Source organism: Perognathus longimembris, chromosome 28 (genome assembly GCF_023159225.1).
Source record: "Perognathus longimembris pacificus isolate PPM17 chromosome 28, ASM2315922v1, whole genome shotgun sequence".
Taxonomy (NCBI): Eukaryota; Metazoa; Chordata; class Mammalia; order Rodentia; family Heteromyidae; genus Perognathus; species Perognathus longimembris.
In genome coordinates, this window is record NC_063188.1 from 15,572,623 (window position 1) to 15,644,711 (window position 72,089).

A 72,089-nucleotide genomic window follows, 5' to 3' on the forward strand; every position below is an offset into this window, starting at 1 on the left:
ATTTCAGAAGTGATTGGTTATGGCCTATTACTAGGGAACGGGACATTTAGAGGACAAGGAAAAGTAGAGAGAGACAAGTGAACATAGTAAAGGGTGCGGAAGTGGAACTGAGGAATAGCTGAAAAGAAAATGATAGAACTGACAGCAGGCTTTATTAATGATCCAAAATACTGTGCTCAAGCCATTCAGAAGTCATAGAGCTCATTTCACTCTTTTCTTCTCCTGGACACATAACTCACAAGTCTGTAGTTACTTAATACTAAGAAGATAGTCAATCCAGGTCACCTCTGTATTAATTCTAGAGAACCTGTCTCTAGGAAAAACTCAAATTCTCTTGTGCTGTTTCTCTTTTCTTCCTTGTCTCAGTTTCTGAAAAATCTTAGCTAAATGTAGTTTCTTATATGAACTATAGGGTTCAAATCTATATGCAGTTTTTTAAATAACATGGTAATGTGAGAGACTATATAATGCTTGTGCATATTTTTGAAAGGAAGGCACATTCATGATTTTGTCAAGATAGAAGGCAGGCCAGGGCTGGGGATATGGCCTAGTGGCAAGAGTGCTTTCCTCGCATACATGAAGCCCTGGGTTCAATTCCCCAGCACCACAGAAAACGGCCAGAGGTGGCGCTGTGGCTCAAGTGGCAGAGTGCTAGCCTTGAGCAAAAAGAAGCCAGGGCCAGTGCTCAGGCCCTGAGTTCAAGCACCAGGACTGGCAAATAAATAAATAAATGGATGAATAAATAAATAAAAGAAGGCAGGCCATATATTCATCATAGGTAAATATCAGTGTGTGTGTTATCTACCAGTTTACAACAGAAAGTTTGGTTATAGTGTTCTAATAGTAAAAGGCAAAGGGGGAAATATTTTGAAACAATTAAAATAATACCCCATAGTAACCCCCACCCCGACCCCCACTCTATATCACCCCCACCCCCACGCCATACCACTCCCCACCCCATGTCACCCCCATCCCCACCCCCCACCCCATGTCATCCCCCATCCCCACCCCATGTCACCCCCACCCCATACCACCCACCACCCCCACCCCATACCACACCCACCCCATGTCACCCCCACCCCATACCACCCCCCACCCCATGTCACTCCCACCCCCACTCCATACCACCCCCCAGCTCAAGAAAACAAACACTGAGGATCACAAAATTTAAATATTTATTCTTAAAACCCCCCAAACAGTAGAATATGCTTCACCTAAAAACAGTTTACAGGATTAATATCTATAATGAATAAGCATTACTATTTGTATTTGTGATGCAGTTATGTTGTAAGGTTTCATGTAATCAATTTATAAATTTGTTGCTCTCACTTCTACAAAAATAGCGTATAATCCATGATGAGTTGCAAAATTATTTCCAGAGCTCTACAGATAACCGCTACTGAGATTCAACTACCTAGAAGGTGAAAACTTTGAAATGAACCATTAATTCAAAATAGAACGCATTACAAGTAATTGTTACAGTATAGGCACCAATGAAAAGAATCTTAGCATATGGCACTACAACTTTCTCGAGTGTTTGTATTTGAAATAAAAAGATGCAATGGCCACTTTGACTAAAAATTATATGCTTGTAGAACATCTTCTAATATTGGCAACTACTCAGATCTCTTAAAAAATAGCTTGTGCAAAAACAAAATGCGCAGATCCAAATGATAAAACATCGACTATCAAAACTAATTAACATCAATAATTCTACATCTACTAAAATATAACCCCAGCTGAGCACTTAGGCAGGCATAATATATATACTACACTTAGAGAAAACTGTATTACCCACTTAACAGTACCATAAATAGAACTGAAAATTAACTGTACAGTCTAACTTACTTATGTGTGGACAGAAATCCTCCTGTACTATGGTTATTCTCATATGTACTGGACAATGTTCATTTAAATACCCTTTCAAAGGTTAAAAACAATGCTTATGTGCTGATAATTATGAAGAACAAAAAAGTATAAATAGCTCATAGGATAATTAACTGCCATGTTCAACAGATGCTGGCGAGCCAGGCGCTGGTGGCTCCCTCCTGTAATCCTTGCTACTCAGAAGGCTGAGAGCTGAGAATTGTGGTTCAAAGCCAGGAAAGGCTGTGAGACTCTCATCTCCAATAAACTACTCACAAAAGGCCAGAAGTGGCTCTGTAGCTCAAGTGGTAGAGTGATAACCTTGAACAGCTGAAGCTCAGGGACAGCATCCAGGCCCTGAGGTCAAGCCTCAAGACCAGGGAAAAAAAGATGCTGGTGTTAAAATTGTATTCATACTCGTTGATTAGGTATTTAATTACACGACGATCTAAAGTTCTGAGAATCCCAGAATATAATAAATGTTATGGTTTCTTCAAGAACTATGGGGCTCCAATCTGATGAGTTGAAGATTTAAAGAAATGAAGCCAAACTCCTCTAGTATTACTGAAAATCCATCCCTGGCTAAAAGATATTGCTTTAAGTGTCTCACAGCATATTAAATAATAGTTGCCTCTTCCATCTGAAACAGAAGATAAACACTGTGCACAAAGAACTACTTCTTTTGATGTGATACTCACTGAGGTGGTCTGCCTGGGTTTCAAAATAACTTGGTAGAAGTCAACACTTTTCTAGATTTCATGTCTATGAGTTTAGTAAAAGCCTCTGTTTTTTAGGAGGTATGACTTACTTCTACCTCCCTACAAATAGTCACTTTAAGAACATGCTTGTGTAAAAAAAAAAAACGCTGTTTGAAGTTTTATAAAAGATGACCATTAATGATGACTTTGAAAGACCTGTATGAACCATGAGTGTACAGTTAACTGAAGTTTAAAGCACAAAAGGTATTCATCCTAGTAACTGAAGAAATGATACCTAAAAGCCAAACTGTACCCTGAAATTTACTACAATACAGGTGAAACTATAGTATTAAAAGGTATTCCTTACAAAATAATCTCTTTAAAATATAAAATGATAAACACCATCACAAAATAGTTGAATAACTTCTTCTAAATCTTGCATGTTGCAAAGATCCAAAAGGCACATGGAACGCATCAGTTAAGCATTGTTAAGCTTGAAGTAACTTTGGTGGGATTCTCTGATTTCATATGAAACAGAAGCCAAGCAACAAGAAATTTCTTAGGAGGACTCTTCTGCAGAACACCTATGAAATTAGATACTTCAATTGGTTATGCATGTTCATATTCATCACTTAAAAGAAGTCTGCAATGAAGGAACAGACTCAGCAAAGGAAGTGCTTTTGCTGAAGTCCTTTCAGTATCTGATTTCACATCTTCCAACTGATTGGTTTGCTAACTGGAATAACAGATGGTACTTTCCCATTCAAACACAGGGATTTTCAGAGGGTGTTAGCTTATGAATGTAAGAGGCTTTATTGGAATGAAAGTTTTGTTTTGTCTAGTGTTTGATTTTACATGCCATGTAGTTCATCTTCATTCTAGTTGGCATCATGAATACAATGAAATCTAAAGGTATAATAAGATGATCACTTCATAACTATTAAGGTAAAGGTTGAATATGTTCATTTAAATACAAATTGTGCTTAGAAAAATAATCTTAAAATTAAATGTAAGAATGATTTTTCTTTTCTTTTTTTTTTTTTGGTGCCAGTACTGGGACTTGAACTCAGGACCTTGTAGTCTCACTTGACTTTTTTGAGCCAGAGCTCCATTTCTGGGTTTTGTTGGTTAATTGCAGGTAAATATCTCATGGACTTTGCTGCTCTGGATGGCTTCAAACTGTTATCCTAAGATCTCAGCCTCCTGAGTAGCTACAAGTACAGGTATGAACCACCAATGACCAGCAAATGTAAGAACTTTTTACAATAAAACCAAACGAAATAGTTCAAGAAACAGCATAGAAATTGAAGTCATATATAAGTACTAATTATTGTCTGGACTGGGATCCTTGACCTAAAATTTGTTCTTCAGGCCTTTATTTTAAAAAATTGAGATAATGTCAGTTATGTAGCCTAGGGTAGCCTAGAACTCAAATCCTCCTCCTTCCATCTCTTGAGTGTTAGGATTATAAGCATGCACTAACATATCTGATTCTTAAATTTTTATATGCATTCAAACATAGGAACTTGAGTTCTTATACTATACAAATAGTGGTATTTCTCTACTTGTGGAGACACTAGCAAGAATGTAAGTATTCCTAAATCAAGTTTACAAGAGCCCGAGTAAGGCTCAAAGACCATTACCCCATGCCCCTGCGAGCAGAGAAAGAGAAAAGCCAGGCCATCCCAGTTAATGCAAACCTACCTGTTATGTAGGAAAATTAGAATTCCAAAAATTATTGATTAAGGTGGACATAAAGCCATTTTCAAGCATACTGCTCTTAGAAAGGGTGTTTGTACGAATAACTGAAATGATCGCATTAAATTACAAAGTACTATACATTCACAGCCGACAGAATAGCAATATTTTTCTTCCAAAAAATGACACTTCAAACTTACTTTTGAAATTTTTCGATTAATTTCTTCACCATTTTATCTGTGATGCCTGGACAGGTGGCCTCAGCCACTGCAATGCTTTTCTCCAGTTCTTCAATTGCCTGATTCCTGCTTGCATTGTTCTCATCTTGCTGTTTAAGCTAAGAAAGATTGATGGCATAACATTGAATATATTATAGGACTTAAAATTGATAGCCAACGTTAAAGAACCCACACTTACTTCAGCAAACGCAGGTGTGATGATCATGGACAAACAGCTCAGAGTTTGCACAAAATCTTGCTCCTTTAAATAAATAATACAGATGACATCCATGAAATTAAAATAATCATTCAAGTTTTTCTTAGTTACTCTGTAACAAATGGGAGGTAATTTGAATTTCCCTCTCCAAAGACCTAAGATAAGGCAAGTTCCCATTCTTCCTGTCACTAACTCCCATCCATCAACCAGCAGGGCCTCTAACTTCATGAATAGATTATCTATGATTACTTGGGCTTATTTATCTCTGTATGAAATGCACATTGACAATACCAATGGCCATTCAAATGACTTCTATTATGTTTTCTTAATTAGTTCAAAACTAATGATAAATGAAGCATGCTATCTACATAGTAAGACAGGTAGGTAGGGGTATTAAATTCTAACCATTTTGCATATCACAACCCCAATACAGTCAGGCAGCACCTGTATTCTTAACTACTCAGGAGGCTGCGATCTGAGCAACCCAGTCTGAAGGCAGCTTGGGCAGACACATCCAAAAGAAAAAGCAGAAACTGGAGGTATGGCTCAAGTGGTTGAACACCAGCCTTGAACGCAAAAGCTAAGCAAGAGAGTGAGGGCCTGAGTGCAAGCCCTAGTACTGGAACAAAACAACCATCACTACCACTAGATACTCCCACTACACTGTTTGCAAGCATCTATCAAGAGGAAGTGATCAGGTCCATACCGCCCCATTCTGCAGTTTCTTTGGATCGGGCTTCTTTCGCACAGTGGTGAAACTCCATTCAGGATGAACATTACTTTCCTTGCTGGTGGATTCCCTAAAGAGATTGCCAATGATATCTTTATAGATTCCTAAATAATTCAGCAAGCTAAAAACACCAAATCAATGCAGGCAGTATCTGAAGAGATGATTACTTCAATGTTTAAAATCTCATGGTCTAATTTTAGAAAGCATTTGATCTCACTTTCTGGGGGAAATTACATTTTTCCAAAGAGTAGCAATATTGCTCAATTCTAATCCTATATAGAGACCCCCTACATACAGAGATGCCAGACCCCTACCAGTTCCCAGGCTGAATCAGGTTTTATTGGATCATGGGCAGCTATAGCCAACTATGAGTAGAACATGTCTAAACGACCTAAAAATATTTTAACCGGAGAAATTTTGGGCATTTTTAATATATGCAGGAATCTGAGAATATTAGCTAAACAAATTTGTTATTTATTGCCTTTGTTCCTGTTCATCTACTAGAAGAATAAATTCTGGCATAGCCTACAAACTCTTCTGGCCAAAATTAAGATAGGGACTGAGATGTTGAATTATTACTATAAATGTGGACATTAAACAACATCAACTTTTTTCAGGTGATAAATACATATAAATGAATATTTTTAGTGTACCAATCTATTCACAGTTTGATACACAGCCAAGAGGTAGGAAATGCCGGTAGGTCTGTTCTCCAGAGGGATTATGCAGTTGCCACGAAAGTATATGAAAATATAGCTCCTCATTACTCATTGCAAACTAATATAGCACCTTTAATCAAATCTTATTCCAAAATTTTGTAATATACTCAAGTATCCACTAGGGGTTAGACCAAGACCATTTAAAAGTGAAACTATTCTGTTTTCAAATTTATTGTATTCCACCAACAGTGACTGAAAAGGACTTTTCCAGATTCTGAAACAGTGTGCTCTGCATTTTATGCTAGAGTAAGCATGCTGGATCATTGTTTTAAAATGTGGAACATTAAAATGGGCTACCTATGTTAAAAAGAAAGAAAGAAAGAAAGAAGAATTTATACATACGAATCAGAGCCCTCCGAATCAGATTCTTCATCACTGTGTCCTTCTGCCTTCCATCTCTTAAATCGATCAATCAGCTCGGTCAGATAAGAAGTCTTCTTGGAATTTTTGACAATGAATTTGTGTTTCAAAAGTTCTTTAGCTGTAGGACGCTAAAGCAAAAAAATGAAATAAAGGTTATATGACTATTTCAAGGCTCTTTATGATTGCAAAGGATGGTTTAAAAGGGCATTTGAATTTTATTAAGCTGCAATATAAGAACCGATACATATATATGAAAATAATTAAGATGCTATAAGAAAATAGTTACTTCTATTTTCAAAGTGGCTCAAGGCAATCACATTTACATTCACTGCTTTGGTACCCCACGTTGTTAAAGTCCAGTGGGTAGCAGAAAGCCTACCTGCCAGCAAACCAGCCAGACCACGGCTTTCTCAATAGCAGAGCAATATGTGCTAAGGATTAAGCATTTAAAAGTATCTCAAAATAATGCTTTAAAACTTTTAGTGCATTTCATGTAAATTGAAAAACAGGACAAAAACTAGTAAGACTGTAGTTATTATCTGCACTCATTTTATGACCCCCTGCTTTTATTATTATTTTCCTCTATCTTACAATGCCAACTCTATCAAGCATCTACGTATGAACAGCAAATGTGAGGTGATAACGTTTCCTCCAATATTTGTTTAATATCAGAGTGTTTATTTTCAACTTAAAAATATTTATATTAAATTTAAACAATTTGCAAACATTTGTAGTCTCTACAAGTCATAATGCACCATCATTTCAACAATAGTAAAATAAGGAGGAAACTTGCCAAGTAAAGGAGAAGCTTACTAAAATATCTGAGGGGTAAAAACTTCATGTTGGAATTTCTAAGCATTAAACAAATTAGTTAAATATACACGTAGCTTGCGTGAAAAATGAAAAGGGATTTGAAAAAAGTCATTGTGACTATTTATACAAGTACTTTAATTGAACAATATAAAATAAATGTTCTCGGGGCTGGGAATATGGCTTAGCAGTAGAGGACTTGCCTAGCATGCATGAAGCCCTGGGTTCAATTCCTCAGCATCACATATATAGAAAAAGCCAGAAGTGGTGCTGGGGCTCAAGTGATAGAATGCTAGCCTTGAGCAAAAAGAAGCCAGAGGCAGTGCTCAGGACCTGGACTAGCAAAAAAAATGTTCTCAAACTTTTCTCCTTGAAAGAAAAAGGGAATGATTAATAGAACAAATAGGAAGCTTGGGACCCAGAAAAAGACTTAAAAGAACTTTCTCCTGAGAGGAAGGAGAAAAGCAACTAAGGAGTTGGTTAAGAAGTTAATAGGAATACAGAAGGGAAGAGCAGTTTGTATATGGTTCTCGGCTGTAAGAAATGCTTCCTTTCTTATAAGCAGATCTAATAATAGCAGAGATAGTGATAGCAATATATACTCACAAATGATGGATCTTTATTCAGGCAAGCATCAATGAACTCCTTAAAGGACTTACTAAAGTCTCCAATAAGAGTTGGAGGATTGTTTTTGGGAATAAGAAACAGAACTCTCATTGGATGCATATCGGAGTTTGGTGGCTCTCCTTTGGCGAGCTCAATAGCAGTAATTCCCAAGGACCAAATGTCAGCCTAAAGTAAAAAATGAAAAGTACGTTACCTTGAAACTCTATTCCAGCATACTGGCAAAAGAAAACCTGTAAAAATGTGGTGTTAATAAGTTTTAACACAATTTACGTTTTAAAAATGGTTGAGCCAGGCAGGTGCTGGTGGGGTGCACCTGTAATCATCGCTATTTAGGATGCTAAAATCTGAGGATTGTGGGGCTGGGGAGATAGCCTAGTGGCAAAAGTGCCTGCCTCGGATACACGAGGCCCTAGGTTCGATTCCCCAGCACCACATATACAGAAAAACGGCCAGAAGCGGCGCTGTGGCTCAAGTGGCGGAGTGCTAGCCTTGAGCGGGAAGAAGCCAGGGACAGTGCTCAGGCCCTGAGTCCAAGGCCCAGGACTGGCCAAAAAAAAAAAAAAAAAAAAAAAATCTGAGGATTGTGGTTCACAACCAGTCTGGGCAGAAAACTCCAAAAGACTTATCTCCAAGTGACCAGCTTGAAGTAGAGTTCTGGCTCAAGTGATAGAGTGGTAGCCTTGAGCTAAAAAGTCAAGCAATATTACAAGGCCCTAAGTTTGAATCTCATGATTGGCATACACAAAAAAATAGACTTTTATATTTTGTTTTGGGCACCATTCTAGACATGGAAGATTCAAGTAGTAAGTAAGGCAGACAGATTAATAAATATTAGAATGGCCAATGGTACTAGATTCTATGAAGGAAACCATAAAGTACAGCAAGGGAAGAATGGAGGATAGGATTAAGAGAGCTATACATTTACATAGGATGGCTGGGAACAACATCTGTGTAGACAATATACAAGCAGAGACTTAATTGGGTGGAAGGGTATTTCAGGCAAAGAAAGATAAGAACAAAGGTCCTGAGGCCAGACTGTACTGCTGTGTTTGGGGACCAACAAAGCCATTATGGCTGAAGCAGAAAAGTCCAGAAGAGGTTGCTAAGAGATAAGATTGGAGAAAGAGACTATGGTCACACCCTGTAGATCTTTGTACATCCCCAAAAGGACTTTGGATATTATCCAAGTAGGATTGAAAGCCACTGAAATGAATAGGGTTCAAATATTACCAACATGAAGGGAATTTATGCTGACTCAGAAAATATGACATAATTCTTCCTTAAAGACACACTCAGAAAGTAAGGAAAAACAGAGCAGGTCATTAACTCAGATAGTATGTGATATAAAATGAATTAATAAAAATAAAACCATTTCTCCAAGTGATACATTACTTTTGAGTCATACGCTGACTGTTGGATAACTTCAGGAGCCATCCAAAATGGAGTTCCCACAAAGGTGTTTCTTTTAATTTGTGTATCAGTCAGCTGGCCAGCAACTCCAAAGTCAGCAAGTTTAACGTCTCCTTGTTCTGAGAGCAAGACATTGGCAGCTAGAGAGCAAAGCAAAAACAGAAAAAAAAGGAGCCCTCAGTTTCCTCAGAATGCATCTATTTTTCTCACGTCCGTATTCGACTGCTGTGTACCTTTTATGTCACGATGAATTTTCTTTTCAGAATGCAGATAGTCCAGACCCTTCAAAATCTCTTTTAGCATGGTCGCAATCTGGAACTCATCAAATGGACCAGCTCGTAGCTTAAAGAGGAAAAACAGACTTATATTCAGATACATTGAAAAACTTGGAGAAATGAAACAGAAAATCGATAGCTATAAAAGTAGGGCATCGCTTAGATAAATAAAATTGCTGTTTATTAAGCTAACATTTGAACAAATGAGGATATTTGTTTAAAATAGAAAAGAAAACGAAACAGTTTTTATCAATGGGCTAAATGAATGAAAGTCTCAGGGATTAAATGTAAAAGTTAATCTTCAAAGATCACACAAACTGGCTGGGAATGTGGCCTAGTGGTAGAGTGCTTGCCTTGCATGCATGAAGCCCTGAGTTCCATTCCTCAGCACCACATAAAGAGAAAAAGCCAGAAGTGGCACTCTGGCTCAAGAGGTAGAGTGCTAGCCTTGAGCAAAAAGAAGCCAGGGACAGTGTTCAGGCCCTGAGTTCAAGTCCCAGGACTGGCAAAAAAAAAACCCACAAAAAAACTCCAAAAAACCAAGAGCACACAAACACTTTACATAGATACTGACTCCAAATTCCGTTTTTTGTTTTTTGGTTTTTTTTTTTTTTTTTTTTTTTTTTTGGCTAGTCCTGGGGCTTGGACTCAGGGCCTGAGCACTGTCCCTGGCTTCTTTTTGCTCAAGGCTAGCACTCTGCCACTTGAGCCACAGTGCCCCTTCTAGCCATTTTCTATATATGTGGTGCTGGGGAATCGAACCCAGGGCTTCATGTATACAAGGCAAGCACTCTTGCCACTAGGCCATATTCCCAGCCCCTGACTCCAAATTCTGAAGTTCTTGAAATTTTCAACAAAGATTGAAGAAATATGTGTAAATGATGACTGATCTATGTATCTTTTTTTCAGATGGAAAAAAATAGAGCAGCTACTTAAATTGCGTCATTTGGTATTGAAAGTCACTAGCTATCAGTCCGGTGTTACAGGCTCATGCCTATAACTCTAGTTACTCAGAAAGCTGAGATCTGAGAATCACAGTTTACATAAAGCCAGCCACGACAAAAAAAAAAAAGTCCGTGAGAATTTTATCTCCAATTAATCACCAAAAAGCCAGAAATGGAGCTGTGATTCAAGTTGTAGAGCACCAGCCCTGAGTGAACAAGCTAACAGCATTCAGACCCAGAGTTCAATCCCCAATACTAGCTACTGGCTCTGACTTGATTTTTAAATCAAAAACAACTTGATCATTCAGGCCAACGAAACACCGTTCTTGCTATTTTGTATGTATTAATAATATTGTGAGGAGTAGAGCCTTTTAAAGAAGTACATTTTAAGTTAGCCAGAGTGCAATAATTAAATGATTCAGACTTTTATTGTAAAAAAAAAATTCAAATCATGGAGAAATGATTATTTTTCAAATAAATGTAACACATTTCCCTTCTCTTCCCTAACCCTGCCTGTGCGAAAGCCAGCAGTTCTAAGTGGAATACAAGGAAAGCAATGATTAGGTTTCAGAAGAACTTGTAATGGAATATCTGAAAATCTCTCTTTAAAATACATGGTTATTTTCAAATTCTGGTACCTCATAAAGCATACACAGTGGACTGTACAGTATTATTACAGGAAAGGGTGGGAAGGGAAAGTGAGAGGTAGAGTTCTGTTTGCTGGAAGGAGGGACAAGGTGCTGAAAAATCAAACACTGTCCACTCTACCTCACACTGGGAGGGATTCGCAGCTCTTTGCCACCTTGTGTATTTCATCTTTCATGAATGCCATATTTATACAGAATAAAGGGCACTTTCATGTTGAAATTTCACAGCTTAAAATAGAACCTATATTTTAGTCTCACTATTTCATATGAACTGTGGTCTGGTTATGCAGAATACTCCAGGGATGTCTGTAATTCAATCATCCCTTTCCTAGGTAATGTTATCTATTTACTTGCAAATCTATCAACTTCCACCCTAAACGTTTCTATTTAAACAGTAGTGATTAAAAATCATTCAAAGGTGAAAATGAGACATGTTAGTGATGGCTGGTAATGAAATTCTGAGGAAGTACCAAATAACTGATGCACAAACATCATATTACTTAATATTGGGATTTCATATCACCTGGTGATTAAATGGTAGCAGGGATCAAGAAGGTATATCCTTGGTTACTTAAAAAAATGGACAAGATTCATACAAGAAGCTTTTTGTTCTCTGAAGTTTGTAAATGTGGCCTGGAGAAGTCAGTGTATATACTACCTAATACAGAAAAAAATTAATTATTTAAGTTAAAACAAACAAAAAGGGCCAGGCATGGGTGGCTCGTACCTGCAATCCCAGCACAAAAGCTTAAACAGTGCCCGGACCCCAAGTTCAAGCTCCAGAACAGGCGCGCACACAGACACAGACACAGACACACACACACACACACACACCCCAGAAAACACACACACACACACACACACACACACACACACACACACACAGAAAACCCAAATAACAAAATGATCCTAAAGATTCTTTTTCATTGTTGTTGTTGTTCTGTATTGCTTGCCAGTCCTGGGCTTGAACTCAGGGCCTGAACACTGTCCCTGAGCTTTTTTTGTTGAAGACTAGCAGTTTACCACTTGAGCCACAGTGCCAGTTCTGGCTTTTTCTATTTATGTGGTACTAAGGAATCATGCATGCTAGGCAAGCATTCTAGCACTAAGCCACATTCCCAGCCCTCCTAAAGATTCTGGAACTTGTTATATTTTCAGTTCAAAATTTCAAATAAAATTTCCCTTAAGTGCTGAAAGACGATGGGAGTGAAGACTACATGACAGGGCAGGGAAAGTGGTACAGTAAGGTTTTCTGAGTCCATATCACACAGAAAATTGCCTCAAACCTGGTAGGTAAAATATTTCTTTCAGCCTGCTGATAGTGATGAGAAAAAAACAGCAAAGGTTTTCATTCTTTGAATTGATCCAATTGTCTTTTGTTTTTCCATAGATGTGGCAGTGTTCTCATAAAACTATTTATAAAAATAAGTCAAGGTCTGCTTAGTTTGTAAATCCCTATTTATCATTTGTGTGCTCAATTAATTTGCTCAACTCTATAAGTTGCCTTTTCATCTTATTTTTTTTCCTTGAATTTTCTTCTTCTTCTTTTGTTGGCAGTATTAGGGTTTGAACTCAGGGTTTCAGGCTCCTTAGAAACTTGTTAGATCACTTGGTAAGGACACTGGTGTCATTTCTGAGGGCTCTGTCATTATGATAGAATTCTTTTCCAAAGGCCTTACCTTTGAATACCACCATATCAGGGATTAAGATTTGCACAGTGAATTTGGGTGGAACACTTCAGTTCATAATCATCTTTGGTGACAATTACCCCAATTATGTGGAGGGGGAGGCAGGGTGCCACTCTTGGGGCTTGAACTCAGGGCCTGAGTGCTATACCTGAGTTTCTTTCCTCAAAGCTAGCAATCTACCACTTGAGCCACCATTTCACTTCCAGGGTTTTTGGTAGTTAAATGGAGATCAGGAATCTCATGGACTTTCTTGCCTGGGCTGACTTCAAACCGTGATCCTCAGATCTCAGCCTCCTGAGTAGCTAGGATTACAAGCATGAGCCACCACTGCCCAGCACCAATGATAGATTTTTTAATTCAAAGAACACTCACCAATGTCAAATTCAAAACTGACAGACGCTGGCCCACAGCACTCCTAATTGAGAAACTTAATTTTATTAAGCTCTTTATGTTTCTTATACATTCTTAGACTGTCAGCAATGTATGTATGGTATAGCTGATGCACATAAAGAGTCATGGTCCTGACAAAAGCTTGATTTGAATATATGAACTAAAGTGACTACGTACTTGGCTCCAAAGAAAAAAGTTAAATTTTGTGTGTTGAGGGGATGGGTGTGTGTTTAAAAACATTATTTAAAAATACAAGGCAGCCGCGGGTGGCTCATGCCTGTAATCCTATCTACTCAGGAGGCTCTGTGGATCAGGGATCAAAGCCAGCCCCAGCAGGAAAGTCTACGAGACCCTTATCTCCCATTAACCACCAGAAAATAGAAAGTGAGGCTGAGGCTCAAGTGGTAGAGTGCTAACCTTGAGCTGAAGAACTCAGGGACAGTGCCCAGGCCCAGAGTTCAAGCCCTACAACCAACCAAAACTAAAAAATAAACATAAAAATAAAAATACTCACAAGATCCAGTGCTGAGCCTCCACCCAGGTATTCCATTATTATCCATAATTTGGAACCCTGTAAAGCCATGAAGCAATTTAATAATTACAAACTTGATCCAAAATAACATATAAAAACATGTGAATAACATAGCAAAAAACATGTCAAATCTATAATGATGATCACACAATATAGATTTAAATGTTGCTACAAGTACTTAACTTAGAATCTACCATACATATTTTCCATAGAACTTTCCAAACTGGAAAGCAAAGTGCTGAGTCTACACTTCCAGCAAATCAACTTAGCCTTTGCTATAGCTAAAATATACAAATACTGTTTGTTAGTATTAAACTCTTAGTATATATTTTTAAAAAACCAAGAGCATAATTTTAAATTATTATCTTGGAAGGAAATGTTGAAAAGAAAAAGATAGTTACATTGGAGAATAAGGAGGTAAGTGGACATATGTGGAAAAATTTTATTGCTTTCCAAACATTTTTAGAGGAAGACAATAGAGATTTAGCCTTATTTCAATTTGCAACTTTCTGAGTTTTTTCTGTTATTATTGTTGCTCTTGGGGTGGTTTTTTTTGTGGGGGCGAGGGAGAGCAATCCTGGGATTTGAACTCAGGGCTTCACACATGTAGACAATCACATGAGCTCTTCTTCTAGCTCAATTGGTTTTAATGCGTTTTGCAACTTCTATCAAGCCATAATCAACAGCAACATTAGTGCATACATACAATCCAGACAAAAAAAGATTTGTTCTTCCCCTCTAATGTAAATGGATAAGTAAAAGGGACTGGGTAGTTTAAAAACCATATAGCCATTCCAAGTAAATGAACTTCATTATAAGCTGAACAAGAGGCAATAAAACTCATAGGGGGTAATGCATGCATACAGGTTGTAAAACAAGTATGGTCACACACAGATGTACAAGATAAATATTGGAGGGCTACAATGTAGCTCAGTAGTAGGGTAACATACACGAGGTCCTGGGTTTGATCCTCAAAACTGGCCATAAAATAAACTAACACACACAAAAACATACACAAAACAAGCAAACAAACAACCACAAAAATCCCCTTTGGAACAAACCACTAACCTCTTTTTCCCAGCCATAGATAGCTGAAATATCAGAGACATCTCTCCCTCTCTCCATACCATTTCATGAATGGCATTCTCTGAAATTTTATGAGACCACAGAGCTGACTGAAAGTGGTAAAGGTGGGTTTTACTATACTGGCAAAAGTGAAGTTGTGAAGGAATTGTGTTCCAAAGGTCCATTTGTAAATGAAGCTATTTGGAATGTGTAAAGCAAGTATTTTCTTATAAAAGAATGACTAGGTTCCTGATATATCCCAGGAAAATGTTAACATACAATATCCATTATATAGCAAGAAGATTCTCAGAGAATATCACTATAATAGAAAATCACTGTAACAATTTTTCTAGGGGAAAAATATATTCACTGTTGTGTTTCAACTTGTGATGCCAGGAATACATTTCTCCTATCTCCAACTCCAGGTGTGGAATGAAGAGCTCAAACGACTGCTTGAGCCATCAAACTCAAAACTCCCTGGGGAAGTACTCAGGAGTTCAATTAAAAATTCCTAAGCATCTCATGGGGCTAGGAGTTTATCAAGGCAGTGAATGGTCTCTAGTGACATAATGATGAAGTACTCAGGCATGGTAGAATGTTGAAGACACAGAGCTGAGTTGACATTGTGGGGGGCTGGGATATCACCTAGAGTTGGAGGATGGGAAAGGGGAGCTCAGTGAAACGACAATACAATTCTCCTTTCAAGATGCTGATACAGTATAGGGTACAGAGTAAGAATAGAGGAACCGTATTCCCCCACTCTGTTCACTCTAGTAATCTTTCTTGTTTTGAGTGAGGGGCTTTATGTGTGGCCCTTGTTGACTTCAAACTTGTACACTACTAAGTTTCTTTCTAAATCATAATCCTGCCTCAGTCTTCTGAATGCTATGATTACAGGCATGTGACATCCATTTGTCCTACACTAGCAGACCAGCTTGAACAGAGGAACCAAGAGCTTAGAGTCACATGTCTAGAGTAGGAATGAAGAAGTATTCCCATAATAGTGGGGAAGGAAGAATTCTAGGAGCAGATCGTGTGTGTAACTTGTGTTACAAGTCTACATAAATGAAACCATTTGTTTTCCAACTTACAAAAGACAATGTGTGCCTTTCTGTGTGTACCTATTCAAAATACATACTTACCAACTCTCCCAACTGTCACCAAAAAGTTATAGAAAAAGCTTGAAATGTAACCCATCAAAGCAGTACATATTGCTGAGTTCCAAGTAAGCAATTTCTGGATCTGAAAATAAGTTTCCCTACAAGTAAACAAGCTAGTCAGCATAACTAGGACTCGTCGGAGATAAGACAGGCCTGATGGCTTCTGGAGACAAGTAGCCAGGAGAATGGGACAGGCATAAGCCTAAAGCAATGCCTAGGCGCGGGGGGGGGGGGGGGGGGGGGGGGGGGGGAGGGGGGCCGCGGGAGACATGATAAGAGTATAAGAGTAGCAAGCCCAAGCAAGCTTAACCAAGTCTCATTGGTTTTGGGTCCTGACCATGATTCAAAGGCTCAAAGAAAACACCCATTACAAACAAAAGAAATTCAAAGAAATAAGATGCTATAATCCTGGGGTAAGAGTTTCTAACTTGGATTTCTGCTTAAAGACTTGGGCATAGTAGAAGGTATTTAAGTATGGTTTGTTTTTTAAATAATTTTAAATCCTAAGATGGCCTTCTGTATATTGGCTTACAATTCCAAAAGAGCCAAGGGAATAGAAGCTATAGCCTTAAAGTTAGCACAGTAAGCACAGGAGCTCCCTGAAGCAAAAACTCCACTTCTCAACTAAGTTAGAGAATCTACACACGTGAACAATGGTTATAAGGAGTGAATTCAAAGTACTGTGTTTCATGGGTGCCCAGGCAGGGAATGAGAAATTATTTCCAAATTCAAAACACCTAAATATTACCTGCTCCAGTGTTGAACTATTTACTGGGAATACATTTGTGTTACCAAATTACTGGTTTTTGAAGTATCAACTCTGTTGAAGCCTTGGAACCCAAGTAATTTTTTTCCCTAAAGCAGGCCTTTGGACAAAGCGAGAGAGAAATACTAATGTGAAGTTAGGATTTATATGTTCATAGAAAAACAACACTTAAAATACTTTCTCTACCTGTTTGAGAGAAGATTATATTATATTCATGTTGAATTAAGTAGGCAGTCTATTAATCCAAGTCAATAATGCTTTATGACTCTACTTATATAAGCTACCTAGAATGATTAAAGTCAGACATGATAATTGCAAAGAAGATAGTTATTGTTTGATGGAACAGTTTTAGCTGGTAAAAATGCTCTAGAAATGGTTAGTAGTGGTGGTCACAATAATGTGAATGTATTTAATGCCAAGAACTATACAATTAAGAATGGCTAACATAATAAATTGTTATGATATATCTGTCTTATACACACTGAAAGCATAGCATATAAGATTTCTAGAGAGAAGGACACAGGAGGATTCCACTATTGACGTTATCTTTAAAATTCTAGGTGAAATTCCTGTGGTGTACCCTACGTGGTTACTGTATATGATTTTGGCACACTGGATATTGTATATATGCCTACCTGATCTAGGGAAGGGAAAGAAAAATGAGGGTGTAAGATATCACAAGCAATGTATTCACTGCCTTATTATGTAACTGTATCCCCTTTGCACGACACCTTGTCAATAAAATTTAATTAAAGAAAGATTTCTAGAACCTAAAAGGGCACAAATAGTTCACACCTGTAATCCTTGCTACTAGAAGGCTGAGATCTGATCTGTGATTTTAGTGTTCATGCACTTGGAGTACTGCACCCAAAGATAAGTGAAGCAAATTAGAAAAACATCGTTGAGACTGAAGGGAGAGGCTGGAACTAGAGATGACAATTTAGAAGTTGTCAGAATAGGGGCTGGGGATATGGCCTAGTGGCAAGAGCGCTTGCCTCGTATACTTGAAGCCCTGGCTGGGTTCGATTCCCCAGCACCACATATATAGAAAACGGCCAGAAGGGGCGCTGTGACTCAAGTGGCAGAGTGCTAGCCTTGAGCAAAAGGAAGCCAGGGACAGTGCTCAGGCCCTGAGTCCAAGGCCCAGGACTGGCCAAAAAAAAAGAAGTTGTCAGAATAAAGTACATGGAACTAGCCAGGGCAAATATGCAGAATGCAAGGAACATACTTAAAAATACTAGTGTGCTAAAATATGAGGCTTTGTAAGGGATGTATTGTATTAAGTTTAAAGCTGTTCTTTGGGAAAAGAACATTTCAGCAAGGCACAATATTTCATCTTCAATTTCCTTCAGGTTTTATAAGAAAACACTAAACAAATATTTGAAAGACTATGCCAGGATACTGAATATATACTGGATGTAAGCACACATAAAATTTCAATGAAAACCAATGAGAGAGCCACAAAATGTACAGGCTGTATTCTGAAATGTTTTATTTCATTCATTCAATTTTTAAAAAATAAATATTGGTAGTGGTGGTGATGAGGGGTTGTGGAGGGGCAGTGTTATTTCTTCATAAACAGACTACTAAAGGCAGTTTCAACAGCAAATAAAGGCATGATTCAAATTCTACTCGATGCCTGAGTGAACTTCATTTTAAGATTTACATTGAACTAGCAAAATATTTAAAGATTATAAAAGATTCTTCCAATATTATGAGATCAGAAAGGAAGGCTTTGCTTATTTTAGCCCTCTTCATAAAGACTAACTTTGTCTGTCAAGAAAATCTGCAGTGAACTAAAATGAAAGGAAAACACTGTGGTCACACTGATGTGTTTGTCTGGTTTTTAACTCTTGTTTTTAAAAATGAAGTTATACAGTGGGCTCAGTCAAAATGAATACCTTGTACATGTTTGCATGTCTCAAGAAAATCACTACATCTGCATACAGCTTTAGAGAACATATAATTTTCTCTCAAATGCAGTAACCTTTTCTTCCCCCTGACAGTGAGGTCTTCATTATGTAAGATGTCCCATGTAAGGACAACCTGAGAAAAATCCATGTCCTACATTAGTCAATGAATATGACTCTGTCATCGAAAAGAGCCACATAATCTATGTTAAGCCACTTGACAAAGCCAGACCCAAGTTATACTAACAGGGCATGGCCTAATATTACACTGACTTCATTAAACAAAATCCTATTATATCTGATATGGATTTTTATGCTTAGAAAAATAAAGAAATGGTAGCCCACACAGATGATGGCTTAATATAAGTGGAAAATAAAAGAGTTGTTCACTTAAGAAAACAATTTAAATAAGTAATATGAAAAGGTTACCAAAATTGCAGATTTCTCTTTTTTCTATGAATAAACATTTATCAGCGTATACATTAGTGTGTACATACATGTTACTGAGTTTAAATAGTATCAACCAACTGCACAATCTTATAATTTTATCATGAATCATGTTTTTCAAAGTGATGTTTTACTCAGACTTCAATTAATGAAAGATAAAAGAGTTAAAATGTATCTTCTTAGGAATGGTGATTGAAAAATTTTCAGTTTCTTTCAGGAAACACCTTGGGAGCCTGGTGTCAGTAGCTCAACCTTTAATCCTAGCTACTCAGGAGGCTGAGATCTGAGGACTGCAGTTCAAAGCTAGCCTGGGCAAGAAGGTCTGTGAGACTCTTTTCTCCAATGAACAACCAGAAAACCAAAAGTGGTGCTGTGGCTCAAAGTGGTAGAGCACTAGCCTTAAGTAAAAGAGCTCAAGAACAGTGCTTAGGCCCATAGTTCAATCCCCACGACTGACAAAAGCAATTTCCTGAGATTTCCTATTACCAAACCTGCTGGGAGAATGAGGAGGGTGCTGTACAAATACTGAGATTGAGACATCATGTATATTCTAAAATGCATCTAATAATATACATAGGAATACAAACTTCCTGTACAACTAACATAAGCTAATTTTGAAAAATAAAACCTAGCCAGGCATGAACGGCTCATGCTTGTAAGCCTAGCTTCTCAGGAGGCTGAGATCTGAGGATTGGGGTTTAAAACCAGCCTGGAACAGGAAAGTCCAGGAGACTTTACCTCCAAAGAACCATCAAAAAGCCAGAAACGAGCAGTGGCTCAGGTGGTAGAGTACTAGGGTTGAGCAAAAAAGCTCAGAAACAGCACTCAGGCCTGGAGTTCAAGTTCCAGGTCAGGCACAAAAACTAAACAACAACAACAAACTCTGCTAAATTATACTTTGGGGAATATGAAAGAAAAAACATGCTACAAAGCACTAAAAATTAGTAAAATATAGTAATGTAGTATAGAGTAATATAATAATATATACTAACATAGTATGTTACTATAGTATACAACATATAGTATATGGTAGTATGGTAATAGGAAACATCTAGGAAAAATGGTGAAACTAAATAGAAATTATCAGCATTATCACCTCCACTTAGAGACCTTTCTTTCATATTACTCTTGCAAAAAATTACAAAACAAAAAACAACCAACCAGGAAAACAAATGACTACATGCTTACTCACTCTTTTTTTTGTCGGTCACAGGGCTTGAACTCAGGGCCTGGATCTGTCCCTGAGCTCTTTCGCTCAAAGCTAGCACTCTATCACTTTGAGCCACAGGGCCACTTCCCATTTTCTGGTAGTTCAATGGAGGTAAGAGTCTCTCGGACTTTTCTGCCTCCGCTGGCTTGGAATTGTGATCCTCAAATCTCAGCCTCCTGAGTAGCTTCAGCTTTCTGAGTAGCTAGGATTACAGGCACAGCTACACATGCTTGGCTAGGTTCTATTTTTTAAAATAAAAAATATAGTTGCTATACACTTGTTTCTGCTATAGACTTCAATCAAGTTGTGTGCAATAATGGACTCTGAGCTCCTGATTTGATACTTCTTGGGTTGTTGGTTGTTATTGTTTTTATTGCCAAGCCTCAGCTTGATCTCAGGGCCTGGGCACTGTCCCTGGCTTCTTCCCGCTCAAGGCTAGCACTCTGCCACTTGAGCCACAGCGCCGCTTCTGGCCGTTTTCCGTATATGTGGTGCTGGGGAATCGAACCTAGGGCCTCGGGTATCCGAGGCAGGCACTCTTGCCACTAGGCTATATCCCCAGCCCCCTGGCTTCTTTTTTTTTTTGCTCAAGGCTAGCACTCTGCCTCTGGAGCCACAGCGCCACTTCTGGCCTTTGCTGTTTATGTGGTGCTGAGGAATCAAATCCAGGGCTTTATGCATGCTAGGCAAGCACTCTACCGGTGGGCCACATTCCCAGCCCCATGGTTCATTTTTATATCTTCAGTATCAAGCACATTGCATGACACACTGTGGCTGTCTGACTATTTAAATACAACCTTCTGCTGTGTATTCATTTATGACGGTATTAAGTATTATAAATATGTACATATGAAGAAAACAATGATAGCCAAGCATAGTAGTGCCTGTTATGATCGTAGCACTCAGGAGGCTGAGCTAGGAAAATTGTGAATTTTAGGGTAGCCTGGGCCATAGAAAAAGTTCATTTCTGGAAAGGAAAAAAAAGCAAAGCAGAGTAAACTCAGCAAGAAGCAAGATGGAGGTGTGGGAGATAGTAGCTTCCACAATTATTACAATAAAAACACTCATACACAAACCAAAATAACTCAGGGAGGGATACAGGGCTCATTTCATGGGAAATGGACTCTAGAATGAATATGAAATAGCACAGTGGAGCCAGAGAGTGCAGAATATCCCTACAGAAGGCACACCCGTGAGATCATCAAACTTGAGATGCCATGAGACCTTAGAGGAGAAAAGAGAAAAGGTGGCATCTGTAATCACCATCAGGGAGCAGTGGGTTTTGCAACATCAGGCAGAAATATTTATCATCTGTTGCTGCTCAAAATCAACAGCTTCCCTCTAGAATCCTAGGTTGCTGAAGGCATGGAAATACACCTCCAATGCTCCCCAAAGCAGGTGAGTTTCTGAGCGCTGCTGCAGGAATGCCGCACTCTGAGCATCCAACTCAGACTCTGGCTCTACAGCTATTCAGTGTCCATCCATATGTCACAGGGCGTGCACCCAGGCCAAGCAACGTCTGTACACCAACTCTGTGGCCAATAAAGACCAGCTTGAACTCCAGACTCTGGGAAAGTTCTGTGGCCACACAGTAATCACCATACCTCAGCCATCTGCTATACCACTTTAGTAAACCTCAGCTCTCCTGCTGGCACAGGAAGCACCAAAATGTCACTGGGCATGCGCAGACGTGTTCTGCAATTCAGGATGGTGTATGATGGATCTGTCTGTGTTGGCTGCTACTTCTACCACACCTCACACACCTACTGGAGTTTCTGCCATCGTCATCTGCCTCACAGTGGGCCACAACCAAGGCTTCGAGTTGTTCATTCTATATACTTCAAGAGGTACAAGTTCCAACTTTGAACCCTGAAAGCCAAAAAGCTCTTGGCATTTTCTCTCCAAAGAGTCTTCTATTACACAGTATTAATAATTAGTAATAATCAGTTTCAATTTGAGATGCTATGATTCTGGAACCAGTACAAGTCCTAGTACTTGGGAGGCAGAGTTAGGATGATCACAAATTCAAGGTTAGCTTGCTCTACACGGGAAGTTCAAGGTGAATGTATGAGATACAACGGGATTCTGTCTCAAAACACAAAGAGCTGGGGATGTAGCTTAGCGACAGAGTGCTTGCCTAGCACATGCAAGGCCCTGTTTCCAATCCCAGCATCACAAAACTACAAATATAGGCAAACAAGCTCACTTAATTCCATTTTAACAAACAGTAAGTTCACTATAGCCATGGTTCCACATCCACAGACTCAATGATAGATAAAAAAATACTTCACAAAAATTCCATCTGTGTTAACCTGTACAGACATTTTTTTTGCCATTATTCCCTAACTGACACAGTATAACCAGTATACCATAGCATTTCTATTTTATTACTTACTGTAAGTAATCTAAAGACGAAAATAACATACATTTTATATAAAACACTTGTTCAGTGATTTTGGAGATTTGAAGGAGGGGGCCTGGAACTATTCTCTTAAGGAATATGCAGATCAGTTGTACTTATAATGTGCAAAACATGTGCCATACTCTATGCAAAATAATATAAATAATAAGACTGGTTAAGTCACCTGCCATGAAGGACTTCACACCCACCCTGACAGAGAGAGAAATGTGTAAATAATCACCATCATTTTATGGAATAAGTTAGATCCTTATATATGCCATCAATTTTAAGATTGAGACAGACTGAACTGGTGAGAATAGTCTGGAAATCCAGAGGGATATATTTCTGTGATGGAGGGTATGTCTTAACATCAGCTGCATTTCTAGTCTTCTATCAACTAAAAAGTTTAGATGTTGAAAACAGTGAATCTGAGCATTGAGATAGACTCAGGATCAAGGGGTTCAAATGATAAATGGTTTACTTGGTACTATAAATGCCGTGAGATTCTGCCAAGAGGTCAAGGACTGCCAAATCCTAATATTAGATATCACCTCTCAAAAAGCTAAAGAGAAAAACACAATGAAAATGTCTTATGATTTAGATAATACAGCACATAGATTACCTTTAAATATGATCCGTAGTATTTGGTTACATAGGAGCTGTCACACTGACTCAGAACAGTAATTTCTTGCTGAATGTCTTCTATTTCATCCTCGGCTTCCTCAAGGTCTATGATTTTAATGGCAACCACTTGCTGAGTACGGTTATCAATGCCTTTGAAAACCTCTCCAAATGAGCCTTTCCCAATGCGTTCTAATTTTGTGAACAGTTCTTCTGGATCAGCTATATTATTCTAAGGGAAGAAGGAAGAGAGGAAGAACATGGTTTGAATAAAAAAAAAACTTAAAGAAATCACTGAGGACAACATTTTCCATAGATTTTCAGTTCATTATTGTTTTTAATTGTATATACTTATGAGTAAACATGTGATCATTTGATTTATGTATATACAGTGTACCATGATCAAATTAATTAACATTCCCATCTGCTTAAACATGTATTCTTTGTTTCTTTTAAAGCATACAAATTCCTTTGACTCTCCACATTTGCTTTGTGAGAACAATTATGATCCTGAAAAGCCAGCTAGTCTGTATTCTATCGGACCACCCACATGAAGGAGGCTTAGCTGTTCTTGCTGCCCAAACAATCCCATGGAGCAAATGTTGTCAGAGGGGCCTGCCAAAGGATTGGGCACTTCTTTAAAAATAAAACAGCTGATTATACACCGTGTATACATTAATGCAAATGTGGCATTAATGAAAGAGCGCATTACTTAGGCTAAGTTGAACTATTGAAAAATTCAAATACAATTCCAATATCACCTTTAAACTCTTCTTTTCTGTCTCTAAGACATGTCAAATACCTCACTTATGCTTCTAAATCACCATTCTAACAGACTAGAACAAAAAATACTCAAATATTTAGAACTTTTCTTTCTAAATTGGGATCTTTTCTTTGGGTAAGGGAGGTCAGTTGTAGGGCTTAAACTCTGGGCCTGGTCACTGTCCCTGACCTCTTCAGCTCAAGGCTAGTGTGCTACCACTTGAGCCACAGTGCCATCTCTGGTTTTCTGATGGTAAACTGGAGAAAAGAGTCTCATGGACTTTCCTGCCCAGGCTAGCTTTGAACCGTGATCCTCAGATCTCAGCCTTCTGAGTAGCTAGGATTCCAGGTGTCAGCCACCTGCACCTGGCTCTAAATTGGGATCTTTTCTGTGTTCAATGTTCTCATCAATAGCTGAAATAAGATCATATGCCTTTAGTAAGAACTTTCACCTGCCTAGACATGGGGCCACATACATGTACTTCCAGCATTAAAGAGGCTGAGGCAGGAGTATTACAAATTCAAGGACTACATAGTGAGACTGTGGGACCAGGAGAGAGAGCTAGAGGGAAGGGGGAGGGAGAGGGAGAGGGATAAGGAGGGAGTAAATTTTAAATAAAAGCAGAGGAAACAAAAGCAAAACGAGACAAATAAAAAATGTTTGTGGGCTGGGAATATGGCCTAGTGGTAAAGTGCTTGCCTCACATACATGAAGCCCTGGGTTCGGTTCCTCAGCACCACATATTTTTTTTAAAGCCACAAGTGGCACTGTGGCTCAAGTGGCAGAGTGCTAGCCTTGAGCAAAAAGAAGCCAGGGACAGTGCTCAGGCCCTGAGTTCAAGCCTCAGACTGCAAAAAGAAAAAATGTTTGCAATCATTCAGCAGACCAAAGAATTAATATCCAGTATACATAAGGAGATTTAAAACTCAATAACATACATCAAATAATACAATTAGAAATAAGCAGTGGATATGAATATAGATGCTTCTAAAAAGAAGAAATCCAAATGGCTGGCAAGTTTATGAAAAAAAAAATGTTAGTATCATTAGCCTTTAGGAAAACACAAGTCACAATCCATAATCAGATATTCTTAGGGAAGAAACACAAAGGTGCAATGCCTATGTTACTCTAATCATATAAAATAATACTTATCAAAACAAACTCCAGGAAATGGGAAAAAACACAATCAGGTATTATCTTACCCCAGTTAAATAATGGCTATTACCATTTTTTAATGTTTCCTAGGTGTAGAGAAAAGGGAATTCTCCTACCCTGTTAGTGGGAATGTAAATTAGTTCAGCCACTATGGAAATCAGCATGGAAGTGTCTCAAGGAACTAAAAGTAGAACTACTTTATTGTCTAGGTAACCCACTCCTGTTTATATACCTGAAGAAAATGAGGTCAGCATATAAAAGAGACATCTGCCCACCCATGTAGGTTGCTAGTCATAGTAGCAAGATGTTGAATCAGCCCAGGTGCCCATCAAAAATGTGACATACCCTAACTAATCAGGAGACTGGGATCAAGGATGGACAAGTGCATATACATATAAGCAAAAGATAGAAATATACTATAGCTGGGTGCCAGTGGCTCACACTTGTAGTCCTAGCTACTCAGAAGGCTGGAATCTGAGGATTGTGGTTTGAAGCCAGTCCGGGCAGATAACAAGGACTCTTATCTTCAATTAACCACTGAAAAAAAGCCAAAAGTGAGGTGTGGCTTATGTGGGAAAGTGCTAGCCTTGAGCAGAAAAGCCCAGGGACAGCACCCAGGCCCTGAGTTCAAGCCCCTAGACAAGCACCAAAAAAAAAAAAAAAAAAGAATATTTGAGATGAACAGGAACTTAACAAACATCCTATTCAAATTCAATTTTCTCTAGGAGAGAAGACTATAGCACAGAAACGGAGGACATACAGCTCAGTGGCAAAGTTCTTGTCTAGAATGCATAAGACCTTGAGTTTGATCCACAGCACCACAAATAAGTAAATACATACAACAAATTGTTCAAATATATAAGATAGTTAACTAGTGGCAAAGCTCCAACTTGATTCATCTTGTCTAATATTCCTTTAGTATAGCTTAGATCTACGAGTTATTTAAGCACCTCTCTCTTTTGCTTTAAAACCAAAGTTATTTCCACTATGAGTAAATAACATTGCACATAGTCATCAAGTTTATCAATGTTTTAAAGTATACATGCTTTTTATGGAACATCATCTCATTATTGTGGCAAAATATTTAACATTCATTCATCTTTTTTTTTGGATTGGTCATGGGGCTTGAACTCTGGGCCTGGGTACTGTTTCTGAGCTCTTCAGCTCAAGGCTAGTGAGCTACCACTTTGAGCCACAGTGCCACTTCCAGTTTTCTGGATAAGAATCTCATGGACTTTCCTGTGCAGGCTGGCTTTGAACCGCAATCCTCAGATCTCAGTCTCCTGAGTAGCTAGGGTTACAGCTGTGAGCCACCAGCACCTGACCCCATCATTTTTATTACAATATATTGTTATTAACTATAGTCACAATGTGGTAAAACATATCCTTTGAACCTCTTCCTCTTATGCAACTGAAATTTGGTATCCCTTAACCAATCATTTCTTTCAACACAGGGAAACTGGTAGGAAGTGAAATTAAGAGACAGAACAATACATACTGCATGATCTCATTCATATGTGGAATTTTGTAAAGTTCATCTCATAGAAAGAGGGAGTAGTGGTTGTCAGAGCCTGTGGGAAATTGGATGTCAGAGAAACGTTGGTTCAAATAACATTAGCATCATTTTTGAACCATTATGCAATTGACCAATACCTGTACATATGCACAATAACCACACATTTCATATTAGAATCTTAAATAAAAGTGATTTGTAAATAATCTTGACTTTCTGTCAAGCTTGCTATACTTGACCCATTTTTTTCCATGCCAGTAATAAGGCTGGACTAGGCCAGCCCCCTAGAGTGTGGGAGGCCGAGTAGCAATGGTATTCCATATCATGATTCCCATAGGATCCAATGTCAGCATGCCAGCAGCTCCAATTCCAGCTACATCAGTGATTTATTGTAGACTTCAGTAACCCTTTAATAGTATGGTTTCCACTTCCATTCATAAAATAGTCAGAATCAATGAATGTGCCCGAAAATAAAAAATAATATTTACGGTCAATTGTTAAGTTTGTGCTATGTTTTATATAGGTCTGGAATTGTTCAAATGACCATGTAAATGTTCAGATTACTATAATTAATGAAGAAGATAAAACAAATGCCCCCTAAATGCTTCTAAATTCTTGAAGAATGTGCTGTTAGTAGAGTATTTCTCTACTTAGCACAACCTCAGGCTCATATTACAAGTATCTGATAAGATTTTATAGAATTCTTAAGAGACCTCTGCAATTTATAGTTCGAAAGGAAAATACTTAGTTTTGCTATATTTCATGTATGACAGAATAAGAACGAAGATAAAAATTAAGTATGCCTGTATATGTTTCAAATTAAACAAAGAATTTTGGCTTGAGGTCAGATTCCTTTAGGTGGTCAGTCACTTAAATTTGTAGTTCCACGTTTATGAGAACTCACTATATTAAACTAAGTGTATCAAGAAAAGGTTTTTGTTTATTTTTATAATATGATTGTATTTTTATGTGTCTTTCAGAGGTAATTATAACTTGCCTTTGGGACATAAAATAGCAGTCAAATGGTGAGATCTCATGTGTGTATATGTCATGAGATAAATGAAATGTAGTTCAAAATGCCATTACAACAAATCTGTCTTCCTTATGGTCCTCAGAAAGCATTTTATCAGCTCACAGTTGAGTCCCTTTCATTACCTCCGCACTTAAAAGGCAGTTTTGAGATGGATGAGGTCAGCACTACAACTCTATTTCTGTGGCAAAGCAAAAGCTCGAAGATCCCACACAATACTGTTCAGCGCTCTTAAGGCAACCATTTAAACTTCAAGTCAGATTGGACATAGCAACAAGAAAAATGTGTTCATAAGGCAGAAATAAAATTAAACTTCTAAGTGCTTTTTCATCTCCCTTTTATTATTTCTATTTTTAAGTGCATCTCATTAGCACAAATACTTAGAATGCAAATATTTTGGAAAAGGATAACTTCATTAAAATCATTACAAAAGGTTTTGACATAGCTGCATGAATAACAAGCACGGTGAGGAGTGTCTTCTGATGAGCAATTTTGACTGTACTTTATCTTTAAGAACAAAAGAATAATTGATAATATTCCTTCATCTTAATTCCTCCTACTCAAGAGCAGATAGGAGAAGAGCTTCCTAACTTGCAGTTTTTCTCTTTCCCTGGGCTCTGCAGAACACATTCTGGGTGGTGAGGAATGAAGTTCTCTACATATGTTTGTAAGACAGCAATTTACAATGGGTAACAAGGAATGAGTCATTCTTTTGATTCTATTGTCACTTTACCACATACCACTTTTTTTCTAAAATAAGATAAAATACAAAAGGAATGAGAACAACATTTAATCATACCTAGCCTTAAGCAAAAACCAAAGTCATAAGAGGCAGCACTTCTGTTAGCTAATCCCCAATATGGAGGTCCTTTGCTTCTGTTACTTTAATTGAGAATAGAAATTTCAGATTATTTTGTTTGGCCAGGTAAATCATCCTGGGACCTAAGATATCTTAAATGAAAGGAAATAACAAATTTTATCTTTTTTGCTTAATTCTAGGATCTAAAGTTCCCTTAAGCCTTTAATTATATCCATGAGTAAGGGGAAGAAAACATCCTGCAAACAATCACGTTCTTCTCGCAATAAACCAAAAGTCAAGGCTATCATCACAATAAATGCTGGATGTAAATTCCATTCCATCATTTAGCTTATTTTTCTCTGACCTTCTAGCCATTCCCAAGGAAAAAAGATGTCTGGTTTCTCATAAGTACTATAGAGGTAAAGAGAGCAGAGAGGTCAGGCAAAATTGGCTTAATTTTGCTTAGCCTGGAAATTACAAGAAATCCACGATTAAATGTCAGCTTCACCATCTGTCTCATTAGGGAGGGTGGTGGCCTCAATGAGCTTTAAATTCCTTACTGCCTTGCTGTGTGATTCTGCGAAGTATTAGAAGCCAAGTGTCTATGGTCTCCTTTCTTGGCCCTTAGTTATCAACCTTGGTTTTGAAATAAGCTAATACATTAATTAGCTTGGATAACCGAGTCAATTGTACAACAGTACACAGTGGCTGAAATGAAAAGTAAAGAATAACCCATTGTGGCAGGGAGAAAATCAGAATCACTAGTTGACCACATGCAAGTCCCAGCTCTGATAAAGTAATGAAGCCGAGGGAAAAGCCTACAGGATGAGTCATTGTCCACGTGGGTCTCATTGTGACTACGTCCTATAACAAGAGTGGTGATGACTCCCCAAGAAAGTCAAACAATGGCCAGGAGATCAACAGATACACTATCTAATGGTCTATTTATTCTTCCTCTGCTTTGTAAAGTAAATGCATTCAGAAAGCAAAGTATTCTTGAGGTAATAAGTTATATTTAATACATAAATAGAACTCAAATACCCAACAAAGCAGAATGTCCAAAGAGACATCTAACGTCCAGTGCTTTAGTAGGTAGTATCTTGGAAACACAAACATAAATGTAATTCTTTATTAGGGAACGACTCCACTTCCTTATTTCTGAGCCTTTGGCCCATGCAACTTTCTCAATGGATAATTTCCTACCTCTCTTCCATCTCTGGACATCCCAGTATCTTTAATAAAACAATACAACAAAACCTTCCTAATCCACTGGAGAAATACATTGCTTCTTTCTCTGCTCTCTCATACACTGTTCTTCATGCCTCCATTATAGCATACCTTTGGTTAAACGTGCAATAGCCTTCATTGCTATGACCTTTCTATTTTCAACACTAAATTCATTAGACAAGACTCTGTGTTACTCAGCACTAGGTACCTTCACAGTACTCAGGACAGTATTTTATCCATTGTGGACCTTGTATATTCATAGGGTATTTACCTGAGGAACCACCTAGGATGAAGTCTTTGGCCTGAACTTATCTTCCATTTGCCATTTTTTTTGACTTTTGGTGCTAGAGAGATTATAGTCCATAAACGGAAAGATGTTAAACTAGAGAAAACATTTTAAAGTCAATCCTTATTCTCCTTGCAATTAACATAATGAAAGCTTCCCAAACTGATATATTTTTTTCTTTCAACTAAGGGATCCATTAGGTTTTGAAACAGCAGATTTTGAGATAATATAAAGATATGCCCGAAGTAGCCACGTACACAAGGACAACCATCAGTGGGGTATGCAAATGTGACTGGATGTGCATCTGCAGGCATAATCAATTAGAGCATATAACTATTGCATGTCCTGAGGCAGTCTTAAATTTCATATTCCAATGTTGAGATTAGAAGCCTCCAAGAGCTAAATTTGCATTATCACTCGTGGGTCCATCTCTTTTAATTTAGTTGGACCAAACACCATATAGAAACCTACAATTCAAAAAGAGGTCAGGTTTATCCATGAGCATTAATGTTAAAATTAGAGGGATTATTACTGACTAGACAGGATGTTACATAAATATGTCCTGGGACTGAGAATAAGCCCTCACTATAAAATATTCATTCAGAAAGGAGAAAAAAAGGCCATACGATGAAAGGAAGACAAAGACTCTATTAATATATAAATGGTGAAACAGGTACCCTAATTTATTCAGGCTATTATTTAATCAAACCCACACAGAGCACTTTAAAGTGATAGACAGTGAGAGCCCCATTTATGCTATCCATATTAGAGGTAAGATAAAAGGATGCCATTCTAGTACTTTTAGAAATAAGCACCTTTGGTGAGAATCTAAGGCAGCAGCCCATTACAGCAAATATCGAACTAAAATGGATAATGTCATGGTGAATCTTTAGCACACTTATTAAAATGCATTGGATTAAAACAAAATTGATCTGCTCACTGCCTATCTTCCTTTTAGATGCAGAAGTCCAATTAAAATCAATAGGTTTGAAGCTGGTAAGCACAGCACTAAATTATTAACACCATGAGTTCTTTTAGAAAATTAACAGATTGAAAAAGTGGAATGTTACACAGACTTACCTTTTTATTCTTCATGAGAAAATGGCTGCAGAATAATTTCCCTCCAACATTTTCCTCCTTAATCAAATCTAGATTCTGAATGAATTTAATCAAAGAGTATTTTTGAGGAGTTAGCCAATGGAATTTTAGGACTAAGGAAACAATCTCTTGGGCCCCGCTGGCTTTAGCATCCTGTGATAACATGAAAGTGATACTTGATGGCATGTTGGCATCAATAGCAAATTATTTTAATCCTGGCAGGCACTAAGAATGGAGCAGAGAAGAGATTATAAAAGAATGGTCCCTGATGTAACAAACTCCTTTCATTTCCCCATCATGAGGAATGTCATCAGCATGTGTGTTTATGTGTGCACATATGTGTGTGTAGAGCTAAAAGATTGTGTATTGTTATTTCTGAAAATCTGAAGAACCACTATAAATGAGCATAAAAAGTAGCTCTGCAATGGATATCCTCAACGTATATGAGGAACTATATAACAAAAGAGGGCTGGTTGTATTTTTTGACCCTCAGTGATGATATTTATTAGTATTTCCTTTGTTTTGAATGGACATACCATTCTTTTCTCCTCTATCAGTTGTGAGGCTTGAACTCAGGGCCTGGATGCTGTCCCTGAGCCTTTGTGCTCAGGGCTAGTGCTCTATCACTTTGAGCCACAGCTCCACTTCCGGTTTTCTGGTGGTAAGAGTCTTATGGGCTTCCCTGCCTGTGCTGGCTTTGAACTGTGATCCTCAGATCTCAGGTTCTTGAGTAACTAGGATTAAAGGCAAGAGCCACCAGCACCTGGATCCATTCTTTTTTAAGCCCTAAGTATTGTTAGATTTAAAATTTGTCATAGTATTGCAATTTAGAAAACTCCTCTTTTTTTGTTGTGAATTAATCTTCTCTGGAAGCTTCATATTTCCTGAATGTTTTCATACCTATCTCTATGCTTCCCCATGCCCCCTTGCCATGATTACCAATAGCATTCTGAATGTCCTAATTTTGTCCCTATAGGTACATAGGTTCTACTTTTTACACTCATTGCTTTTGCTGCCATTGCTGCCAACTGTGCATATTTCCAAAGCACAATTGCAACATTCAACAAATTAAATGTGATGTAGAGCACTTCTTCATGTGTCTCTTAGCCATTCTCATTTCTGCTTCAGAGAAGTCTCTTTTTAGATCTTTAACCCATTTGTTGAGGGGGCTGTTGGTTCTATGAGGATTTGTTTCAGAGGAATTTAATTTTTTGAGTTCTATGTATATTTTAGATACAAGGCCTTTGTCCGTTTTATGGCCGGTAAAGATCTCCCAATCTGTGGGCTTTCTGTTTATATTTCAAGCTCTGTCCTTTGCCGTGCAGAAGCTCTGCAGTTTGATGTAGTCCCATTTACCCAACCTTTCTTTGATTTGTTGCATTTCTGGGCCTTTATTAAGGAATTTTCATCCTGTGCCAAGGAGCCCACGTGTTTCTCCTATTCCTTCTTGTAGGTTTTGGGGGTATCTGATTTTACTTCGAGGTCTTTGTTCCATTTGGAATTGATTTTGGTGCAGGGTGATATATAAGGATCACATCACTGGCCATAAAAGAAATGCAAATCGAAAGAACACTGAGATTCCACCTCACTCCAGTAAGAATGTCCATTATCAGAAAAACTAATAACAAATCCTGGAGAGGATGTGGCCAAAAGGGAACCTTACTACATTGTTGGTGGGAATGTAAACTTCTTCAACCACTCTGGAAAGTGGTATGGAGGTTCCTCAGAAGGCTAAACATAGAGCTCCCTTATGACCCAGCAGCCCCACTTTTGGGCATCTACCCAAAAGATTTCAAGCAAGATCACACTAAAGCCACCAGTACAACTATGTTCATTGCAGCCCAGTTTGTCATTGCTAAAATATGGAACCAACCCAGATGCCCCTCAGTAGAGGAGTGGATCAGGAAAATGTGGTACCTATACACAATGGAATTCTATGCCTCTATCAGAAAGAATGACACTGCCCCATTCGTAAGGAAATGGAAGGACATGGAAAAAAATCATACTAGATGAAGTGAGCCAGACCCAAAGAAACATGGATACTATAGTTTCCCTCAGAGGGAATAATTAGTACATCTCTAGGATAGACATAGCAGAAGATCACAATAGCTCAATAGCTATGCCCTTATGAACACATAAGATGATGCTAAGCGAAATGATCTCCATGTTATGGAAATAAGTGGTATATCATTGTTGTAGTTAATTTCAACATTCCATGTGAAACCGTGTCATTTTTTTCTTTTGTATTCCCTTCCTGCGGTTTTACTCCTGCTATTATTATAACTGATTTTAGTACCCTGGATACTGTATATATGTGTATGAGAACTAGGGAAGGGAAAGGGAATGCCAGAATCAAGAGACAAAGGATAAAAAGACAAACCATTCCAAAAGCAATACTTACAAAACCATTTGGTGAAACCAACTGTACAACTCATGATGGGGAGAGGGAAAGGAGGAGGGGGGAAGAGGGAGAAAAATGAGGGAGGAGGTACCAAGTTGGATAAGAAATGTACTCACTGCCTTACATATGAAACTGTAATCCCTCTGTATTTCAGTTTGACAATAAAGAAAAAATTAAAAAAAATTAAATCCAAAGAAGGGGAAATGCTTCTTAATTATTAGTTATGTACTTATGAGTTGAATCATTTCATTTTTAACAAATAATTATAAACATGAAGCTGAGTCTATGTTTTCTAGTCACATCTGACCAATATATACCAATGGTAAGACAAACAATTTTATTGATCAATATTTATAGCCCTGGTCTGTATAGCCATCAATTCAGTAGAACTAGAATTCCCCCATTAGGATAATCAAGATCAAGTATTAAATTTGCATATATATAAGATCGAATCTTTTTCATTTAAAAAAATGCTATATACCCTGACACTAGTGGCTCACACCTGTAATCCTAGCTACTCGGGAGGCTGAGATTGGAGGACTGCCGTTCAAAGCCAGCCTAGGCAGGAAAACCTGTGATACTTTGATCTCCAATAAACTACCAAGAAGCTGGGAGTGGAGCTAAAGCTCCAGTGGTAGAGCCCTAGCCTTAATAGCAATAATTTTTAAAAACGCTCAAGGGCAGCATCCAGGCCCTGAGTTCAAGCCACAGGAGAGGCACAGGCATGCAGACACATACAGACACACACACACACACACACACACACACACACACACACACACACACAAATGCTATCGAGGAACTTTAAAAACTGATAAGGATTTAGAGCTAGACATGTCCCTTGTAAAACGTTTGGCTTTTATGATTTTACAGTGAGTGATTTCTAGCTGAGGTTAAGCAGGGGAGGACAATGACAAACAAGCAATCTTAGGAGAGACACAAATCACAATGTTTCTTAATTAGTTCTTGAACTGCCATCTCCAAAATAAGCTTGATGACTGATTCAACAAATTAAAATGCTTTAAGCATTGTCTACTCAAAAAGGTCTGTGATCTACAGCTTGAGTTGACTTGTACCCTATCATTTTACAGCCCTAACTAGAGAGAAAGGGCTATTCACCAAGGAACTCCTCACTGCCCACTCCAAAATGACTAAAAATAACATTGTGAAAAATACACCCTTGGAACTCTCTTTGTCCTTTCTGGCCAAGGCTAATTTCTTTCCCTTCCCTTCTTGCCATTTTTCACACCTAGTCTTTAAGTTAGCTCAGCTACCCAGTGAGTCCATTACTAATCATCTCCCTGCAGCCTCGCTTGGTTCATCTTTTCTCAGAATTTCTGCTCAGGCTAGGATGGAGCCACTGACAGCTTTCAGCAGATGACTGAAAGAATAAATGCTATGTTTCAGGGAATTCCATCATGTCTGCACACAGCCTTGAGTGTACTTAGTGACAAAGGCCAGAATGACATGATAAAAGAAGGGTTGAGGCCTGACACTTACTGAGAAAAATTGCTGATAGAACTTCATGATTAAACGTGGAGAGAAAGGAAATCCGCAGCAAGTTACAAATAATGCCTGCTAGCCTTGATAATTTTGTGATTTACCAATACATGCTTTATGGCTGACAGTACCTTCCTCATTAAATCAAGGGGTTAAGTGGCATTTGATAAAGCCTGATTATTTCCTACGCTATGATCTAACAATTGTAATGCATTCTTTGATTATTATTCTCCTTACTCGTGACAAGGTACCTGAGATGCTAATTGTAGGGTGAAGACACTTATACAGTGCAAGGATGAAACAAGTGTGATTGTATCTGACACTTAACACTGGTCATTCATTTCCTTCTCTAGTAGATATGGCAATTTAGTATGAAATAATGATAAAAGCAATTAATGCTCACTCCTGCTCGCCCTTATTCCTTTATGTAATTCACCCATTTTTCTGTAGAAAATAAGAAAAACATTTAAATGTATCTAATACATAAATCTATACAATTTGCTATCTACTATCATTACCAATACAACTATCTACACAACTTAATCATTAAAATTTATTTTTCAAAAGTGTAGCCATGGTACTCAGCCATGGTACTCAGTAGACATTAAGTGGAAAATGGACTATATATACAACTGTGGGCAGGGACACAAGAGGGAAACCGGCAGACAGCAAAGGAAGAGGTGACATTGCCCTAAAAGAAATGTATTGATTACCTGACTTGTAAAATGGTAATCCCCCTGTACATTTCCTTAATAATAACATAATTTTAAACATTTATTTTTAAAAAGCAAACAAAATGCCTGTGTATTTACCATCACGTGAAAGTATTCCTTGAAATCAGGGTTACAATAATGCTACTAATACATAGTACATAATGCAGTTGTCTTAGTAAAGAGAAAAACTTTTCTGATAAATCCCTAACCTCAGTGTCACACTATATCCCTAATTTCAGTAACGCCAGGTGTCGGTGGCTCACACCTGTAATCCTAGCTACTCAGGAGGCCAAGATCTGAGGATTGTAGTTCAAAGCCAGCCTAGGCAGAAAAGTCTGTGAGACTCATCTCCAATGAACCACCAGAAAACCAGAAGTGGTGCTGTGGCTCAAGTGGTAAAGTGCTAGCTTTGAGCTGAAGAGGTTAGAGACAGTGCCCAGAGTTCAAGTCCTACAACCGACCAAAAATGATACTATAAGTCTCTTTGTGTGTGTGTGTGTGTGTGTGTGTGTGTGTGTGTGTGTGTGTGTGTGTATGTGTGTGTGTGTTTGGTCCTATGGCTTAAACTCAGGGCCTGGGCACAGTCCTTTAGCTTTCTTCAGTCAAGGCTATGCACTCTACCACTTGAGCCACAACTTCACTTCTGTTTTGTTTTGTTTTGTGTGTGTGGTTAATTGTAATAAGAGTCTCATGGACTTTCTTTCCCTGGGCAAGCTTTGAACCGCTATCCTCAGCTCACAGCCTCCTGAGTCTCTAGGATTGTAGACATGAGCTTCCAGCTTCCAGCTAATCCTTTTTTTTTTTTGGCCAGTCCTGGGCCTTGGACTCAGGGCCTGAGCACTGTCCCTGGCTTCTTCCCGCTCAAGGCTAGCACTCTGCCACTTGAGCCACAGCGCCGCTTCTGGCCGTTTTCTGTATATGTGGTGCTGGGGAATCGAACCTAGGGCCTCGTGTATCCGAGGCAGGCACTCTAGCCACTAGGCTATATCCCCAGCCCCGCTAATCCTTTTTTTAATCAGCAATCCTTAGTGGGATTCAAGGTCCTAAGATAGATTTGGGAAACTTTTTCTGAAGAGGTCCACATAATAAAAATTTTAGGCTGTGTGTGTCAAGCATGTATTAGTTTCTAAGTGTCACTACTACTACTACTACTACCACTACTAAGTAATACTTCTTTTTCTTCTTCAATTATCTTTTAAAAAGTGTATTAAAAGGCCTGGGATACAGCTCAGTGGCAAAAAGTACTTGCCTAGTAAGTTCAATGTCCTGAGTTCGATTCCCAGTACTAAAAAAGAAAAGACAAAAAGTACAGTTCTAAAAAGTGTGTACAGGGCCAGGAATGTAGCCTAGTGGTAGAGTGCTTGCTTAGCATACATGAAGCCCTGAGTTCAATTCCTCAGCATCACATAAACAGAAAAAGCCAGAAGTGGGCTGGGAATATGGCCTAGTGATAAAGTGCTTGCCTCGCATACATGAAGCCTGGGTTCAATTCCCCAGCACCACATATATGGGGGAAAAAAAGCCAGAAGTGGCGCTGTGGCTCAAGTGGTAGAGTGCTAGCCTTGAGCAAAAAGAAGCCAGGGACAGTGCTCAGGTCTTGAGTTCAAGCCCCCGGACTAGCAAAACTAAAGAGTATATAAAGTGTTTCAGTTTGCCAGTACATAAGCAGGTTGCAGACATAATTGAACCCTTGGCTATTTGCCAACTGCTGCCTGAGGACTTCATTGTATGTACTAAACTAACTCCTATCTAGAGCATGTAACTTCAGTCTTGGTTATATGTCTAGTTCTTAGGAGAATTGAGAAAAGAACTCAAAACCATTTTCTTAATTTTACAGTTCCGATAGAGAGCCTCAGTTTAGAAAGACTACATTAGATTAACAAAACTTCAAAAACACTACTGAAAGAAGGTGGATGATTATAATGTTTTAAAAAGATAGACACTCTGCAGCAGTGGTACTCACTAGATACTATGTTGAAAATGACCTATACAATTTGTGGGTTGGGATTGGAGGGAAAAACTGGGAGAGAGCGAGGGAAGGAGTGACATTGTCCAAAAAGAAATGTACTTTTCACCTGACTCATGTCACTGTAACCCCTTGTACATCACCTTTATAATAACAACAAAAAGAAAAAAATATAGATACTCAAAAGTGTTCCAGGGAGACATCTAAAAATTTAAGCAAATGTCCTTTTGTCCAAAGGTGAAGGTAAACATGATAGCCTCACTATCTCTTAGTAGAAAATGAATTACACAAAATCAAAAGGTAAATTGCACATTAACTCCCTCAGTGGCAAATTAATGACATTTAATTCAAAAATTGCTTGTAATGAATATCCCATCCTTTCAAAGTATAAATAATTGTGCATATCCTAGTTTCACAAATAATTCCCTGGTCCTAATTCCTGTGCAGGATGCCCACAATTTAATGGTTACCTGTGCATTCGCCTTATTTTTCAGCTGAAGAGATGCTTGGTAGGCATTATTTCATAGTACAGTGGAATGTATAATACACAGTATCCTTCATCTTCAAAGGTAGGAGGCAATGATTTAGTGCCTTCCTGGGGAGCAAACATACTCCTGCTTGCAAAACACTTGGCCGTATTAAATAGCAATATTCTTTCACAACGAACATACGATCTTTTCTGAGAAAGTTTCTTAAGGCTAAAACTGTAGCTTGTCATTCAACCACGATAACCCCTTACACTCTAGTGGCATGTCATATTGTCATTAAAAAATGTACACATTAGAGGAATCAAATGTAAATGCTTCTCCCTATTGAGACTGAGTCAGAACCCAGACATGTAGGTGGACAATGAAAGAGAGAGAGCTGCTTGTATTCTAGAACTTGAGGAGTGGGCTGCAATCTCTGGGTAGAAAGAAAGCAGTAGGTTTTGAGGTGTTGTTTTTTTTCAAAGTATGAACACATTTGTAGTTTTTAAACTAGTAGAAAGTTCAGATCAGTAATAGAAAGCAGACAGCATTTAGTATCTATAAATGCTCTTTGAAAAAAGTAATTGGACAATTACTGCTACTGAGCATTTGTCCCTCAGCCAAAAACACAAATCAAATTGGTGCTAAAAAGTCATCAGGCAAACTTATTTTAAAGTAAATCTGAGATGCTACTCAGCCTTGGAATGCTCTAAAGAACTATTTTAATCATTCCCTGAGGGAGAACATTAATGCCAGAACCTTCTGGAAAAGAAACAATAACATTAAGTCCAGTCATTTGAAAGCAACTCTCCTTTCTCATTTGCCTTTCCTCCCCACAAAAGAGCAGTCTGAATTAGCCAAATAAAATCCAATGATATTCTGACATTTTTCCTTGTTAATAAAAAATATTCCTTTAGCTACCGAGGAGGGAGGAGAGGCACCCCAAAGGATTTCAAGTGTTCAGAAACAATTTACACACCACCCAAATTGCACATCTTAAACAGAAAAGCAACTGAAACCAGCATACCCCAGTCACTATTCAGCCTTCTCAGCTTTCACCAGCTCTTCTTAAGCAAAAAAGACACTTTACATGTTTAACTGTCACCATAACAAATTAATTATGCAAATAACTTATTACACAAGTCATAAGCAACAGGAAAGAAATGAATTACTATTACCTCCCCAATTTCCTTTTCTGTTAGCCTTTTCTCCCCTCTGCAGAAAGTAGAGAAATTTCCCATTCTAAAATCATATAGTAAAATGCTCAATCTTTAAAGCAAAAGGATTACTTTGCCCATTCCATGGCAATATTGTCTTTCTGTTCTTCCAGAGTCCAGCATTTTTTTCCTCACCTACATTTTCAGTTTGCTCATGAGGAAGAAGTAATCCTTTGCTATTATGAAATTCTACCTTCCCCAAACAGAGTTTACATGGCAGACTCCAAAAACCATGCCTGAACCTCAGCAGATATAAGATCCATAGCAACCAGCCGTGATAGTTTTTTCTTTCCACTTGCTATTACCAGAAATCACAGTCCAAAAAGACGACCATGGAGGTGTCACCTATGCTAAAACCTCAGAATTGATTCATTACTTAACTACTTGAATCCCACGTTTTCATTTTATGTGCCCTTTGGGAAGCTTATGACAGAGTAAAAAAGATCTTTCAGTGACAGTCACCATTTTTCATAAAGAGATAAATAGTTAAAAGAAAAAAAGCAGCTCTCTGGGTACAAGATTTTGTTTGTCACTGAAATTGACTCCAATGCTTGGTCCCCTCAATTCCCTATCACTTTAAAATCTATAGTGTGAAGGACTTATAACAAATTTCATTTCTAAATCAGAGTGTAGATAATGATAGCAAGTTTCTGTTAACTAGAAGTCATTTGTATACTGCTCAATATCTCTGATCTTACTAGGAGGTAAATGGATTTATATTTATCAAAGGCAGTTTCTTTGATGTAGTGATTCTCTGTAAGACTATTTATTCTATGGAAGAAACTGAGCAGACCGTTCGAAAGCTTGATAAATGTAATCCTACATAATGATCAATTCTAATTCACTAAAACTGTTTAACACCAATATTGAATTTCACTAAAAATCATTTCCCATGATTTGTACTCTATATAGAATACACTGCTGTTAATTCAATTTATGAATAAGAGTTTAAATATCAAAGGCAGAAAGAACTATCATGATAAAAGTGCAACATGTGTCATAATAGAAGTGCATGCAAAATTCTAATAACTTTATTATACATTTACACACAGGTACATGTATACATTTTTACTTTACAGCAAATACTTTCAATTAGTAATTCTACATAACTATAAAGTTCATATGTGTGTGTCAGTACAGGGTCTGAGCACTATTCCTAGCTTCTTTTTGTTCAAGGCTAGCACTCTACCACTTGAGCCACAGCGCCACTTCTGGCTTTTTCTGCTTATGTGGTGCTGAGGAATCGAACCCAGAGCTTCATGTATATGAGGCAAACACTCTTGCCACTAGGCCATATTCCCAACCCCATAACTATATTTTTCATATAACAAAAATATTTAGCAACTCATGGATCCCACATTTTTACTGAAAACATAATTTTTACACAAATTTTACTTTTTTATATGTAGATCTTCTGTATAAAATCATATCTTTCTGCATTCTGGGCTTACTGGCCAGGTCATCTTTCCCCAATTTTTGATATATTTTCATATTTTTTAAAGTTATGTCTGTAATTGGTACAGTTAAAGATTCATCAAGCAAAGGGTGAGCCTTAGCTTTGTTTTTTGGAATAGATTAAATGTGTTTACAAGTAGAAAATGTACTTCATGTACAACACATATTGTGTAGGCATATATTTTGCACACATCCATCTGTCCATCCAGTCATCTATCATTTTCATCAATAGAAACTTCTGTTTTCAAAAAGATGAAAACTGTGTGACAAGACTAAATATCTCAGAAAACACCAAAGAAAGTTGAGGTATAAGGGAATCACGCTTAACTTTTCACATTCAAGCAAGTGTTATGCTCTGAAGAGGAAACAAGTAGCTCAGTGATTCTATGGATTTATTCTAGTGAGAACTAAGCTTAAAACATTTTAAGAGAACAAGGCTGGGGATGTAGCCCAGCAGTCTTGCATGCACAAGGTTCTAGGTTCAATACCCAGTAACACCCTTCCCCCAAACAAAATAAAAGTAAAAGCTGGGTGTGGTAGTGCATGCCTGTAATTCCAGCACTCGGGAGTTGGAAGCAGGAGCATCATGGCTTTGAGGCCAGGCTGGGCTGTATAGCACCTTTCTCAAAAATCAAAACATAGTGAAACCCACCAAAGGCTGTTGGAAAAGTGAGGAAGAAGGGAGAAGAGCAATGAGAACATAGTTGGAGTGAGTTTACTGAAAATACATGGTGTGCACATTATGGAAATATCAGTATAAACCCCCTTATATTACAAATGGATCTTAGCTTTGGCCGTATGCTTGTGGCTCATGCTTGTAATCCAACCTACACGGGAGGCTGAAATCTAAGGGTTAGAACCAAGCTAGGACAAGAAAGCCTGTGAGATTCTTATCTTCGCTTAAGTAAGCACCAAAAAAGCCCAGAGTAGAGCTGTTGCTCAAGGGGCTGAGGGTTAAGTTAGCCGAGAGCAAAAAGCTCAGGAATGGTGCTCAGAGTCCAGGCCCCAGGGCTTGCACCAAAAAAAAAAAAATGCCAGGTGGTGGATCACACCTGTAATCTTAACTACTGAGGAGGTTAGAATCTGAAATTGCAGTTCAAGGCTAGCCCATGCACGAAAGTCCCTGAGACTCTTACCTCCAATTAACAAGCAAAAATGCCAGAAGAAGGGCTATGGCTCAAGTGGTAAAGTGCTAACCTTTAAGCATAAAAGCTCAAGTGGTGAAGAACTAGCCCACAGCATAAAAGCTCAGGGACAAAGCTCAGGCTCTGAGTTCAAGATTAAATATTGGTACAAAAAAGAAAGAAAGAAAAAGAAAAGAGTGAGCACGTCTATAATCCTAGCTAATCTGCAGGATCTGATGATTGTAGTTCAAAGCCAGCCTGGGCAGGAAAGCCCAAGAGACTTATCCCCAATTAACTACTAAAAAAGGTGGAAATGGAGCTGTGGCTCAAGTGGTAGAGTGCCACCCTTAGGGGAAAAAGCTAAAAGACAGAACCTAGGCCCTGAGTTCAATGCCCGTACCAGCATACAAACTAAAACAAAAACAACCTAAAACTTAAAAAAAAAATGAGACTCTTTCTATACATGCTCTTGAATAGTTTCATTGATAAGAAGAAATCTTGGATTGTGAAAGATTGTTTTCTGTTGTCCCTGTGTTCATTTTAGCCTTTGAAAAGTGATCTAAATACTAGGCCAGTAAATGAGGTGAATAATCGAGTTTGTTCACATTGTTTGATGTTGGCAAACTCCTTCAATATTTGCTTCTCTTATTTGTTTGAACTGGACTCTGAGTTTTCCTACAGGTACCTGTTGGTAAATGCTAATGTATTAATCTGCAAGGTATGGGGAATGTTTTAGAGAACAGAGGGGTCAATTAGGAAGTGGTTTATTTCGTTAATGATTCAGGATTAACTTCTTCTCCCTTGCAGGAATTTACATATGTCATCATAAGTTGCTTTCAGAATATAATGATTGTGAATGAGTATTTTTCATATAATAGCCCAGAGATATAAAGGTCAGTTTGTTTGATTTTAGGGGAGGAGGAGAAGTAGGGGGGCAAGATCAGAGGGAAGGGAAGGGATTGTGAATAAGAAAAAATGCTAAGATATATGAAATTTAGAAAGTCTTAAAAAAACTGGGGGCAAATTTTACCATTTATTGGCATTTATGACATTGACATTTTAATTCAGTTTAGGCCACGTTGTATTTCTGTTTATTTATTCATTTATTTTGCCAGTCCCAGGGCTTGAACTCAGCACTCTACCACTTGAGCCACAGTGCCATTTCCAGGTTTTTCTGTGTATGTGCTACTGAGGAATCGAACCCACGGCTTCATGCATGCTAGGCAAGCCCTTCCCCTCTAAGCCATATTCTCGGCCCCATCTTTGTTTTTATTTTTTATTAGCATATATTAGTTGTAAAAGGGGGGATTTTCATCGTGCTATTTCCAAACTTGTGTACAATATGTCACAATCCATCTCAACCCCTCTATCATCCTTCCTTACCGCCCTCCCCCCATGCAAAGAAAATACTTTGAACATGTCCATCCTCCTTCACTTCCTTTGCAGGTGCAAGCCCCTCTGCTGGTGTCTACCCCCTCCTAACACAGCCTGGTAATTGTAGACAAGTTACATTTTTTCAACTGTATGCATAAGCATTCATGCTTATTTTATGTCTGTGTGTTCCTATGCATGATCTTGAACTCAAGGTCTAGGCTTTGTCTGTTAGCTTTCTCGTTCAAGGCTAGATAGAACTCTGCCACTTGAGCCACAGATCCACTTCCACCTTTTTGCTGGTTGATTGGGGATAAAGATCTCACACTTTCCTGTCCAGGCTAGCTTCAAACTGTGATCCTTAGATCTCAGCCTCCAGAGTACCTAGGATCACAGATATGTACCATAGCACTCGGCTAGATTTCATGTTCTTAATAAGTGTTCATATTTGACAGTAAGGGCATTTACTGAACTGTATACTAGAATAAACACCCAATCACACTGAGCACAGTACTAGAACTCCACAGTTCTAGTTATGATCCCTTCACATGGTACCATCTTGTTATCTAAAGGGCCTATTCTAAAAGGAAGAAAAAAGATGACAGAGAGACTTTCTTTAGATTTCAAAGATAAGCACCAGGTCCTATGTCCTAATCAAAATAAACTTTCCAAACTGGGTGTGAAGGTACACACTTGTAATCTCAGTTCTGTGGAAGGAGAATTGTAAATTCTAGGCTTTCCTGGGCTATGTAGCAATACACATGCGCACAAACACATGTGTGTGTCTCAAACAAAGTCAAATACAACAAAACAGGCCTTCCAAACACAGCTGCTAAATTTCTAAATTATGTTATCCTCAGGGATTTCAAGGACAAATGAATATGCTCAAAGTATATTATATGCATGTATGGAAATAGGACCCCCAGCATTGTACAATTAGCAATTGCTAATAAAACATGGTGGGGGGAATCATTAAGCCTAGGTCACCAGTATCAACTTGATAAAGCCCAATATATGACTGCTAACTGACCAGTACATAGGAAGGCTCAGATCTAAGTTCAAAGGATTTTTGACTAAAACTACATAAGTAAATAGGACTTAGTTAATGAGTTTGCTAACTGTTCTTCCCAAGGGGACCAGTAGCATTAAAAAGCATACATTTGAAGCATGCTTCCTTCCCTGAGGCTGGCGAACACATAGTCTCCTCAACCACAAGAGGTCAAAGTTCTATATTCTATCACCATACTTACTAGCAGGCAGACATTCTTCAGCGATTGGTTTCTTTTGTGCTTCTGCTTACAAAGTTAAGGCAGGTGGAAGGCAAATTGAGAGCAGGAAGGCCAGAAAATTTTTCCTGGTGCTTGGAAGCAGCAATAATGATGTGGCAGGGTTTGGGGAAGAAATTCTAAACTTTATAGGCTCTATTGGCCCAGGTACCTCAAGTTTTCTTTCATTAATAACAACTTAGACTCAATCTGATTGTCTGTGTGGCACATTCCCCCATGACCCCCTGCTATGTTATTTATATTATTCTGCATCAAATAGTTAAGCCTAGCTTAATATACATACTGTAAAGTGATATGTCCCAAAGCCAATGGCTTAATGGAAATCTGGGGGAGGGGACTACAAATGCACTAACAGAGCAACTCCAAAATGCATTTTCAAAGACAAATCTGGACACTTCGAGATGTCCTTGAAGTATTTCCTCCACCTGCCAAAAAATTCACTCCTAGGATTATGTTACCAGGCACTATTGAAATCTGGTAGAGTAATTCACTCTTATGCTTAGAAATGTCCTAACACTTCTAGTGTCATATGGATTTCAAATCTAGTAAAACTTCATTAAGGAAACTGTATCTATAATCCTAAGCAACTGTTATTCTTTGGCTAGAAACCCTATTGTTCTGTAATACATGAAAAACAATCAGAGAAGGCTGACTTGAACCCAACTTCTTCCAGTCCTTTGAATTTTAAATTCATAGGGACTTATAGATTTTTTTAAATTTGAAAATTCTCTTTCATTGTTGTTCAGGTGAATGGAAGAGAGGAGGAAAACACCACCAACACAGTCTCTGTTATATGAATCACAAACAAAGGTTGAAAATTCTGAAAGCCTTTTTTTTTTGCATGAGAAAATGCAAGAGCATAAATGTGTTAAGATTTCTCAACAACATATTTTTCCCAAGTGAGCACTTAAAATAATGATTAGGAAAATAAATAAATAATAAAAATAATTAGGAGCTGAGGATGCAGCTTAACCATAGAGCTCTTGCCTAGCATGCACTAGTTCCTGTGTTCCAGCTCTAGCAACACACACACACACACACACACACACACACACACACACACACAGTTATAAAAACTAATTCTTTCATTTAAGCTGTCTACAATAATTATGGGCCACAATTTTGTTCTAATTTTCCCAGACTAGCCACAACTATGCTATATTAATGGCTAATCTGATATTTGGGGATATGACTCATTCAGGCCCATGATCTTATGATAAATGAAGGAAAAGGCCAGCAAGATGCTGTCAGAGGAAAGCTGGAAGCAGACCAGTAAAAGCTGAGGAAGAGTTCTGGGCAGCATCTCGTAGCTCTGTCCCCAGGATAGATATATTGATAAGGAGTGGGGGAGAACCAGAAGAAACAGAGGGTGACGGCAGAATATGCTGTATGCGTGGGTTTCCTGGGCTTTCTACTTATGTACATCAGGTGATGTGCCTGAGTCATAATGAAGTTCTGGAGAGGAACAATCAAAAAGGAGTCAATTCGATTCTGAAGCCATGTTCATCTGTAATCACTCTTCCTATCCTGTACTAGGGCTGGAAGAAAATATTTGATCTGGCCGAGTACCCGCCATTCTGATCTGTAATCCTAGCTACTCAGAGGGTCACAGGTTGAAGCCAACCTAGACAGAAAAATCCCTGAGACTCTTACCTCCCATTAGCCAGCAAAATGCCAAATGTAGTAGAGCACCAGCCTTGAGCAAAAAAGCTATGGGAAAGTCTTAGGCTCTGAGTTCAAGTTCTAGTAGTAGCAGAAAATATTTTTATTTGAATAAATATTTAATCAACGATGTGATCCTTACTACATAGGTAGTCAAAATGGTAGATGACCAAGTGAGAAACGTTCCTAAAATGGGGTCAAATTTTTAATTATGTGCATTTTATTGACTTCTGTTTTAAAATGAGAGGCTGGGGAGGTGGCTTAGTGGTAGAATGCTAGCTGGCATGCAACAGAGCTTGGGTTCTCACCTCAACATTGCAAAAAATAAATGAATAAATAAATCTGAGGTACTTCATAGCATTCCTCCAAACACATTGTTTCACATGTTTGTGGGGTGGAAAGTCTTCTGAGTGAGTGAAAAGGACTTCGTTGCATTACACCTAATAATAGTGCTAATTTTTGTCCTCTCAACTCCAGGTTTTTTTTTTGTCAATCCTGGGGCTTGAAACTCAGGGCCTAGGCATGGTCCCTGAGCTTCTTTTGCTCACAGCTAGCACTCTACCGCTTGAGCCACAGTGCCAGTTCTGGCTTTTGCTGTGTATGTGGTGCTGAGGAATAGAATCCAGGGCTTCATGCATGCTAGACAAGCACTCTACCACTAAGCCACATTCCCAGCCCCCCAACTCCATTTTAACAACAAATGAAGCCAGTTAAACTACCACTCTTTCAGAAGACACAACTCAGTCAAAACGTGATGCCAAGATATTTGAAAATCGACTATTAGATTTCCATATACAAATGAAATTTTCAGATTCAAATGTGATAGCTGAAACTGAGAAAGAAATTTGAAAAAAAATGGTTGGGAGGAAAAGGGAGGGCAGAGGGAAGGGACAAATGGTAAGTCCATCTTAATCAGCAAGGAGAGACCCTTGAAGATCCACTGAAAACTACAATTAAGTAGAAAGAAAAAAGAAGGAAAGAGGGTGTTGTTTCTCCTAAGTACACAAGTTTGTCTAAAATCAGCCCCCATTACTAGGAAAGCACTAAGAGCCTCAGTGTGTGGACAGATCACAGGCTTATTATGCTAGATAATTAAAGTGATTAAAATTACTTTAAGGGCCGGGAATGTGGCTTAATGGTAGAGTGCTTGCCTAGGATGCATGAAACCCTAGGTTCGATTCCTCAGCACCACATAAACAGAAAAGGCTGAAAGTGGCGCTGTGGCTCAAGTGACAGAGCAATAGCCTTGTGGGAGAAAAATCTCAGGAACAGTGTTCAGGCCCTGAGTTCAAGCCTCAGGACTGGCAAAACAACAACAACAACAAGAAACTCACTTCAATAATTATGGGAAGTCTATACTGCACACATATCAACTAGTCTTCATGTGCTACAGATTTTTAGCATTATAAAACTTATTTAGATAGTGAAAACAGTTAGAAAGTCTAGTCTGGTGTATATTATTGGCCAGTCCATGATTTAACTGTACACGTATAGTTCACACATAATGATATAAAGAAAAGTAAAATATAATGGCTTCTGCCTTCAAGAAATTTACAACTTAGTTTTAGAGACATGCATATAATAGCTATTTAGAGAAAGTCTAAGTTTGGTATATAAATCAAGGCCCATCTGCTGGTAATAAAAGACATAAGCACTTGAACATGGAAGAGGTTTCTATAGCCCATAGTGTCCAGAGAAAGTTGTAGGGAAAGTCAACTAGGATTTTGTCAATCAATCATTATTGAATTGTATCGAACATGGTACAACAAAAGGATTTTCTAGTGGGAAAGTAGTGAGAACTAAGCCTAGATCTATAAGAGAGAAGCCAAATAACAGAAACTATGGAAAGCCGAGCAGAGAGTTTTACATGTGTTGGGACACAGGATTGGGTTTCAATAGCCAAATATGGATTACCAAGCAGGAGATAGATGAGAGAGTGACAGTGTTTTATATATGATTAGCCTAACATTGTTTTGCAGTAGGAGCTCAAGATACACTGCACAGATGACACTTAATTCATCATAATAACCTCTCATTGAGGCAAAGGAAATGGAGCTTTTATTATACCCAATTTTTATAGCTGGTCCCCGCAAGGTCACTGATGCAAAGGAAGGCAGAATAAAAATGTAGACCATCACAATGTTCAACCGATTCCTAAGTAGCAGCTCAATTGTATTCTCTTATTTCTATGACTAGGGTATGGGAGGAATACAATGGACCTTTGGGCTCAAGTGCTATTTCTAGCACTCCGCTGTTCAAGTCACATGTCCTATCATGTGTAATCCTCCTTGCCTGCCCTCCCCTCCAGTCCCAGACTGTGGCTTTAAACCTCCACACTAACCTCTCCACAACGGGGACAATGGTTACGTTTAACAATTCAGGGCAATGGGAGCTGGGAATATGGCCTAGTGGCAAGAGTGCTTGCCTCGTATACATGAAGTCCAAAAAGCCAGAAGTGGCGCTGTGGCTCAAGTGGCAGTGTGCTAGCCTTGAGCAAAAAGAAGCCAAGGACAGTACTCAGGCCCTGAGTTCAAGCCCAGGACTGGCAAACAAAACAAAACAAAACAAAATTTACAATTCAGGGCAATGCTTTCCACCTTTTTCTACCTTCATTGAAAATCTGACTCGTGGAAGGAGTAAAGGAGGTAAGTAATAAAAAATATAGCTCATTTTTTTAATGAACATATTTGTCAAATTGAGGGGGTTTTATTGTGACATTCCATACATGCCCCTTGGTGCATTTTAAACAAATGCACACACACACACACACACACACACACACACACACACACACACACCTGGCCAATATTCCCATTGTTCTCCCTCATTTTCCAACAGCATTTGGTGGGTTTCATATATGTATTCTTATCCACATATGTATATAAAATCTTTCAATTGTCAAGTTTTATATCTAGGATAAAGAGCTATCTGAACAGTTCTCATAAGTGTAAATGGATAATAAGTACATACAGATATATTCGATATCCTTAAAACATGAAGGAAATACAAATGAAAACTACACTAAAATTCCATCTCATTCCCGTGAGAAAGACAATCATCAAGAAAACAAAAACAGGGCTGGGGATATAGCCTAGTGGCAAGAGTGCCTGCCTCGGATACACGAGGCCCTAGGTTCGATTCCCCAGCACCATATACAGAAAACGGCCAGAAGGGGCGCTGTGGCTCAAGTGGCAGAGTGCTAGCCTTGAGCGGGAAGAAGCCAGGGACAGTGCTCAGGCCCTGAGTCCAAGGCCCAGGACTGGCCAAAAAAAAAAAAAAAGAAAAAAAGAAAACAAAAACAGGGGCTGGGGATATAGCCTAGTGGCAAGAGCGCTTGCCTCGTATACATGAAGCCCTGGGTTCGATTCCCCAGCACCACATATACAGAAAATGGCCAGAAGTGGCGCTGTGGCTCAAGTGGCAGAGTGCTAGCCTTGAGCGGGAAGAAGCCAGGGACAGTGCTCAGGCCCTGAGTCCAAGGCCCAGGACTGGCAAAAAAAAAAAAAAAGAAAACAAAAACAGACAACAATAAATGCTAATGAGGAGTTAAGATTGGGGAGAGGGATAGAGATACTCATATTCTGTTAATGAGAGTATAAACTAGTACAAGTATGGAAATCCATAGAGTAGATTCTGGTACACACATAATCCTTCCAATTTAGGTTCCTTTGTGATAGTTAAATGAAGAATTTTCCCAGCCAGGCCCTGATGTCTCACACCTGTAATCCTAGCTATTCAGGAGGCTGAGCTCTGATGATCAAGGTTCGAAGCAGGAAGGTCTGTGAGACTTTTATGTCCAATTAACCACCAGAATACCGGAAGTGGCACTGTGGCTCAAAGTGGTAGAGTGGTAGCCTTGAGCAAAAGAGCTCAGGGACAGTGTCTAAGCCCTGAGTTCAAGCCCCATGACCAACAAAAAAGAAGAAGAAGAAAAAAGAATTTTCCTGAGTGAGGGAAGGGGTGATATTGTCCAAAAAGAAACGTAGTTTTTACCTGACTGATATAACGGTACCTCCTCTGCAAATCATCCTTATAATAACAATAAAAATAAATAGTTTAAAGGATAAACAAATAAACCCCTCCCCAAAACTAAAGAAAAATATTCTTGCAAGTCAACTCCTCTTTTCTTGGCATATTTCCTCATTCTTCTTATACATCTTGTTTTCTTTCTGGCAGTACTCAATTTTGAATTCAGAGCCTCATTCTTCCTAGGCAGGTGCTCTACCACTTGACCCATGCCCCCCAGCCTATTTTACCAAAGTTATTTTTCAAGTAGAGTCTCTCTAGTCTGCCCATGCAGGCCTCAGACCACCATTGTCCTACAGCAACAAGGAGCTTCTCATCTATTTTCCAGAAATCCATCTGCCTACCTATCTACCTCTGCTCAAGGGATTTCTTTGCTTGGAAATGCCCTCCACAAAATACATCCTAAGACTACTTTGGGGTGAACTTATCTTCTGGAAACTTGCACTTCTTCAGGTCAGATATTTCTATTCTACTAAGTTTACAGATTTGTAATCGTTTACTATTTCCTATGTTCCCTTTTAAACCCAAGAAGATTTAAAAACCTCTAGAGGCAGATCATGTTCATGTACTTCTGTATTTATCCAAGAACTTAGTGCTAAGTTCGCCAATGCTAGGCAATATTTTCTGCCACTTAATTAAATGTCTCCACTAAAGTGTTAATTCTAAAATTCCATATTTAATGGTAGATGAAAAAGAATTTAAAATTCTTCAGTGGGAAATTTAAAATATTCTTAATGCTTAAAAGAGAGGCATAGAATAAAACACAACAAATGGGAGTCTCATGCTGGTGGCTCACACCTGTAATCCTAGCTACTCAGGAGGATGAGGTCTGAGGAATGCAGTTCGAAGTCAGCTGGGGCAGGAAAGTCTGTGAGACTCCTAGCTCCACTAAACTACCCAAAGGGGCCAGAAGTGGCACTGTGGCTCAAGGGGAAGAGCATTAGCCTTGAGCAAAAAGAAGCTCAGGGACAGTGCCTAGGTGCTAGGTTCAAGCCGTAGGACCGGCACACAAAAAGAAAACAACAAACATAATAATGTTTAGTGCTCCACTACAATGTTATAAGACATTTAAAACTTAATTAAGAATATTTGTTTGGTGGCTGGGAATGTGGCCTAGTGGTAGAGTGCTTGCCTAGCATGCATGAAGCCCTGGGTTCGATTCCTCAGCACCACATACACAGAAAAAGCTGGAAGTGGCGCTGTGGCTCAAATGAAGGAGTGCTAGCCTTGAGCAAAAAGAAGCCAGGGACAGTGCTCAGACCCTGAGTCCAAGGCCCAGGACTGGCAAAAAAAAAAAAAAAAAGAATATTTGTTTTTCATAAATACTAATATAAATACCTTCAATTTTTCAGTATGTTTTTAACTGAAAATCCCAAGTACAAAAATAGCTTTTAAACCATTAACAAAGTAAATGTTTGTGTGAAAAGAAAAGGGTTGTTGGTTTATTATATTTTTTAAGCTGTAGCTTAAATATTGTTCATGAATTCAGCTTCTGGGATGGAAATTTCCTTTTAGTTAAAACACTCCAAAACTAAGCACAAATTAAGTAAAAAAAATTCATACCTTCAACATCTGGTGTAATAGGACAAAAATGTTCATTACCACAATATTAAGAAATATCAACAAAATGCGTTTGAGTAAGTAATTCATAAGGAAGAGTTTGAGTTGGACCTAATCCTGGATTTTCTTTCTTCACTCCAAGTTTCTTTTCTATTTTAAACCAGTGGCAACAGAAATTTCTTTGTTTGAAAGTCAGGAATGCTGAAGTCTTAAGTGATAGAACAGGTAGCCCAACTTCTGCCTCAGGCTTCTAGTTAGATCTCTCCTCACGAGGAAAAAAACAAAGTGGATAAACATTTTGTTTTTAATTTCTGTAAAAACCTTTATTTTCCCTATCAACCTTCACAGTTAAAAAGCTATAGGCCAGTTGATCACTTCACCCTGATTTTTTGGAAATACTGAACATTTGTGTCAAGAACACGTGGCTAATTTATGTTGTCTTCCTACTCTAAAAGGCCTCAAAGTTGCTTGCTCCTAAGTTTAATGAAACGGGGATAACTATTATGGTTGAATGATATATTTTTACAACTTATCTGCAATATTTTCCACAAAAGAGTAGGAAAATAGTTGAGGCTCAAGGGACACTCTGTGTGCTGTGCAGTTTATTTTTAAGGTATTGTACAAACTCAACTATGGAGAAAACTGTATTGCAACCAAGTGCTTAAGGATCATATCCAGAGAAAAAAGTGAATAAGAATTAAGTATTTCATTAAGATGGAAAGCCATGGTGTGGTGTATGTGATTAGAGTGCTTGCCTAGCAAACAACAAGGCTCCTGAGTTCAAACCCAAATGCCACCTTCTGGAGAAGAAAAAAAGATGGATGGAGAGAATGACAAATAATGTAGTCTTTCTATTTTTGCTAATACTTAGATTCTGGTCCTATGCAAATTAAGTTAGACAAAATAATCAAACTTTTCAGAGTATTAAGTGCCGGTCAAATTTTCTAATTTAAAAGTTCTAATCCACCTTAATTAAGATTTAAAAATTCAAGAGATAGCCAAGTCAGATAATTAAACAAAGCAGGGAGCAGTAAGAAATACTGAATAGCAAGCAGTTCCCAAACCATATAAATCAAATAAAGTCAAGACAAATCAAATAAAGACCAGAGACCACATAAATCAAATAAAGTGAAGATAAATGATATAAAGACCAGAAACCATTTTCCCCTCTGCACACAGCGTTCCCCAGAAATCACAAACTTGATGAACCAGAGGCACCCCTGATGTGGGCATGCTCGCACACAATAGAACTGGAGACGCATGGAGACCTTCCTTCAGCGTCCAACTTTCTATGTGGAATGCTTTACTTCATGCAAAGCAGAGCACAGTGGCGAAACCTCACACTCTTTTGCAGATCAGAGGAAGTAAAACTGGAGTTAGTACTGCAAACTACTCATTCTCTGGATAAAATCACAGGCAGAACTGAATGGATGAAGTGTGGGGCAGGCTGCATGGGAGAACAGAGCAGGGAAAAAGGTTGAGAAGAATGATGAAGGCACTTGGCAAAACTTGAATGGATTAACCTTTAACAAAAAGCTCTACTATTTCCGACTTCATATTTCCATTTCGTCCTGCTCCTCTAATTTATTTTTTTTGTTGTTAAATATAGACAAACTTCCTGGGACTAGAAGCAGACTTGCTGTAAATACAATTTAAAGGCCTGGGGCTAAAGTCATACCAGGAGTGGAAGGCTAGATATGCATCCTATACAAATAGCCCTTTGGGAGAGACAGGATTTTAGAAATCACTTTTATGTTTAAAATACATAAAATGAGACAGTGTTCTAAGGGAAAAGATGAAGACTGCGCATCCATAAATAAATTCTAGATCCAAGCCACCGTGCTTTTGATTTTCTAGAAATTTAACTTCTGTCACTGGTTCAAGTAACAATGATACTCCCCATACATATATTTTTTTTTAACTTGGAAAAAGGTTGTTGTCACATTTTTAGGTTATGAGGGACTGGGGCATTTGTGGTTTTAACCTCTGACCTCTTTGTAAATGAGTTATTTAGGCTGAAGGGGAAAAAATGCATGCCTTGCAAAGTTATACTGATAGGAAACACAGCGCAGTTTCTCCACATCCCCTTTTGTTTTAATAAAAATAAAAAATACGATGGGAGAGTTGAGTAGATTAAGAAGTTGGGTCGTCTACAGTAGTCTGTTGAACTGGACCAAAAATAAAACTAAAAACACCTTCGTTCCACCGCAGGTAAAAGTCATGTTATGGGAAAGGCAGGGAGAGGGGGATGGGAAGTCAGAACAGGACCCCCCCCCCCCCATTTCTCAAGTTACTGCGAGCTAGGCCAGGTGGGGGAGCGAGATGTAACTTTGCTCTGAAGTAGCACCAAACGGGAAAAGAAGTCATCTCGCTCTTCGCCACTACGCACACAGGAAGAGCCCAATTCAATGTGGCTGTCACCACCACCAGTCCTTGTCTCGCTCCGCCCCAACTTGTTGGGGGGGGGGGTACGACTTGCACTTTACCCCCACCAATTCCAAGACACCTTTGTCTATTCCAGGTTGCCCACTCCCTGCCCCCCTCCCCCCCCCCCGCAACACCACCAATCTCCAACCAAGCTCATGAAGTGCAGGTGTCTATGGTTCTGGCCTATTTTTATACTCCCGTTCCCCCTCCACACACCCCGAGTCATAAGCCCCATCCAGTTGTACGCCCCAGCTTCTCCGTTCCTTCCCCATGCAGAGCCCCATCTATGCCTAGACGGCAGGAAACACCTCTAGCCCCACTCCAGCGTCACCTGGCCAGAGCTATCGGCCCTGCCTTCAGGGGATCCCTGGGGCTGCCGCCCATGGTCCCCAGTGTGTAGCTTGGGGTGCAATCGGGCTCCTGAGCAGTCACGTGGGCGGCAGGGGTGGCCCGGGGCTTCCTCACCTGCATCCCGGGCACTTGAACAGCCACCGGTGAGTGGGCCATGGAGGCGACGGCTCCTTGGCACTGATTCTCCAGTGGCGCCTCGGGCTCAGGCTGGCTCCTCCTACGGGGGTAGCTCGGCGGCCCTTCTAGGCTTTTCGATCGGGGCCTGAAACAACACAGAGAAGTGGGGTTACGGAGCTGATGGCTGATCGCCCCCAGGCTGGGTGCTGGGCAGATCGTGGCGCAGCGTGGCTCCGTGGGACTTAGTTTACCTTTCTGCCACCTGCCCGTCGCGGTGATCACCGAATCCGCTGCTGCTCCTGTTCCTGAAGTGAGGGCTCGGTACGCGGTGGCGGCTGGAACCTGAGCTCGAGTGATGCCGCTCCTCGGCGCCTCGCCGCTTTAGGAAGAGGAGGTGGAGGCACCCCAGCAACCCGCCAGCTCGCCCAGCCTGGGAGGCGGTTGGGGGCGGTCCTGCCGTTGGCCCTTCCCCCGCCCAGCTGCTGGGCGGTGTCTGCAGAGCGTAGACTCCCAGCAGCGAAGAAGTGTGGCTAGAGTTTCTGGAGCCCAAGTAGGAGAGTCTCCTAGCATGCGGAGAGTAGCCCCCCGAGTTTGAGAAGCTGGGAAACCGACCGGGCCTGGGGAGAGAAAAGAAAGAGTTGGGGAGATCGGGCGATTTAGGAGGGCGTCCCACCAAGCGGCCACGTTGCAGGCAGGCAAGCGAGTGTGGAAGAGCATGCAGCCTCCCAGACGTCCGGACTTGAGACTTGGGGAGTGTTGGAAGTTTTGCTTGGCTCCCCCACCTGGCCGAGGGTGGGGCCACAGAGAGCCGCCAAGTTGTTGGATCCCAGCTCCTTCCCGTTGTCCGGGCTCCGGAGTCACGGGCCGAACCACTGGGGAGATTCATAGCCAACTCTCCTGCTTGAGGGCTGGGTCGCCCCCAGACATGCTCCAGGCAACTCCAACCTGAGGCTACCTCTACCTCTCACACTCTCAGTGGGAGGGCGGCCTGGCCCGGGGCTTCTCTCCCAAGTTCTGCACGTGGAAAAGCACCGGGAAAATTGGAAAACAGATGGTAGGTCGGCAGAAAATGAATGAGGATAATAGAGGCGAGGGAAATGAGATTGGATCATGAGCAGTAGGTCTTACTGAATCTCGCAGACACCGCCTCCCACCCCATTTTAAGTTCTATTCCTGAAAACAAACTCTTTTGAGAGTCCCCTAATAACAACTGTAACAATTATAATAGCAGTTAGAACAATCTCATTAGGAAAGCACTTTGGGGAACACCAAAGAGGTTAATTACCTTTTAAAAAAATCTAAGTGCTTCATTAAAAAGACAATGAAGTTCCCTACCTTGCAGTTAGAAGCTTGTGCACCCAACATACTCTGTGTGGCTCCAGTAGACTATAAAAGTGACTGCTTTTTTTGTTTCTCCAAGAATAGCATCAGATTATTATCAATAATATTATTAATGAATGTCATGGTCTTTGTGCCACGGGCCTCGAAGTACTCTCTACGTATTATCTTATTGGATCGTGTTTGACGAGAGCCTTCTGGTGTTGGACTGACTGTCCCACTTAACAAATGAAAACACATTCAACCAAGTATATAATTTAACTCAAACCTCACACAATGAAATGGTAGAGCTGAAAGTTTCCAACCAGATCCATGCAACTGGTGATCAGCTTACTAATTCTAGTACTTTATATTTTTAAAGATAATAAAGAATATATAATATTTTCCTGACTCCTAGCTCTTACCTGATGGGAGTCCCTAATTTTATCTCTATTTTCCCCCCACCCCCAGCCCAATATACACAATATGCCAGCCTAACCACAACTCTTCAGTGCCATCTACACTTTAATGTCCACACAGATTTCCAAGGGTGTGTTCCAAGGTAGAGATTTTGATCTCACAAGTCTGGAGGACACCAAGAGTCTGCACTACGGGGGCAAGCTCCCTCCCGGGTGGTCCATATACTGATGATCCTTAGGGTCTACTCTGAGTTAGCAGGGATCTAAATCAAGCTCCAGCATTTAAGACCTACTGTAATTCACTCCACTGAGTCTTGCTAGTTGTTCTAAAACTGCATTTGTGCTCTTGTACTTCTTTCATCTTGCTTTATGTACTGTATGTGATTTGCCCAAGATGATCCACAGATCTGGCTTCTGTCTCTTGAAAATTATTCAGGTAGAATACTGCCTGTCTGAGACCAAGTTGTTTTTTTTCTTTTGTGCTGGGATTGGGACTGGAACTCAGGGCCTTAATCATTTGTTTGGTCTTTCTTTTTTTTTTTTTTTTTTGCTGAGAGCTGGTTCTCTACCACTTAAGCAATAATACTTTTAGCTCTTAGCTGGTTAATTTGACATAAGTGTCTCGGGGATTTTTCTTTCCAGACTAGCCTCAAACTGTAAACTTTAGTTCTCAACCTCTTGAGTACCTAGGATCACAGGTGTGAACCATCAGCCTGTCTTGTTCATTGTTGTAACCCCAGAATCTAGGTACTGTGGCATATAGTAGGCCCTTAATAAATATTTATTGAATGAATGAATAATATTTATTGAAGGAATGAATGCATAGCCTTTGAATTCTTCACTAGCATTTACTAGGTGTACACTAGCTACTTTGTTTTATTGATACAAGGCCTAACTGCTAGGCAATGTTCTTGTTGAACCTTGAAACTGTTCACTTAACTAAGTGTTATACTCTTATTTGTTTTTGTCTCCTAGATTCTTTCTAAAAAATTTTAACTTCACAACTATTTAAGAGCAAGTCATGTGATTTTCTAAACGACACTGCTTAGTCAAATGCCTTACCCTATTTATTTGAGTGTGCTAATACTAAATTAATCATCTGCTTATTGATAGAAATCATTTGGATTTTTACATGGGTTTCTTTGTAGGTTTGTCATTATATGTTTGTGTGTATGTTGTACATGTATGTATGCGTGGATGTGTAAAATCCTGTGAATTTGTCAGCACTTGAACACAATTCAAATTTCATGAGTACCAGGAACTTTTCTCTCTACTCTTCAGACTTCATTACTTCTCAGATTCGTAATGTATATAAAATGATAAAAGCAGTGTCCTCTGATTCCACACAGGATACCTGAATATTTTACTTCAAAGTGCAAACTCAGAACCTAATAATATAGGTTGTATATGTCTTAGCTGTAATACTGGAGACCAGAAATGTTTTATAGTTCAGAATTTTCCAGATTTGAGGTTTGCTGCATAGGTTACTTGTTGAGCATTTCTGTCATGAAATTCCAACACCTAAAACAATCCCAAATCCAAAAGGTTTTAAACAACATATTGGAGTTCAAAAAAATATTACATTTCAGAGTGCTTTGGATGTTTCATTTTCATATTGGGGATGCTCAATCTATACATTAAAATACATTTCCACAGCTTTATGGAAAAAGTTCTTTGAGGAAAGACCATATATCATATGGTTGCTGGTAACCTCATAAGGAATAACATAGCATCTTGGATATAATTTGGTACTTGCTTGATTCATGTGAGCTCAATGGCTATGAATACTTAATAACTACATAAATAAACATGCACAGTTTAAGCAAAACCAGTGAATTCTAAGTTAGTGTTCCTTAGTACCCCCAAAATTTACCAACTTAAATTTACCATCTGTATTTTAAATTCCCTGATATTTATCATACTTGAACTATTAAATATTTAACTCTATCCATGTTCATAAATACTTACTAAATGGACTGGTTTACAGCAAAAGTATAGGGAGAAGAAATGGCTAAATTTAATAGGGAGAATGATAAATTGGACACAGCGGCTCATGCCTATAATCCTAGCTACTCAGGAGCCTGAGATCTCATGATCAAGGTTCAAAGCCAGCCATATATACATGCTGTGTTTCACTAAATCATAGATCACATGTCCTGAACAAATGAATACAACGGCAAGAAATTGTAGGCTTTTATTATCCACTCCCACTCCTCCTCATACACAACAGACATTTGAATGTTTGACTTCAGAGTAATATTGAACAGAAAATAACTTTAAGGAAGAAATTGATTGGTTGAAACAAATAGTCTCTGAGTATGTTCTAATGTATCAGGTATTACCTAAGAGCCTTCAAATATGTTAAGTCATCAAGATAAATGTGACCACTTGCTCTACTTTAGAGAATGTAGGGGTTGGGGTTCACATTTTAGACTTCCACATTTTAAGCTTAATGATTATATTGAAATACAAATAATGTGTAAAATATAATGGCAAATTAATGCAATTATCTGAATTTCATTCTATTATTGGAATATTTCAAATGAAGGGAAATTATCTGGGTAATTCTAGAGTTATACTATCCAATAATAGGAATATCTTGACTCTGACTCTGTGCTGATACCTGGAACTATAACATTTGAGGATTTTTTTTTAAATAAAAGCACATGTGGTACCTCCAATCTGTACTCTCTGTGGGTATCAAATTGGAAACTGTAAACTAATAGCTCTTGCAGATGTTGTATCCTTGCTATTATCCCAGCAAAGCATGTCCAGCAAAAAAAAAAAAAACAAAAAAAACCCCACAATTCTATTAAATCAATTCTTGGTCAGGGAACATTAAATCTGTGTAATTGCTGAATTCTCTGGAATAACTTTGTACCTTTTGAGGTTTGCATGATACTCTACTGCAGTGTCATTCATAACAGAAACTATAATATCTACAACTGCACAACTGAACTTTCTCACGAGCTTTACTTCCTGACCCTACTGAGGGGAATACAACAGCAGAGGAGGTGGGAGGTAGCAGATGCTGCTTAAGCAGTTTCCTGCTTATAGCAAGCCTTTACATATACACGTCCTTGCTTTGCAATGACTGCATTTAGGCATCGAAAGACCGAAGCTCCTAATTTCTTGCTGACACCAATTGGTTCCCCAGTGGAGAGGCACATATGTGCCCTGGGCAATCGTGCACAAATGTAGAGCTATGAGACAACAGCTAGCATGGTCCCGGCTCCTTTTCTGGTTCCAGGGATGCTTGCTTGCCTGGACGCTGTGACAATTACCCTGCTAACCTTCAGTTGTGCTCAAGGCCTTCCCAGCCTGAGCCTACATGGGCTCCTGATCTCACCTTCCTTGCTGTGGAAAAAAGCACTGCTTACTGCACCAGTCGACCCATAATGACAGTTTTGTCTTGCTACATGGGTAAGTGAAGAAACTTTCTTTGGGGCAGCAGCTTGAAGGGCGTTGCTCTGGAGAGCTTTGAGAGACTGACTTAGTTCTTTGTGATGAGCTCAGGTCACCGGTCTGGCTTCCCTGGGGTGTAGTTTTGAATCACAGGAGAGCCTTTTCTTGGGTTACCATGAAATGATGCTTTCCCACCCATCTAGGTGCTATTTTTTTCCCAACTGACTTGACTTAAAAAAAATGTCTTCAATTGACCACTTGTTCTTTCATTCACAGGCTTCTTGAGAGCACAGTTCTAGTTAAAGGTGACAGTTTAAAACAGGAAAAATAAACTGGCCGTTGAGACCAAATAGGAAGTGACTGTGCCATCAGCTCACACTGAGGAAAAGGAAGTTGGTGCCAGGACCTCTAAGAAAGGCAGTTGTGTAAAATGACCACCCTTCAACAGGCTCGAGCTGAGCTCTGTCCCCCTGTGCGAAGGTTTCCATAGTTGATACTGCTGTGCCCTAGAGAACGGGAACATAGTAAAGGAATGACAAGCACTCCTTGCAGGACTATTATCAGGGACTACCAGAAATTTCTGGGGGCAGAAATTCAACATTGTAAACAAGTAAAGCTCACATCCTGCTCCCTTCTCCTGGGCTGTATTATATTTTAAGATTAGTTAGCATTCAGTATGTTGTTTGATGAGGTCCCTCGCGATAATTCAAATGTACATTGTAGCAAATTTTTGCTGAGACACACAAGACAGAATGTCTTCTCTGTGCTGTATCTCTTTAAGCTACACTATCTTTCCTTTTTTTCTTTTCCTATCTATGCCAGCCCTTTCTTTCTCACAATGCTAGGCATTGGCCTTAGTGCTGGGAACGCAAAGAAAGGCAAGGAGTTCGCTCTCTCCTAGGATAACTCCTTGAACAGCAAGGAACATTCAGGATAATAAGAGATTATAGTAGCAGACTATTAAGAACATTCCCACAGCAAACACCCAGAGAGAAGTTCATTTTAACTGTGTAGGTCCTGGAAAGCTTTCTAGAAGAAGTGGTATTGGCCTAAGCCTTGAAAGGTGAGTAGTAGACAGGTACAGAACTGAGGAAACAGACAAGAAAAGCCATTCCAAAAGAAGGAACAGCATGAACTAATACCTACAACTGGGCATGTGGATTGGCTTTCTCCTATGACCCAGTTCAAATATTCGATTCTGCTGTCTTTACACGTCCCAACTGTGTAGGTTTCAAATGCGGAAAGGTCACTTTTATTTTACTTTTTAAATTCTTAACATAAAGTAGTGGGGCACCAATAGCTCACATCTTTAATCCTAGCTTCTGAGGAGGTCTGGGGATCGTAGTTTGAAGCCAGCCCAGGCAGGAAGGGCCGTGTGACTCTTATTTCCACTTAACCAGCAAAAATGCCAGAAGTGGAGCTATGATTCAAGAGGTAGTGGAAAAGGCTAAAGAACAGCCCCTAGGCCCTGAGTTCAAACCACAGTACCAGCACACACACACAAAAATCTTTCTTAATAAAAAAAATAATAGTATGTACTATTGGTTAAGAAAAACTAGCTTAGAGAAATTCCATGGTTTCTTTAAGGAATGATAGCAGTTTATGTTTGAACAGGCATAATCCATTAAGCATGCTAGCAATGAGGCTAGCAGGTAAGTGAAGGGCACACTTTTGAGTCTTGTATGCTAATCTGAAGAATTCAGAATTGATCCCATAGGCTCCTATAAGTTCCACAAGGTTTTGAAACAGAAGAATCTGAGCTAGATATCCATTGCCATTTCTTGGTTTTCTAAAGAAAACACTGTTTGACCCAGAAAGACTCAATAGGATATGGGAGAGACTGGAAACAGAGGGCCCCCATGAAGAGCCTGTCAGGAGAAACATCATACAAGTACAGAAGAGGAAACTGGGCACTGGTGGCTCACACCTCTGACCCTAGCTACTCAAGAGGCTGGGAGCTGAGAATCACAACGCAAAGCTAGAAAGCAAAAAAGCCCGAGAGACTTATCTCCAATAAAATCTACCCAGAAAAAGCTAGAAGTGGCGATGTGACTCAAGTGATACAGTGCCAGCCCTAGGACCAGCACACACACACACACACACACACACACTCTACAGAAGAGGGAATTAACTGAACTCATAGCTGTGACAATGAAGAGGAGGGTACAGACTGCAGAAACAATTTGAGGGTGGAATCAACAGCAATCAATTGATTGGATGTAGACAGGACAAGAGGGAGACATTTCAGTGCCAGAGACTTCTAGCTTAGGAAACCAGGCAAGTGATGCCGGGAACTCTAGGAGGACTGGAGTGGGGAAAAAGATAAGGCATCCATACTGACTAACCAGAGTTTGAGGTCCTGTATGATAGCTAAATGGACAGGTCCAGAAGGCAGTTGAGAAGAGCAAGAGGTCATATTACAAATATAGATTTAACAACTGCCAGGATAAATCCTTTGTAACTTCATGGCAAGGTGTCCATAAAGGACATTAAAAAATAGAACCCAAGTTCACTTCTCACTTAGGAAGCCACTTAATGAATAATTAGCCAGTCACATGCTGTTGGCCTCATATCTATCTGCACAGTGTAACCCATCGTCTTCAAAATAGTGATGGTTAATCTCATACCCGTAAGATTATAGTACTATTTCTTCTGTATACTTGCATGCATAAATTGCATGATAATGATAGTAAACAAAGGAGCAGGGTATTGGATAGAAGTGATGTAGAGATCTGAATGCTTTGTTGCCAGTTTTCTGGGATGGTTTTCTTGTGTGCAACTGTAAAATAGATTATTGTACACCAGAACAGTTTGTATTATATTTCTCCTCCTACACGCAAAAGAAAATGAGGTGGGAGATGACATGCATGCCTGGTTTCATGAAGCCAAGTTAGTGTCTTCTACAATGGAAAGAAAAACAGGAACAATTTATTGCGATCTAAAGCACAGATTACTGGCAAAATCATGATACTTGCCGGCTGTGCGAGTGCACCATGACTTTAGTTAATATTTCTACTTTTTTTTTCCAGAATCTTCCATACTGTTCTGGTTCTTTCACTCTTCCTGTGGTATTGACCGTTTGTAAATCTTTATATATCCCTATAGTTTACCATCTGTTAAGGTAAGCAGTCCAATGGCTAAATGCCAACTTGAAATTAACATAGATAAATCATGCTTTCCACATAAATTGTGAAAATAAGGGGAGGCATTTACAGTATGAGCTCATGAAAGCAGATACAAATAGGTTATGTTTTAAATGCTTTGTACACTGCATTTTTATTATGTGTTTGGGTTTTTCTCGGGTGTTATAAAAAACTGAAATATTTCAGCTCTTAAATTTTCATGTTTCTTATGTATCTGACAATATACAGATTCCTGCTATGCAAATATAGAGAAACGAATAGATGTTTCCTATATTGTGAAGGATAGACTGAGTTCATGAAATGTAGTTTTCAAACCAATACATTTTTTTCCAGACTCTAAAAGCATAGAAAGGTTATTGCTGTATGGAAAGGTCATTTGTATGAACAACAACATAAAAAAAAAACTGTGTCTGTGTTGTAAAATGCTGGAGTTATTGAACATAATTCCTAGTTTAAAAAATACAGTATTCAGAGTGAGAATGCCTAACAGAAAGTTTCATTCACCCTCCTTTAGATTGGATTTGCACCTAGTAAGTCAAGTTTAAAGTAATTCTTTCATTCTCCATTTAAAAGCAGAAGTCCAAGTCAAACCAGAGTTATTGTAGATGAAGGAATTAGTTATGATAGTTCTGATAGCATGTTTTGAGTTTATATCCATTTATATCCATTCCCATTGCATCCTCACCACAAATCCAAGAGCTAAGTACTATTATTATAGCACTGTCATTTTATAGATGAAGAAACTAAAGCACAACAAGCAAACTAAACTACTGGTCCAAGGTCAGGTTGCTAGATGAAATATACAATGACAGTTCAACTTACATTTTTGATAAATAATATGTCATTCTTCAGGTGACAGATTTATCTGAAAAGTTACTTTTGTATGACATTTGAATTGAACTGGCTGGTCTATATATATTTTGTACCAGTCCTGGGGCTTGCTTGAACTAAAGGTCCGGTGGTTGTCCATGAGCTTTTTTGTTCAAAGATAGCATACTACCACTTGAGCCAGAGCTCCACATCTGGCTTTTTGTGGTTAATGGGCGAGGAGAGTCTCACGGACTTTCCTGCCCAGCTAGCTTCCGACCACTATCCTCAGATCTCAGCCTCCCAAGTACCTAGGATTATGGGTGTGAGCCACCACACTCAACAGATCTATATTTTTGTTTTAAAATCCGTTTTATAAGCCAAGGTCATATATTTGTTATAAGAAACAAAGCCAGACTTTGAACCCATAGAGTTGGCATCAAAATTCATGCTTTTCATCACTACACTTACACTGATTATAAGGCCTGGACAGGAGAGTGCTATGTTATCACAATCTGGAGTAGCACAAGCAATCCTAACTAGTAGATAAGCCACCATGAGTCTCTGAGAGCTTTGAATTTATTTTCATTTATCTAATCATTAATATCATTTGAGCACAGAATTATTAGTTGTATAAAGTTTTATTCTCTAAATGATAAAATTTATGATATCTTCGAACTGATTTTTCCTTCACTCCTATCTGATGGAGAGATTAAGGAAAACATATGTAAGGGTCAGCTGTATTGAGAGGAATGTACTGACCAGTACAGTTGTTCAAGATGTATTTCTTTCCCACCACAAAGCAGTTTTGTATTGTTTATAACAAATAAGTGCTTTTAGTCAGAAAGGCCTTTTTAATTTCTATAATATATAGCATATAATTCATACTATATAGATAATATATACAATATATTATATATGTAACATATGTAATACATAACATATCGTAGACATACATATATAAAATTAGGGGGAGGGGGAAATGAGGGAGGAGGTAACAAGTTGAACAAGAAATGTACCTACTGCCTTATGTATGAAACTGTAACCCCTCTGCACATCACTTTGACAGTAAGTAGATAATTATTCAGAAAAAAATTATATAAAATACATACTATATACATTATATCTTAATATATTGTATGAATATATGCTATAGATTATAATTCATAATAATGTGTGGAATATATGTTATAGATTATATATTTTATATAGTTCTAGTATAATATATAATTGTTAATATAATTAACATGTAATATATTATATATTACGGTATATAATATATAGAGACGATATTCTCTATATAAAATATATTTTAAAATATACATTTACAGACATTCTTTTCTTGGAGTATTTTAACTCTAAATCAGGCAATAAGACATTCATTTTAGAGACAGTACAATTTAATGGGAGGAACATGAAAAACTTTGGTGTCTGATGGACCTTATTAACTGTGTGTGGACTTATTAGCTGTGACGGCACTACCTCTTATTTACGTCTAAAATGGAGATTATTAATATCTACCTCAAATCCTGATGGTGAATATTAAAAAAGATATAAATCCATGAAGTTAAGGCCAAATAAAAAATTGTTGGATTCGACAACATCTTGCTGCTGAGAACATTCTCTTCTGAGAGGTGTATGTAGTGTACTAGTTAGGAACACAGACCTTGGAGCCAAACTACATAGGACCAAATCCTATTTTTGTCCACACACTAGCTCTGTGATTTTCTGCAAGATAATTTTCTTGTAAATATATGTATCTGATCAAGCTGATTTAAAGGCTTAAATGAGTTGTTTTTCCCCCTCTGAAGTTTCGTTGAAGTATAAGGTAACCACTGCAACATCTTGTGAGCAACAGCTCAATGACTTCTCACCAAGTTGATCTAGTCATGTATTTCTTACCCAGGATAAGAAAAAGCACACTACCTGAACTAGGTATTGATTCAGTCATCCCCTCCTCCAGTCCAAAGGTATGCACTTCCTTATCTCCCAACGCTGGCTGAAGATTCTCGTTGCTCACAGTTGAACTTTCCATGAGGATCTACACGAAGTGCTTAGAACAGTGCCTGGCACGTAGTAAACACTAGATAAGTTTGACAATGTGATTTTGATAAGAAGAAAGTAGGTGTGTCTTAGTGATAGAATTCTTAAACAGAAGAGTAAAATAAAAAGCAAAGTTGTGAGGTAAAAACATATGACAACAAACTTAAATGGAAGAAGCCAATTTTTATAAATTGGAGTTCTTGGAGACATTTTTTTCCATGAATTGTATCTATTGTATATTTCCATGGGAAGAAATTTTCTGCCATTTGAGATATCAGAAAGAAATGAACTCTCAAACATTTCAGCAAATGCAGAATTAGATTGTTACTGAAATGTGTGTGTATCTGTGTGTGTGTGTGCACGTCTGTGTGTGTGTTGTCTGTGCAATGTACACTGAGACTTGAACTCAAGGCTTCATGCTCTCACCTGCCTTATTTTACATACCACCATCACACTTGCACTTCAAGCTTTTCCTGGTTAATTGGTGATAAATGTCTCTGACTTTTCTGCCTAGACTGCCTTTGAACTGCCGTCCTCAGATGTCAGCCTCCTGAGTAGCTAAGATTACAGGTGTGAGCCACTAGAGCTGGGGTTCAATCGTGTGTGTGTGTGTGTGTGTGTGTGTGTGTGTGTGTGTGTGTGTTGATACTGGACTTGCACTAAGGGCTTCATTCTCTCACTTGGCTTTTTCATTCAAGGTTGGCACTCTGCCATTTGAGCTACATCTCCACTTCCCTGAACTTGTTAAAAGATAAATACAGGAAAAATTGAGCTGGACAGAAACCTTTCTAGGCCTCCGTTTCCTTAGTAATAACATGAAGAGAATTAAGCCATCTGTAAGATGTTTTCTAGCACTTACATTTCATGGTTTTGTGAAAATATATTTTTAAAAGCAAAATCTGAGAATCTCAGAACCATTATTTTAGAGTCAAATAATAAATGTAAAGTCACGGTAAACATGGCCTTTTAGAAAGAAGGCAGGGTAGGGGCACGGGGTTCTGTGAGTAAAGTCATGTCTGCCTAATATATTAGGACTCCTCAAGGGAGTAAATAACATAGGGACAGAAGAAACATTTTACAAAGACTTTTAAAAAGCCTTTGACAAGCTTCCATGTTGTTGACTTTTTGCTGTTAACTGTGTCCCTTTGGGAGTTGGGGGAATATTTTTCTATGAAAGGTAAGCTAATTGTTACAGAGTTGATTAAAGCATAGGAAAATATGGGTGCTTCTTTGGATGGAGGAACGTCAACACTGAGATTCCCAAAGGCCTCAATTTATTGCAGGTTATAAACGATGTACAATAAGGTAAACATGATAGCATTTCTGTATGTATAGCTGGCACTAAGCTACTCTCAATAGTGAACCCAAGCTAGTCTTGAACTTGCAATCATCCTGCCTCTGCCTCCTGAGTATTGAAATTAGAAGCATACACTACCACGCCTATTTACAGAAAAAAAGACCCTATATAATATAAATAACTAAATGTGTTATTACCTCTGGGTTGAGAAAGTGATCTAGAAGTTCAAGTTATTTCTGAAACAATTTCAGCTCACTGCCATTTTGGCCAGAAAGGCCTAAAAACTTCTGTGCAGCAATAGAAAATACACTAGAAATAAAGTAACATGTTATCTTATTTTTCAAAAGAAAAAGAAAAACTTTTGTATCCATATCTGGAACATAATGTTTAATTCGGTGGCTCATGAAATAAGGTAAAGTGGAGCTTACAGTGGTACTGAGAAGAACAGCAAAAATGGAGGAACGAGGGGGGAGGGAACAGATGGAATTGGAGAACGATGGACGGAACGACTGATCAAGGAGCATTAGACACTTAGATGGACACGTCAAATTGTAACTCTTAAATTGCTGTTACATAGCATTTTCCTGAAATTTAATATAACTTTGGAAGGTGCTTTAAAATGAGGAGGGAAATGTAAGTAATTTAAGAAATGTAACCCCTTTGTACAACCTATTGAAGTTCAAGGGGGAAAATTATTTGATTACAAGGGAAAAAGAGAATTAAGGAATGAGAAGATATACAGAAACAAACTCATACAGAAAGTCTCAGCACTCATTAGCCCCCAAAAGATGAAAACACAGGCAATATCCAAAAGTAATACTAATGCCAATACTGCTTATCTTATTCTTTTTTTTTTTTTTTTTGGCCAGTCCTGGGCCTTGGACTCAGGGCCTGAGCACTGTCCCTGGCTTCTTCCCGCTCAAGGCTAGCACTCTGCCACTTGAGCCACAGCGCCCCTTCTGGCCGTTTTCTGTATATGTGGTGCTGGGGAATCGAACCTAGGGCCTCGTGTATCCGAGGCAGGCACTCTTGCCACTAGGCTATATCCCCAGCCCTATGCCAATACTGCTTATCATGATCACTTTCTCAGCAATCACTGTGCTCTGCACAGGCCTAGGCACACTATGGACACTAAATCATTCAGTACGTTAATCCCATGAGATTGGCTCCACTACTTCACTCATTCTGAAAGCATTATGAAGGACATGGACAGAGTAGTGGTCAAAGGTATTGACTGGCTAGAGCTCAGCCCAAACACTTAAACTCAAAAGAACCAACTCCAAGACAAACAAATGGAAGTGGGACTTTATAAATAGGCAGTAAAACCTGCAGAAATCCCAATCTCAAGCAGCAGTACAAGCTGGATATTACAAGATTAAAGCAGTTAGACTATATTTGTGAAGTTAAAACCAAGATCTCTCTTTAAGGGAATCTTGTGACTTCTTAGTACGTGAGGTTGTCACTTTCTCCACTCTCATTGCCAAGATATCTCTAGGCCACCTTTAAAAAATTATGGGCTGGATGACCAAAGTTTAGCCAAGAATAGCTTTTCCTTTTTAATTAGGGTGTAAGTAGGGGAACGGTGCATTAAGTTCCTGGTGGCAACCTCAAGATGTTTGCAATTTATACTATGCTTGAGTCTGTTTTAATTGATAGCCTGAATTGCACAGAATCCTATTTCGAGCAAAGCTTTGTACCCCGTAGAATTAGAATCTTTTTGAAAAATGTCTTGCTGAAGAATGAAGTGCCACAGATATAACAAGTAGGAGATTTTTTTTCCTCTTTAACATCTATCATTTAGTCAGCATTTATGTTGGATTATTTTATGTCTACATTTCTTTAGAAAATGTATTTCAAAGTAAATACATTATATTCAAGGCACAGCAGGAAATTAACTTAAAGAGAATCCCCATGTAAAAACATTGTCATGAGGGGTCCGTTGTCTAAAAAGAAATGTACTCATTGCCTGACTTATGTAACTGTAACTCTTCTCTATATCACCTTTATAATAGCAATTAAAATCATTAAAAAAAACATTGTTATGAAAACTTACATAGTGGCTCCTCGGGAAAGTTACGATCAGGTTTGCTCTGAGTGTCTTCTGCTTGGTTGGTGTGACACTGCAGGCTTGCACAAAATGCACTAGCATCCTTGCTTTTATATTCTCTAGTCTAGATTGTTTGAAACACTGTATATGTTCTGGGCACATCACGAATAGGAGCAGAGAGGAGAAGAAAGCCTGGGAGTGACCATCTAGTTCATAAAATAAAAAAAAAAAACTTATCAGTGAGGAGAAAATAGGAAAGTAACTTGGATGCTGAAGAACAGAGGAAGGTGAAAAGGTCATATGAAAAGAGAGGAGAGAGCTTTATATATGCTTTAATTTGGAAATGGTTTAAAGAGAGAGTTGGAACTAAATGGGGTTTTAAATGCTAATATGAGCAATTGAGCCACAAGCGAAATGGTGGTGCTAGATGGTGTATTGTAGAGCTTTCCTGTTTCTTATAGAAAAATCACAGTGTTCTCAGAATTTTACACTGACCCCAAGTCTTTTGGCTGCCCATGGCTGAAGTTGGAGGCCCTGGCAAGACTCCCCCAGGCAATGACCTGGTTTCTGGGCGCTCCTCACCTCTCTTGAGATTAAAATGTATCTGTGTGCTGCCCGTTTGTTACCCTGGTCTGAGAACATTTTCTGCTTAGTAAAAAGAAAAAGTACATTTAAAATAATGTTGGGCAAAAGGCTAGCCTTTAGCTATAAAAAGGTCAGGGATAGTGCCCCGGCCCTCAGTTCAAGCCCCGAATGGGCACAACAATAACTTTTTTTTTTTTTTTAACGGCTCTGTACCTCTACCTTCCACTAGAGATGTTTTGGGAGTAGAACTTTACTGGTGGAAAGGCTGCAGTTTCTAAGTTGGGTCCCTTGCTTGGAGCTTCCATTTCCCCCTCTGTAAAATGTAGATAACACCTTCCATTGCTATTTACAGTTTCCAATGCTTTCCCATATGCTCACCTATCTGATCCTTGAAGGCAGCCTCTAAGGTAATTATTTCTTCCACTTTTCTGATAAGAAGACTGAAGCTCTTGAATGGAAAGGAACTTGTTGTCCTGGGATAATACAAGATAGGGCCAACACCTAAAGAGACAAGTGAGTTGACATGAAATTCTGTTGACAGGCGATTGCAGAAGCTGGGCCATGAAACCGTGTGGGGGGGGCAGTGTGAAGTTGGGGTTATGAAATGGCCTTTGAAAGCACAGAGATCTAGGTAGGAATCCTAGAACTCATATTACCTGGATCCTTTAGACGAGTCATCAGCTCTCAGTTTCCATTTCCTCTTTTTGAAGGTAATGAATAAAAGCCATCTTATCAAGCTGTTGTGTGGACCAAGTGAAATAGTGACCAGAATAAGCTTAGTACGATGCACAGCACATGAGATTCAGTAAAACATAAGCTGTTACTGGAATGATTAACAGTAATACTATTTGGTCTAGGACATGAACATCACTGCCCTAAAGTCACTGAGTATACTAAAAGCAAACCCAATCCACTAATTGATATAAAGAAAGGAAGTCAAAGCTCTGGGCTTTGCAGGCAAATGGTTCTCAAGCTTGAGCACACATCAGAATCTTCTAGAAGACGTGGGAAAAAATGGATGAGTCTGGTTTTGAAGGTCTGGGATAAGGTCTGAGGAGCTACATTTCTAACAAGTTTCCTGAAGTTACTGATGTCCTATGTAGGGAGGCTTCTTTGAGTTCATTGTTTTGGAACCAAGAATCCCAGAACTTTAGTTCCCTTCAGTTCTAGGCATCAGAGTTTCCTTACTTTTGTAATTTTCTTCCCTCAGTAAACTAAAAATCCACTTGAAAAATGCCAATGCTGTTTTGGTAGAACAAAGGGAATTGTTGCTAACTGGGCCAGGAGAGCTAAGACCACTGAAAACTAGGGCTGGAGGAAGCCAAAATCATTCTAACTGACAGGCTGAGGAAAGGCTTTAGACTAGAAGGAAGATCAACATTCTGACCAGAAAGAGTAACAGATAACTGGGATTAGTGATCCTAGCTGCGATTTTTCTTCACAAGCTTTTTCCCCCTTGAACATTGTACTCCTTTAACAACTACTATATTTGGTGAGGAGTGCAAGAAAGAGTCATTTCAGTTTGCTTAAAAAAAAAAAACTCTCTCGTTTTAGTCTTTGTCCAGCACAAGGCCAGTATGTATCTCCTGGGAGCTGGGAGTAGCAGCAAATATTATGGCAATCTGAGCAAAAAGTTGAACAAAATCAGACATTTCTCTGGAGGGAACGCATGCTCTGTATTGTGTTACAGCAAATTTGAAAACCAAAGGCTGTGTTCCAAGTTTCTGCCTGGCAGTTGTCAGTAACTAAGCTTTTGCTACCTGTTAAATACAGTTAATGAAGCACTCTGTGTTTATAAATGAGAGGATTTGGCTTTGAAAGGAGTATCTCAGTAGAATGAGAAAAATAGACTTAGATATAGACTTCTGAATTCAAGATGCTGTGACTCATGAATTTCAAAGGGGTTGACAGAACTTGTAGTCTTACTTATTAATGAGGTAATATATTTAAATGGCAACTCTTGGGAGACACACGAGAAAGAGAGACAGAGAGACAGAGACAGAGACAGAGACAGAGGGACCGAGACCGAGACAGCGAGAACTGCTATAATTATAAGAGTGGAAATTTCTTCAGCTCCGGAGATAGAGACGCTTTGGCTTA

General features: G+C 38.9%; 1 protein-coding gene across 2 annotated transcripts; it reads right to left on the bottom strand.

The window, feature by feature from the left end:
* Positions 1-2,139: 2,139 nt before the first annotated feature.
* Positions 2,140-55,305, bottom strand: Stk26 (serine/threonine kinase 26). Of its 2 annotated transcripts, XM_048336547.1 has the most exons (12): positions 55,178-55,305; positions 54,924-55,071; positions 23,414-23,644; positions 13,815-13,871; positions 9,590-9,698; positions 9,339-9,496; positions 7,926-8,111; positions 6,489-6,637; positions 5,404-5,497; positions 4,680-4,742; positions 4,463-4,599; positions 2,140-3,148 (listed from the first exon to the last, which is right to left on the bottom strand). In XM_048336547.1, the coding sequence occupies exons 2-12, from the start codon at positions 54,963-54,965 to the stop codon at positions 3,124-3,126; spliced, it is 1,251 nt and encodes a 416-aa protein (XP_048192504.1). In that variant the 5' UTR covers positions 54,966-55,071; positions 55,178-55,305; the 3' UTR covers positions 2,140-3,123. The 2 variants fall into 2 exon arrangements, with proteins under 2 accessions (XP_048192504.1, XP_048192503.1); XM_048336546.1 differs by having other exon boundaries at positions 4,463-4,742.
* Positions 55,306-72,089: the final 16,784 nt, after the last annotated feature.

Excerpts from the sequence above, each read along its gene's own strand:
- Stk26 (XM_048336546.1), bottom strand. The coding sequence starts at position 54,965 with ATGGCCCACTCACCGGTGGCTGTTCAAGTGCCCGGGATGCAG. Across the intron at positions 9,497-9,589 it reads AATTCATCGTGACATAAAAG|CTGCCAATGTCTTGCTCTCA; the intron begins GTACACAGCAGT and ends TTTGCTCTCTAG. Across the intron at positions 8,112-9,338 it reads AGTCAGCGTATGACTCAAAA|GCTGACATTTGGTCCTTGGG; the intron begins GTAATGTATCAC and ends TTTTTACTTTAG.